At 36.5% G+C, this 60,948-nt stretch overlaps 2 protein-coding genes across 2 annotated transcripts in view; both read left to right on the top strand.

The window, feature by feature from the left end:
- The first annotated feature begins 294 nt into the window (after positions 1-294).
- LOC130876494 (transmembrane protease serine 11C) lies at positions 295-45,259 on the top strand. Its single transcript, XM_057773061.1, has 10 exons — positions 295-350; positions 8,919-9,034; positions 14,338-14,456; positions 23,354-23,421; positions 24,293-24,453; positions 34,683-34,721; positions 38,158-38,329; positions 39,982-40,241; positions 41,378-41,520; positions 45,098-45,259. The coding sequence occupies exons 1-10, from the start codon at positions 295-297 to the stop codon at positions 45,257-45,259; spliced, it is 1,296 nt and encodes a 431-aa protein (XP_057629044.1).
- Positions 45,260-58,956: 13,697 nt separating this feature from the next.
- Gnrhr (gonadotropin releasing hormone receptor) overlaps positions 58,957-60,948 on the top strand; it is a 12,988-nt gene continuing 10,996 nt past the window's right edge. Inside the window, exon 1 of the mRNA XM_057773088.1 lies at positions 58,957-59,478. Within this exon, the coding sequence (XP_057629071.1) occupies positions 58,957-59,478 (522 nt within the window). The remainder of the gene's footprint in view (positions 59,479-60,948) is intronic.

The raw sequence follows: 60,948 nt of genomic DNA, 5'->3' as shown, positions 1-60,948 counted from the left end.
TCTCAGACTGGTCAATCCTGCTACTTCCTTAGTCGGGACAATTTAATTCTAAGTCTTGCTCCCACTTGGGTGATACAACTATTTATTATTTATGGATTGGCATATACACAGCTCACGGTTTACTAATGTTTTAAAATTAATTAGCAAAATGTTTGGAAAGCACTTTGAAGATGAAAAGTTGTGTAAGTGCTAAGTATTATCATTATGCCATTATCATAAAACACATAAAAGCCAGAGATTCTTGTAAGCTAAATAGGTGGAGGATGACTGTGCCGGACAGCACTCAAGGGGAAGATGGCAAGGGGACAGCCTCAGCGGAGCGAGGAGCCATGGACATCCCTGCAGAACAGGTGTGTGTAAGGGGAGGGGGAGGGGTCAGCAGGAGGCTTTACCACCACTCCGAAAGATTAAAACAGATAGCTTGTAGTTGGATTAAAGATTTAAGGCTCTTAAAAATGTGCAATTCTCCTAAAATCGGCAAAACAAAACAAAATAATAATAAAAAAAGAGCAGTTCCTTCCACCCTTTATGGAAATACAAACAATACAAAGTTAATACAGAAGGAAAACAGAGTTAGTGGAAAAGTTTTCACCATCGGAGTTTACTCTAAATTTCCTGAGAAACCTTTCAATTATAAACAAGGTGTTCTTGTATAACAACTGAAACTTCAATAGTCGGGGCTATCATAGCTTTGAAAGACAATTTCACTATGAACACAGAAAGGAATTATGTGTCTGTGCTTCTAGTAGTATGGCTGATGGAGATGTAGTTGTGTTTGCTGTTTTATTTACAATGCAATCTCCCAGCTTGGAAGTGGTAACAACACAATGGAGGTTTTATTTTTTGATTATTAGAACACCACAGTGCTTCACTACTCTATACTTTTAGCGGCATGGTTTTACGTTCAGTTCGGAAGTAAAGGCAAAACTAAAAGCAGAAGATATTTATACTTGACATTAGCAATGATGTAATTGGCCTGAAAGACAAAGGAACGTGCTGCCTGCTGTTATGAAGGAGGTAAATGGACCAGAATTTTTATATCTACATTTTAATTTTAAGCTAATCAGATAAGCATGAAGATAATTGTTTTCATACACATTATTCTTTCCAGCACTATCACAAAATGCAGACGTTGATAAACTCATTGGGAACTACTATATTTTAAAAATTACACATCTGTGCAAAATCTAGATTCTAAGTGACCAGCATATTGGCATGCTGCAACTTCTCAATATAAAGCTTTAATAATTCTACTTTTTACTTTCACAATAATATTTAGCTTATCTACCTGTTAGAAAATACTGAGATATTTTCCATAAAATTATGTTACTGTCAATACTTACTTAACAAAACTTATAAAACCTCAGGTCCTAAGGGATGTATTCTGTCTCTTTCAGATCAACTTGATCAACCTCTTATACTTCATAAATACTATCTGAGCAATACTGTGAAGACAGACTCTAGTTTTATCTCAAAGAATTAATAATTTTAGGTCCAGGCTAAAGTTGGAAATCTCTGAACATCCTTTATAAACAATCCATTGCTAATCTTATCATTACTGCACCTGAATGATTCTAATGTATACTTTGTTAGTGAAACACACGTGGAAGATAAACGTGTTGCTCAAATCAAATCAAGTTTCCCTGTTTTTTATCTCAACTCCTTACCGAGACTCAATTTCTGTTTAATGTTGGGCAGTTTGATTTTCAAACATTTCCTCTATTAGAGAAGGAGAATTCATATGTGATGTTTGTAAGAATGTTCTATAGAAAAGAATAATAACAATGTGGGACTTTCCTCTTCAGTTTAGGACCGTGCTGCTCCACAGGGAACTAAGAAAGTTTTTGAAAAGGAAGGCTTTCTGGGCTGTGAGGGAAGCCCTGATCCTCACCTTGCCTAAATTATGAGGATAGTCAGAGGACAGCTCCTCTGCCCCTTTACTGCCCCCTATAGAGAAAGATCACTATAAAGGTTGTCTCCCCTTCTTTAAATCAGAAACATAGGATGGGTGGTTTGGAAATTCCCTCCCAGCGCCCCACCAGGAAGTTTCTTCCACCAGGAAAGTTACATTAAGAAAGTTTGAAGTCATATGCTTTATGAGACATATTTTTGTACCCAAGAATCGCTTTTGTATAGCTTTGTAAATATTAGAAGGTAAAACCGTGAATGGTTTAAAATATCTATAAACTATTAAGTTATTATAAAACTGTTAGGACTCACTTTTGATTTTAAGAGCAGAATCTTATATAGCTTGATCTATAATAAGGACATGTTTAAAAGAGTTGAAAAATAGACCCTAACTATTTACCACATCACAAACATCATATGCAATGTTTTCATTGGCAATTTCATTATTCTGTGGCAAGTTGACTGAGTAAAAATAAAATATGAATGCATTTACTAGTAAAGTGTGGAAGAAAATTTCTGAGAACACATGCTCATGTGTATGATTAAGTTACCAGGAGTTATCATATCATTGAGTCAATTACTTCACCCAAAATATTAAATATCATTCTAGATTCAATATGTGAGTTGATTCAAGGGAGAAAATATATTATCAGTCTAAATCAGAATATTCTCTTGACTCAGAACTTCAAGGCTTATCTACAAAAAAGTGGGGAGAATGGGATGTTATATATCTGGAATAAGTCCTCTTTTTCAAGCTCAAAAAGTTCTAAGGCATCATATGGAAATATTGAAAGACACCAAATTTCTAGTGCAAAAATTTAGACCATGTACTTTTCAATAATGAGAATCTTATCTAGGTAAAATAAAAGTTCTGAAAAAAACATGAAATTGTCATTGATGATGGAACCCTATCTGACACTGCTTCTTTAGAAAAAATTATCCATTCATGGAATCAGTGAGAAGTAACTAAAAAGTGAACTTTCTATTAGATATTTGATTTCGTTACAAAATAAAAGTCAAAATAATGTAGGCACTAATATAAGTGATTCAAAGTGACCAGTACTTCATATAATCACCAAAATATATATTTATGCTTCTTCATATTAGACATATCTACATTCATATAAGCATGTAAGTGTATAATACACACACACATAGAGAGGTAGTAAACAGAGTACATAAAATAGAACATAAACTAAATAATATGGCAAATAAATCAAAATATGAATTTGTGTTAATATAAAATAAAACATTGATAAATATTCATATATTAATATTAAATCATAATGTTAATACAAAATAAAGTTATATATATATATATATATAAAATGGGTGGAATTGTGACCTCCGATTCATACATTAAAATTCTTGCCACTGATATCTAAGCGTGTGAATGCATTTAGGAAAAACTTAATTGGGGTGATTTTCTTAAGGTGAGGTTATTGAATAGAATCTAACATAGTATGACTGTACTTATACAAGGAGGAGTCAGGACACGAGAACAAAAGAACAGTGTGATGTGTCAAGGAGAGACCCTTCACCTACAAGGTAAGGAACTTGACCTTGGGAGTTTGTGAATCTGCCAGTATCTTATTCTCATGTTTCCACCTTGGTAGCATGTGCTGCCATGACTAGTCGGTGGAACTTGTTATAGCAGTCCTGAGACCTGATAGCAAGATAGAGCACACAGGACAAGTTAATTTTGAACAGTTATTTCATGTTATATTTATAAGGAAAAATGTAAGGTGGTTAGCAAATACAATGAATTCTTCACTTAATTTCTAAAGACATTGTTTCCACATTTGTGAAAAATAAAATAGAATTTACAGTTCTAAAACATAAATATATTAAAATAAAACTGCTTCCCAATTTGTAAATCATAAGACAGTATCTTATAATAGATTTTGTATTTATTCATTTATTTTTAAAACAATCTTTTCTCCTTTTACATACCAATCCCATTTCCCTCTCCCTCCCCTCCTCCTGCTCCTTCCACTTTCTACCCACTCCATCGTTCATCTACTCCTCAAAGAGGGTGGGGCTTATCATATGGAATCAACAAGTCTGGCACTTTGAGGCAGAATGAAGGCCCTCTCTAGACTGAGCAAGGTATCCCTCCAAAGAGAATGAACTCCGAAAGCCAGTTCAAGAACTAGGGATAAATCCTGGTCCCAGTGCCAGTGGCCCCACAGACAGCCCCAGCTACACAACTATCACCCCATTCAGAGGGCCTATGTAAGTTTCCCTCTTTTCAGTCTGGAGTCAGTGAGCTCCCACTAGCTCAGGTCAGCTGTCTCTGTCAGTATCTCCACCATTGTCTTGACCCCTTTGCTCATATTATCGCTTCTATCTCTCTTCAACTGGACTCTGGAAGCTCGGCCCAGTGCTAGCTGTGGTTCTCCGCATCTGCTTCCATCAGTAGCTGGATGAAGTTTCTGTGATGACAATTAAGGTCGTCATCAATTTGATTACAGAGGAAGGCCAGTTCAAGTACTCTCTCCACTACTGCTTAGGGTCTTAGTTGGGGTCATCCTTGTAGATCTGTGGAAATTTTCCTAGTTCCAGGTTTCTTGCTAGCCTCATAATGACTCCCTCAGTCAAGATAACTCTTGTCTTGCTCTCTCTCTCTCTCCTCCCATCTCAGCCATCCTGTTCCATCATGTTCTCCTCCACTTCCTTTCTCCCCTCTCCTTCCCTTCTGCCCCTCCTTCTCTACCCCCGACGCTCCCAACTTTCTCAGGAGTTCTTGTATTTCCCCTTCCCATGGAAATCCATGTATGACTCTCTTATGGTTCTCCTTGTCATCTAGCTTCTCTGGGTTCCTGGACTATAACCTGGTTATCCTTTTCTTTATATCTAATATCCACTTATGAGTGAGTAAATTCAAAGCTTGTCTTTCTGGGTCTGGGTTACCTCACTTAGGATTTTTTTTTTCTAATTCCCTTCATTGCCTGTAAATTTCAAAATGTCATTGCATTTTTTTACCACTGAGTAGTACTCCATTGTGTAAATGTACCACATTTTCTTTATCCATTCTTTGGTAGAGGATCATTTAGGTTGTTTCCAGGTTCTGGCTATTATGAATAATGCTGCTATGAACATAGTTGAGCAAATGTCCTTGTGGTATGAGCCTGCATCCTTTGGATATACGCCCAAGAGTAGTATTTCTGGGTCCTGAGATAGATTAATTACCAGTTTTCTGAGAAACCACCATACTGGGTTTCCAAAGTAGCTGTATAAGTTTGCATTCCCACCAGCAATGGAGGAGTGTTCCCCCTACTCTGCATCCTCTCCAGCATAAGCTGTCATTGATGTTTATAATCTTAGCCATTCTGACTGATATAAGATGGTATCTCCAAGTAATTTTGATTTGCATTATCCTGATGGCTAAGGATATTGAGCAATTCCTTAAGTGTCATTAAGCCATTTAAGATTCTTCTGTTGAGAATTCTCTCTTTAGATCTGTATTCCATTTTTAAATTGGATTATTTGATATTTTGATGTCTAGTTTCTTGAGTTCTCTATATATTTTGGAGATCAGTCCTTTGTCTGATGTGGAGTTGGTGAAGATCTTTTCCCATTCAGTGGGCTGCCATTTTGTCTTATTGACTGTGTCCTTTGCCTTACAGAAGTTTCTCGGTTTCAGGAGGACAGGAGAGGGCTGGGTAGGTGAAGTTTTTGCTGTGCAAGCTGCCCTCACTTGAAAGGCCAAGTTTAGGGGTACAGTGCATATACTCACAGTGTGGGAGTGGCAAAGACAGGTAGATCTTGGGGGTCTGATGGGATCAGAATACCCATATCAGGTGAATGTCTCAAAAACAGAGGTGAAACTGACTGAAGAGACAGTTTGCTTTCTGAGACTGTGGCTTTGAATTAGATGACTCTCTTGGCTTTGCGAAAAAATATGACACATTTTCATAATTTTAGGATCCTATCCCAGGGAACCTGGGCTCTAACTAACGTACAAAGTTTCTAAAATTGTATGTCATTAAAATAAATTTGGATTTGCTCATTAAAAAGGTGGAGAGAGAAAGACACACAGTGTTGATCTCTGACCTCCACATATATATCCATAGGAATTGGCACCCAACCACATACACACATACACATAGAGTTTTAAAATGAATTAAAAATTTGTATATTTCCAATATGTATATAATGCTTAAAATTTGCAACCCCATCATGATTTGTAAGTAATAATGAGGAATTCCACGTCTGAGTGAAAAACAACAGATCCCTAAAAGTAACCTAGTGTATGATTTTATTCTATAATGTTCTTGCAATACAAAGCGATAGGAAGGAAAAACAGAATGGGGATTGTCAGGGTTTAAAGAGGGAAAGAGAACAGGAGATAGAGGAACTACATAGTTAAAAGGAAACATTAGGGGCCTCTGTTGATAGATGCCCAGTATCTTGACTCTGTGCATGCCAATGTCCAGGTTGTGATATTATAGTATAGATTACCGTCAAGGAAAATTATTCAAAGGATACAAGGAATTTCTATTATTTTTATAGTTGCATAAAAGTCTGTAATCACCTCAAAGTTGAACATTGATTTTAAACTTAAAAATAAATACAGAAACATATCTAAGGAAAGCATCCTATAAAATAATTTGACCAGTAACTCCAACAGAGTAATGTCAGAAAGGAAAAGAAAGAAGTAGAATTTGAATTCCAAGTTTAAAACATTGAGACGTACAACAATAAAATGCAATTCAGAAATTCTTATTTCAGTTCAGCTCAAACAAAAATATGTATAAGACATTTTAAAGATGTTAAATGTGAAGTCTGTATTGATGGATGTTAAGAAGTTGACGGTAGCTCCACTAGGTGTATCAGTGATCACAGAAAAGTACTCTTCATTTTTAGATGAAATATCAATTACCTAGGTGAATTCATTGCAACTAATTGGAAAAGCTACATAAGACCATGAAGTTAAAAAGGGGGGGGTTGCTAGGCGGTGATGGTGTACACCTTTAATCCTAGCACTCAAGAGGCAGAGGTAGGATCTCTGAGTTAGAGGACAGCCTGGTCTACAAAAGCTAGTTCCAGGATAGCCAGGGCTGTTACACAGAAAAACCCTGTCTCAAAAAACAAACAAACAAACAAACAAAAATAACATGAAGTATTATTATAAAAATTGAATAATTCTTAAGTTTATGAAATAGGAATGTGGCAATCTGTCCAACTAGTCTCTTTTTTATGAGTATTCAAGGTTTTTTTTAAGTCATTATTCTACTTCCTCTCCTGAGTATAACGCCTCTTCTTTGCTCCCCTTTTTAGCAAACTCTTTGAAGGAAAGATCAGTGGTCAAGACCCTGTTTACACTAACTCCATTGTCTTTTTTATTGGTTTTTATTGAGCTATATATTTTTCTCTGCTCCCCTCCCTGTCACTCCCTTTCCTTTCAACCCTCCCCCAATGTCCCCATGCTCCCAATTACTCAGGAGATTTTGCCCATTGTCTTTTTAACCCTGTGTTATTCCTAAAGCTTCCTATCAAAATCACCTTTATGATGCCCATCTGTGATTCCCATCCTCATTCCATAATATATCTGAGCTACCTTTAAGCACAATTTAGCTTGTTCCTTGTCCTTGATTCGCCTCCACTGGCCTCAAGGATCCACATTCCTGCCTTTGCCACCTCACACTGGTTGTTTTCCTTGGCATCTATTCTCTGCCAGATCCTTCTTTCTCTCTAACACGCTAACAAAAACTACACAGGTGATCCTTTCTTGGTCTTCTTCTCTACCTACCCTGACTCCTTTGGTATTGACGTCACCTGTCAGACTCTCATCTACATGATCGGGGATGAAATATTAACATGATGAATTCACACTCCTTTTCAAAATTGCACACTTGTATATCTGAGCCACACTGTCTCGTGAATACCTGTTGAACATCCCTAACAACAATACAGTTGCATAAAAAGCCTTTTCATCTTACATGATGACAGCACCATCATTTAAGTGATCCAGGTAAATATCTAGAAAACATCCTCCATTCCTCTTACAACCCATCTTTCCATTAAGAGATCTCTATCAGTATTATACTTAAAATATATTCAAAATTCAACCTCTTTGCTCTACCTTTATTTCTCCAGTCTCAGTCAACACCATTAGCTGTTTCAATAATTGTAATATTTTCTGTCCTGACCCTCTCCTACTTCTACCTGCCCCTCTGTAGTTTCTTCTACCTGCCCTTCTGTAGTTTCTTCTTCACAGCATCCAATGGTGTTCCATCAAGACATTAGGCCAAGTCATCACAGTCCACCACTCAAAGCTGCTCAATGCTGCCATTTGGCTGAGAAAAACCCAAATCATTAACATGAGGCTCAGGAAATCTGGGTCTTGATGCCTCTCAACCTTACTTTCCCACTATTTTTCCTTCATCTACTGCTCCAGTCATAATTACCTAATACGCCAAACTTGTCCTTACCCATGGACCTTCCTTGCGTCATTGACTTTGCCTTAAGCTTTCCACATGTATGTTGGTATGCATAACTCCTACACATGTGTTAACTATTCTCACACTTTGCCTGCCTGGGTCTACCCTGACCACTCTACTTAATAGCAGTTTATTACACCTGCAGCTAACATAAGAACCCAAATCTGATCTTTCCCAGTCCTACTTTTCCTATAGCACTTAAAACCTTGTACCAGTTACAGATTGCAATTATGTACTTATTTTTGTCCTTTCGATCCCTACTCAGTAGTTTGTAAGCTCCATAAGGACAGAGGTGACTCTTCCTGGCAGAAAAAAACAATTATAATTATTCTTGGAAAGAATAAATGAATACTGATTTAGTATAACCATTATCAATTATAGATACTGAAAAATAAGCATCCCTAATACCATATCCACCAACTCTGCACTGTTTCCAAAGTCATTAGTCTGCTGACCACATCATTCATGTAAACTAACACACCTTTACACTTAAAACTAAACTGATATGCATTTCCAAGATCCAAAATCAAGCTCTTACTGACACCTTCCTGTCCTTTTACTCAGAACAGAGTCCAAAACAAAAATAAAGCTAACAAGGTGTGGAAAGATTATCCTTGTCATCTTAATGACGGTGATTGCTGCTGTAGTCATTGGACTCATTGCCTATTCTGTCGCCTGTGGTAAGTACGTATTTTGCTTGTCTTTTTAATCACATGGGTTTTTTGACTTTACACCAGGAAAACTAGGAAATTTGAAGAGGGAGAGGAAACATAATTTTTTGTTTGCTATGCATTTTTACCCTTGTGGTTATTAGCATTGACTGCACTAACACTCAATACTTTATGAAGGATAATAAATATATGAAAGATTGCACATGTGGCATATTTTTATGAGTTTTGACATAAGACTCATGGCACTATCATTACAGTGAAGGTAGTAAATATTCACTCCCCAAAGTTTGTCCTCAGACTTCGTCCTCAAGTGACTTTTAGTCCTGTGCATTTATTCTAAAACTAGAGATGTAGTATTCTTTTGTTTTGTTTTGTTTTGTTTTGTTTGGAAAGATTTGGGGATTGAGACTACATTAATGAATAAGGCACGCACAGTTCCTATTTGTTGGACTTAGTAGCTCTATAAGCAAACAATCAATGCGCTAACAAATGAATCTGAAAGCTAAGGACCCACAATTTGTTACTACAAAAATACGATTTCTTACTCCAAAGCCTATACAATATTTCCTACCCATAAAATTCTTCCTTAAGTGTAGATTCTTCTGCAATATTGAACAGGGAAGTAAAAATATGTCTACAAATTTTCAATATGTTTTATTCATATAATAGGAAAAATTATGAGTTTTTCCTTTTATGTCAATTTTTCTGTTTTTTCTGATTATTTTAAGCATGAAGACATTCTTTTTAATCATTAAAAATATTTTATTGTACATATTGAAGTACAATGTGATAACTTGATACATGTATACACTGATTAATAATCAAGGAGATTACCATGTATATCTCCTTAAATTACATCATTTATTTGTGTTTATAATTTTCATTTTTCTATCATCTGACTGTACTTAGTTACTTGTCATCTGATCTTTCTTTGTTCACCTCTTCTCAGCACTTCCTAGTGACCACTGTTCTAGTCTCTGGTTTTATGTAAACAATTTTATATTTTCCACATGAGTGAGAAAAAAACAGTATCAACATTTGTACATGACAAAATTATGATAAGTCACATAAGCAATATATGAGAATGTTAACGTCATCTTAAGGGAACCTACAAGTCAACTAACCTGGCATCATAGGAGCTCACACACACTGGACCAACAGCTAAGGAGCCCTCCTGGGACCAACATAGGCCCTCTACATATGCATGACAGTTGTATGACTTCTTCTACTTGTGGAACTCCTAGCAGTGGGGGCAGGACCTGTCCCTGACTCTTTGGCAGGCTTTTACAAACCTATTGCTTGTACTGAGTTTCCATATCCAGCCTTAATATGAGGGAAGGAGTGTAGTCCTACCTCAACTTGATATTCTATGCTTTGTTGATACCCCTGGGAGGCCTGCCCCTTTCTGAACAGAAATAGAGTGGGAGTCCATGGGAGGGAGGGAGAGAGGGAGGTGGAGGGAGAGAAAGGAAGGAGGGGACAGAGGGGAAATTGTGGTTGGAATACTGTTGTTGGAGTTTCTTTTACTCTAGCCCCACGTTGGATGTGAAACTGTTTTTTGGTTTTTACTCTTTATTCTTTGGCTTTTGAGGTGGCCTACTACCCAGCTCCCAAATAAATCACACATACACACACATACACACACACACACACACACACACACACACACACCACACACTTATCCTCAGTTATGACTGCCTGGCCTTAAGCTTGGCTTGTTTCTAGCAAACTTTTATTATCTTAAATGATCCCATCTTTCTTTTGCCTCTGAACTTCTATCTTTCTCTATTTCTGTATACCCTTCCTCACTTCTTTCCCTGTGGCTTGCTATGTAGCTGGGTGGTGGCCCCTGATGTACTCCTCTTCTTGTTCTATCTTGCTCCTTCTTCTTCTCCCAGATTTCTCCTTCTTTCTATCCCCTCTGCCTGACAGCCCCGCCTATCCTTTCTCCTGCCTCACTATTGGCCATTCAGCTCTTTACTAAACCGTCAGACATTTTAGACAGGCAAAGAATCATAGCTTTACAGAGTTAAACAAATGCAACATAAACAAAAGCAACACAGCTTACAATCATATTCTACAACCAGTTTACATGTATAACTAAACCTGGACCTTCTCACCTACTGAGCCATATCTCCAATCCCAACCTTCACTTAACTTTTTTGAGGGGGAGGGAGAGCAATTAGTACTCTAAATAACAGAAAGAAAAAGAATAAAGATGCATGAAAGTACCCAGAAACTGAGTTAACATTCATTCACTGAGTGATTACTTCTGAATTAATATCTAGGTACTTAACACAGTAAAGGTTTCAAATAAGCATTTGGGTTCTAGAATTTGAATTCCACATAATTTTCACATATCACCAAATGTCAATATTAATTCGAGTTTTTCAACCTTTCTAGATGCAAAGGCTGTTACATGTTCATGGAGTACCCAAAACCAACCTAGATTTGGTCCTGCAAATCATCATTAAAATCCCTATTGCAAATCAATGAATTTTAACACCAGCTCTTACAATTACTTGAAAAGATTTTTTTCCATTACTACTAAATAGGCTGGGGATACAGCTCAATGATAAAAACACTTGCTTAGCCTGCATGAATCTTTAAGTTCAATTCCCAATGCCAAAGAAAGGGAGAAAGGAAAGAGAGAGCGAGCGAGAGAGATGAAAGGAATAGAGAAAATATTATCAAATGTTAGTCTGCTAGTCCTAAATTCTATAGGAGTAATAATTTCAGATGTTCTATTGTACTCTAGGGTGACCACAGACATTGATAATATAATGTATTTTTGTTTGTCTCAATATAACATTTTACTATTTTTTAAGAATTTCATACACACATACAATATATTTTGCTCTATGCTCACCTCTATGCCTCCAACTAACTCTTTCCAGATCAACTGCTACTCTCAAACCCCTTCTAACTTCATGGCTTTGCTTTTGTTAAAACCCACTGTTTCCAATTTGTGCTACCCATATCCTCATGGGTATGGGGCCATCCACTGGAACACAGGTGACCTGTCAGAGGTCACAATCTTGAAGAAAACTGACTCCCCCCTCCAGGAAGCATAAACTTGGGGCTGTGGCTCAAGAATCCCAGCTCTTCCATGCTGTAACGTTGACTAGTTTTACTTTATACCAGCACCCACAGCTGCTATGAGTTCACAGCTTTCAAGACCCTGTCATTCACAGAAATGACTGTCTCATCCCAGTTCTCCCTAACCTCCGGCTCTTCCGTGGTCTTTTTCAGCCCTGTTCCACAATGGTCCTTGAGCCTTGCTTTGGTAGTAGAGGGTATAATTAGAAATACCTCAGTATGTCTGAGTATTACACAGACATTGATTCTCTATAATTTGACCAATTGTGAATTCCTAAACTAACTGGTATCTGCTGCACAAAGAAATTTCCATTATGAGAGCTGGTTATAGAGATGCAAATTTATAAGGCACTTTGAAATTATGTCCATTTTTAAAAGTTATAACAAAAGGATTTTGAATATTCTTATTGCAAAGAAATAATGTTTGAGAAAATAAATGTTACCCTGATTTGAACACTACACAAATAACAGTATTAAAACATCACATGGGTAGCCTAGAAATATTTACAATTATTATGTCAATTAAGAGTAAATTAATTTATATTTCTATAGTCTTATGAATACACAAAAAAATCTGTACACAAAGTCCATTTTCAAGGATGTAGTAGAACCTGTAGTATCCAAAGTGTATTTCTAGTGGGAAGCCAAATTTGAGAACAACTGACCTCAAAGAAGATAAACAGACATATAAGAGTAAGACATTTGGAGATTCAGAGGTAGTGACCAAGTTCACTTTATCATTTCAAAGTGCCAAAAATTCGGGCCTTTAGTCAAGTTGCTCTGCCATACATGCCCTGCTTTGCCACCATCATCTCAATGTCCAAGGAATCTGGACTAGTTATAGCCATTATGTACAAATTCCAGCCGGCCAGAAGGGAGATCAGGAAAGCAAGAGTGCTTTTCAGACTTGATCTTTCCGACTAAATGTTCTCTCAAATAGGCCACTGGAGAGTTACATGCCCCTGACAGAAATCTCAGAAATTCCACAAGCATTTTTAATTCCATTATTCAGAAATGCAAATGCAGCAGCCTCACTCTTAACTATAACAGAGGCTGGAAAACACAGTTTATAGATTAGCAACAGCTGGGATAAATCAGAGCTTGCATTACCCTAAGAAGAAAAGGAGACTGTCCTAAATGACACATGGTTGGTGCTTGGAGAAAGTTAATCTTTCTCACTGATCTTTTCATCACTTCTATTTCAATATATTCTCAAATATATTTAGACTAATCCTAAGTGGAAACTCTTCACCTCTTCCCACCCCTCCACAAAAAACTAGTTTAGTTTCAGGGTATAGTAAATGAAAGTAAAAAGGTAAGAGTACAGGCAAAAAGGACCTTCTCAATTACCCTTGTATTTACTTCAGCATTTTACTCTGGAACCACAAGCAAAAATTAATAAATGTGAGTTTTTCTTCCCAAAAAGCTTCTTTAAAAACAAGTATAGTAATACATTCTGGCAGGGGCATGTAACTCTCCAGTGGCCTATTTGAGAGAACATTTAGTAGGAAAGATCAAGTCTGAAAAGTAGACCACAGAAGTTAATGAAGACATTCAAGATAGATCAATTTCTAAGATTAATGCACCCTAAATAGGCCACATGTGTGGCATTAAGTTATGAAACTATGCATAAAAATGGGCAAAGTATAAGCCCACATAAGCATGCACAAGTCCAAAGACAAAATGAAAGGATTAATGTAAATTAAAATTGAAAATAATATTTCTATATGACAACATCTATCTAGGCATTCATTGCTTTGCCTGTCTAAAATCACATACTTTGTTTCTTTGTTCAGTTTACTAAATGTTCGGGACGTTCAAATCATGACTTATTTCATTTTCTCCATTATTCATTTTAATTTCTTGGGTATTTTATGAGTAAGAAATCGTATGATTGGGCTGATTTTGCAGAAATGTAGTGTATGGCAATCACAAAGACCAAGATAATTACTGTATTTTATGTAGTTTTGTTCCATCCATAACACATTGCCCAAACTTGAAAACTGTCATATTAAAATTTTACATTAAAAAATCTTGAATACATTTTTGGCGAAAGGTTGTAATTTAGCATTTCTCCACCCAAGCAATTTCCACAATCAGTGGGCAGTAGGAATTTTAGATGTCACGTAACCTGACATTTTATGAGCATATGCCTTCTCAGAATGAAAGTGGTTGTGTCCAATGGAAAAACTATTTTCCTTTTCTCTCCTCAGGAAAGCCACCTTTCTACTACCATGTCAGCTTTAAGGTTAACAACATTGACTATGACAGCAAATTTGCAAAGCCATATTCTCAGGAATACATGGACCTAAATAAAAGGATAGTGTCTTTGGTAAGTTGAGTTACTTTTTTTCTGTGCTTTCCTGAAAGTGTTAAGACCCTAACAGTCACCTTCCAACTTCAAAACAATTTCTAGCCAATACCTTGTTCTCGATGAGATGAAGAAGCCCTTTCAGAAAGTCCTCTGAAAACTTGAACATGGAAATGTGCAAAGGGACACATTTCAAATAACCCTGAGAAAAATGATCCATAAAAAAGAGTAGATAGTTCTAATGAATTAATCAATTACATTAGTAATATATGTTTGATCTCTAAGATGAATAACTTATGTCATGCTGTCTCTGGTTCAAAAATTAACCAGTCCTTTGAAGAAGAAGCCTGGCCAATCTGAAAGACATAGTAACCAAAATAAAGACCATTTTGCATGTCTTCCCTGGTGAGGGAAGGTGGCAAACCTCTTGCTTAGGAATTAGCTTTCTGTTCATGTTCACCAGGTTAAAAGTTTAAACAAGAGTCTCACTCTGTTGGGCTGGAAACATCTGTTATCACAGATACTACTATAATTAACTAAAGTAACTACATTAATCAGATTGGCAGTGTCAGGAGCGGTGGTGACGTTATCGATCTGCCATTCAAAATCTCCTGATAGGACATTGCAGACCTCGCTTGTCTGACTAGTAAGCTTGTAGTCCTTCCAAAGCACCCACTATGCACAAGTTTTCAATAAGTCAGAGTCCCTGAAAGTCCTGGTGTGTTTTTCTACTATGGAAAGAATCAGAAAATGAAGGCAGAAAAGTCAACCTTTAGCTTTAGGACAAAAATGAGACAAAGCAATATAGTATGGTGGATAAGAAAAAGCTTGCAGTGAAATATGCCAGACTCAGAGCGACAATTACTGCTTCTTTCTTTTCTATGTGAAACCTAGACTTTAAAAATAGATATGTAAGAATGGGAAGTGCCCAATGGATGAGTGGGAAGAGGACAAGAACATGAATGGGGTACAGGGCAAAACAAGCAAAATATATAATATGCCTATATGAAAATATCATAATAAAGCCAACCATTTTAGACAGTGAATGCTACTAATCAAAAGAATAAAATACAAAAAAAGAGAAAGAAATTGACTCAAGGGCCTTATTCAATTCCAAAATTAGGGCCTGGCGGTGGGTGGCGCACGCCTTTAATCCTAGCACTTGGGAGGCGGAGGCAGGCGGATCTCTGTGAGTTCGAGACCAGCCTGGTCTACAAGAGCTAGTTCCAGGACAGGCTCCAAAAACCACAGAGAAACCCTGTCTCGAAAAAAAAAAATCAATTCCAAAATTAGTGTTTTACTAGCTGTATGACTTGAGTTCCTTAATTCTCCTTCAATTCAGCTTCTTTCTGTGGACATTAGATCACAAATGCCAACATAATAAGGTGTTGCAGGCATCACAAAAGGTGAAATGTGATATAAGCCGAAGTCCCATTATTTCATCAGTCTTTTAAAAAGATAGCCTTAACCTATGGGCATAATGAGTCAGTTTATTATATTCATTTAGCAGCATAATCGCAGTAGTGGGTTTTCTTCTAGAATTTATGATCTGTCTAGTTCTTGGTTCAACAATAATGCCAGGTATGGGTTTCATCTTGTAAAGAGGGCCTTAAATCATGCGTACTCCCATGGCACCCATGCCAATATTGAATTCCTAAGAAAATTGCCCTAAGACAAGCTCAAACTTCAAACCATACATTCAAATCAATTAGCCCCTGCTTCCTCTAGCATAGTAGTTCTCAACCTTTCTAATGCTGCGACCCTTTAATACAGTTTCTCATGTTGTGGTGACCCAATCCCAGCACTCGGGAGGCAGAGGCAGGTGGATCTCTGTGAGTTCGAGACCAGCCTGGTCTACAAGAGCTAGTTTCAGGACAGGCTCCAAAGCCACAGAGAAACCCTGTCCCGAAAAACCAAAAAAAAAGAAATTATTTTTTATTGCTACGTCATAACTGTAATTTACTACTGTTAGAAATCACAATGTAAATATCTGATATGCAGGATATCTAATATGCGACCCCTGTGGACATGTCATTTGACCCCCAAAGGGATCAAAAGTGACCCATAGGTTGAAAACCACTACTCTAGAACAGTTGGTATAACTAATATTGCATCATCCTTGCCTGTTAAGCAGTAATCATGATGTCCTCCTTCAGGTTTATTAAACAACTCCATTCCTAGCTTCCAATATATGTGCTTGAAAACAACATATACCAAACATGTTGTGCAATGCCTTATTTTTATACTTGCTTTCTTTATTTTTTCACAGAGTATAATAATGTCTCATTTGTTAAAATTATTACTATATATACAACATTCATAGGCACAACATGATAGCATAATATAATAGCATGCACCGAATGGAGTTACAAATCATTAGACAAACCTCACAGCCACTACACTAATTCCCGTACGCTCTGATTGCCACTCTAGATTTCTTTCAATGACTCATCCTAAAAAGAAATTATTTTTTTTCCTTTGGAAAAGAGAAATCCTGCTTTACCATAAACTATTGGGGAAAGGTCTTGATAGAGAACATTCTCACAGTCCATATTTTATATGGTTTATAACAGGCAACTCAAGAAATCTCTACCCCTTCTTGTACTATTTTAAGCTCTTCAGCAGGTGTGATATCCAACTAAGTAAAAAGAAGTTCTAAGACCAATTAGCACTGACACAAGATCTTATTAATATAATTAGCTTCATTAATTTTCAGTATAAGTACTTATGTAACAATACTAAATCCTCAGGATGTCCCTATGTCATATAAAGAAACTGAGACACTAAAAGTCAAACTCCTTGATTTTCTTTTGTCCTTTATTGAAAGATCACCAAAAATACTACAAAATCTTGAGCACACTTCAAATTGCAGGAAGTTAATATAACCAGATAAATAATCCAATGTGTTTAATACAAAGCAATATGATTTTCAACACATAAATGCTTTTGATTTATAGATGGTCAGCGCAGTCATACAGTCAGCCAACCTCATACATTAAACCACTTACTGGAGTATCGAAGAGTAAGGGACGCAATAATTAGGCATACAACCAGAGAATTCATCAAATAAAATTTCCCCTAAGCTAACGAGAGCATGCTAGGAGCATATGCCCCTTTAGACATATGCCCTTTTTTGATGCAGTCTACTAAATGATGGGTTCTCTATGCAATTCACCAGATTTAAAAACATGCTAGCTTTTAAAAACTAATAATAAAGTAAATAACCATAGTTTTCTGTTCCATTTAATAAAATATAGCAAATATTGCAAGCGTGAGTAAAAATTATGTTAGCATATATTCAGTTCTATGAGCCTCAAAATGTATCAGAAAAAAAATAGTACAAAAGCCAAGAATCTTAAATTCAAGTATTACTATATTGTCTATTTTTAAAACATAATATTAGTCTCATACATTAAAAGTAAACCATTCTCTATTAGGATTTTAGCCATAATGGAACTAACATAACTCAAAATTTATCAAATGCAACAAACATTATGGCACTATTATTTATATTTCAAGAGTTCTGAAAGTTTTCTACTTTAATTTCTGTTGTGATAAAATTTTCTGACCAAAAGCAACTTAGAGAAGAAAGAATTCATTTTAATTTACAAATTCCAGGTGATAGCCTACCATTGTGGGAAGTTACCCTGACAAAAGCCTGAAGAGGCGGCTCACATCACATCCACAGTCAAGAGCAGAAAGAAATGACTGCACATATGTCACGTGTTTGCCTCTGCTCAGCTTGTTCCACTCCCACACATTTAAGGATCCCCAGGCCTAGAAAGTAATGCCAACAACAATGGAGTAGGTCCTCTCACATCAACAACTTGATCAAAGCAATCCATTATAGACATGCCCACAGGCCAACCCCATCCAGAAAACACCTTACTGAGACTATTTTTCCCAAGTGATTCTAGTTAACCATCACAGAAGGCAACATGAAAGATTGCTACTATGCTAGTATTCTTTTCTACAACTGGAAAACATAGATATAAAACAACCAATCCTAAATTTTCAGGACCCTTTCGACCTCAGGAATCATTGTGAAATAAAGAAAAGATGGTAGCCCAAACATTCCCTTCACTTTGGGAATGCCAAACTATCAGATGGGTACTATCTCCTTTGTGTGACAGCATTTCTCACTTAGAGATATATTATCTTGCAATCCTTTGTAACATGGCAAGACCAATAAAATAGTTTTATGTTTTGTGAACTGATAAGAATGGGGGAAATTGTATAAGAAGCAATATTACAGTCTAATACATTAACAACAGCTTTCTTAAGATAAACAACCCAAACTAACAGATTTCCATGAACCTATTGTTATCAGTTTCGAACTGTTAATCCATCCCATCAACATGGTGTCTCTGCCTCAGAATACCTTCAGAAATAATCTAATTTTATCTGCCTTTGTAATAGTTACTATGTTTCGCCGGGCGATGGTGGCGCACGCCTTTAATCCCAGCACTCGGGAGGCAGAGGTGTGGCGGAGCAAATGAATGTAGACAGATTATATAGATATATACAGCTTTAATAAGGAAATAGACTTACAGGACCACAGGTTCCCGCGGCGGAGCAAAAGACAAAAAAAGGGCTGCTGGGCTCACGCCCGGCAGATTTATCCGTAAACATTAGCCCGAGGCGAACACGCCCCCAATGGGTGGGGCTATGTCCCTACACAGAGGCAGGCGGATCTCTGTGAGTTCGAGACCAGCCTGGTCTACAGAGCTAGTTCCAGGACAGGCTCCAAAGCCACAGAGAAACCCTGTCTCCAAAAACCAAAAAAAAAAAAAATAGTTACTATGTTTCCTAGATCTTATTGTTCCAAATATCTCCAACATCCTGATGCCAGACAATGCTGACCATATTCAAATAACATTGTGAAACAGAAAAAAAAAATAGTTGGAGTGGGAATGGTACAAAAAGAAAGCAAAGATGAACTGTTTAGGGGAGGAAAACGCTAGATTTATACAATCCACAGAATTATTTCTGGAGCACAGATGAGTTAATACTGAAATTATTTTGAGCACATAAGTAATTCAATGGCTTTATCTTTTCCCTGGGATTCTCTTTTCCATGAGGAAAAAAGACACTGCAATGCTATTGCCCTTCTAGAATGCAGAATAGTATTTTGAGGTCTTCAGTTACTTCATGAACTAGATTCTATATCATAATATCTTTAAAACCTTTCTCTGAATCTATGTTCTTCTCCGGATAACTTTCATGTTTCCTTTAGCAAACATCTGTTGAATAGGTAAGCATGCTTTCTGTTTCCCTGTATCGCCTTTGTTTCATCCATCAGGGATCTCTCAACAACCCCTTTAAAGTGTTTAAAAGAAGGGCACCAAAGACCTTGCTGCTGCCAAATCATTACTTCTTCCACTTACAATTAACACTCTTTCATTTCTACACACACCTCCTTTCTTGCCTTTACAACACATCCTTCCCATACTTTAATCATGCTAATGAGCTGTTTTCTCCTTTAAATTTGCTGTTTCATTATCATCTGCAGATACGAATTGTGACTCAACCACGGCTTTTCAGCATCAAGTTCACCTTTCCCATGTCTCCTTATGACCTTTATCTTTGCCATTCTCTGGATATATTCCTATGAACTTTCACACTAAACCCACAATTTAAAAGCTATCTTGCTGATCTTCAATCCCAAAACCTAGTCTTTTTTTGGTTTTTTTTTTTTTTTTTTTTTTTTTTTTTGGTTTTATCCATCTCGGTAAAATAGATCAATCTAGTTTCTCAATCTAAAAACCTAACAATGGAATACTCAAAATCAACAAATCACATTGAATCCACCTCCAAAATATAACCTAAACCTATCCACTTCTCCCCTTAACTACTACCATCTCTTTCCAAAACTCTTACTATTGCCTCGACACTGCTATCTTTGCTATTCTTCTGTATCTTCAAACTCCATTCACACAATAGTTAAAGTGATCATCTCAAAAAGAAAATGATGTCACATCGCTGTCTTTAAAAGTCTATAAGGAGTTTCAATGTAGATGCTTATATAAAGAATAAATAAACCACAGATCTTGTATGAGACACTGGGAAATGGATCCATGGATAAAAACACCTGCTGCTCATGCAGAAGATTCAGGCTCAGCTCCCAGCACCCACTTCAGGCAGATCCAGGAATCTGACACCCTCTCCTGGCCTACAAAGACACAAACACAGAGATAAACACATATGTACAATTTTTAAGTCTTTTTTAAAAACTTACATAAAAAGAAAAATAAAATGAAATCACACAAAATAATTTTTTATTGAAAGTAAAATGTTTTCCATACAATACATTCTGATCATGGTTACCCTACTCCCAACTCCTCCCAGACCCTCCTGTCTATTCTCACATGTTTAGAAAAGCAAAACATAAAGACAAATGTTGTTTTCCAGTATTTTGTCAAAATGCGTTCAAAATATGCAGTGTCATTAAACTAGTTTTTTATTCTCATTAATTCTCATAGTTTCCTCAAAGTTAATGACAAGGTCAATTATTCTTTTCAACAATTCCAAAATGTTCTTTAGTAGAGATACAGTGTCTTAGTTAGGTTTTCTATTGCTGTGAAGAGCTACCATGACCATAGCAACTCTTAAATGACATGGCGGTTTACAGAATCAGAGGTTCAGTACATTATCATCATGGCTGGGAGCATGGCTGATATGTGTATGGTGATGTGCAGGCAGAGGTGGTGCTGGGAAAGTCTACATCTTGATCCAAAGGCAACAGGAAATGAACCGAGACACTGGGTGTGACTTGAGCATGTATGAGACCGCAAAGCCCATATCCACAGTGCCACCATTTCCTCCAACAAAGTCACACTTCTTAGTAGTGCTACTCCCTTTGGGGGCCACCTTCTTTCCAACCACCCCATACAGCATTATGTTTTCAGGTGCTTCTATATTTGTGGGTACCTACTGAATCCAGGACTTTAATATAAATAAGCATTATTTTTTTAAAAACATCCACCTATATCCTCATAATTTTTCACATTTAATAAGTTTCTAGACTAAGATTTATAAAAACCAGTAAGATTATAATTTTAAGAAAGGCTGCCATGTAACTATCCAAAAAGCTAAAAAAACAAAAAACAAAAAAACTTATATTTACCCCAGTATTTGAGTACCCTTCCTCCACTTCTTTTTTTTTTTTTTTTTTTTTTTTTTGCTGGTACAAAAAAATTCTTTTATTGATTATTTTATTTTATATAACTTTATTTTTATTTTTTGTATTGATTTTATTGAGCTATACATTTTTCTCTGTACCCCTCTCTTCCTCTCCCTTCCCTTCAACCCTCTCCCATAGTTCCCATACTCCCAATTTACTCAAGAGATCTTGTCTTTTTCTATTTCCCATGTAGATTAGATCCATGTATGTCTCTTTTAGGGTCCTCATTGTTTTCTAGGTTCTCTGGGATTGTGATTTGTAAGCTGGTTTTCTTTGCTTTGAGTTTAAAAACCACTTATGAGTGAGTACATATTTGTCTTTCAGGGTCTGGGTTACATCATTCAATATGTTTTCTAGATCCATCCATTTGTCTGCAAATTTCAAGATATCATTATTTATTCTGCTGTGTAGTACTCCATTGTGCAAATGTACCACATTTTCCTTCTCCCTTCATCGGTCGAGGAACCTTCCTCCACTTCTATCAACAACTGTTTTTCATAAGACCTCTCAGTAAATTAGTACAATTTCATTGGTAATTGGCTATGCTTATATTAGAAGGCATGAATTACCTCACACTGAGCAGGCTTTAAGTCCAGTTAGACAACTGCTGGCTATCCCTGTCCCCGAGGTATAACTGCCAAACACTGCACCATTGGGAATGTGGCAGACTAGCCTCACGCTTCCTACACTCATAGCTAGTTAGGACTATTGATTGCTTCTGTCCTTTGGCAGCTTGTACAGTTCCTTCAGACATAATGAGAACTAATCTTTAGGGAAGAGGCTTCCAGGTTGTTTTAATTTGATTCTTCCAAGTTCATGTCCCAAGTGCAATAGGGGCTTACCTTCAGTTTCTGGGAGGCAGTCAGTAACAATGACAGTAGCCACTGTCATACTGTCAAGAGTCTCTTGGAAGCCCCTGACTGACAACACAAAAGAAGGCTTCACACAGCTGGGTTTTCTGTTAGATTGTTAGGACTCTTACTATTTGTCAGTAAGGTGTATAGGGTATTGTACGTTATCACCCCATGTAAATTTAACTCCAATATATTACATATATATGTGTAAGCATATACAATAATGTTTTTCCTGTGGCTTTTTCAGACATTGTTAGTGTTATTTGCTCTCTTCCTTCTCGTTCCATATTATCCTTCCTTCCCTTCCCCACTTAAAGTATTCCACCCATATTCCCCTTTTCTTTTCAATAATACCTATGACCTACAATCTCCCTTTAATCCTATCAGCAGCACATATTTGAAAAATGAAAAAGATAGACTGCCATATATGCATTTCAGGTCTGCCATAGCGCACATATCCATATGCATGCACACAAACACACACGTGTGTGCACACACACATACAATTTGTAAACATCTCCTCTATGCACACTACTTTTATTACATTGACATTCAGTAAAATTTGCACATGGAAGAAAAATAATATCATAATATCCACTAGTACAGTGAATTCACCAGTTCAAAATGAGTATTATAATTTACCATGTTCCTACTCATGATTTTTGGAAGACATGAACATTACATGTTTTATGAAAATTAGGAATATTTAATCTCAGTGACTCATAAATAAGTAAAATTAAATGTATTTGGTGATATGAGGTCAAACTGGATTACTTTGTTGTTCTATTGTGTGTTTTTAGGTGTATTTCAAGTTTTCCAAAGTGATAGAAACCTTCTTAAGAAGCTAAAATCATGTCATTAACCTTTTTTCTTTTTAATAGATGAATGAAACATTTCATGAATCAAAACTGAGAAAACAGTACGTCAAAGCTCACACTGTCCAAGTAAGGTATGCATAGCATAGCAAAATGAGAAGCAGTTTCACCTCCCTTTCTATAGTGCCCTCCAACAAAGTGTGTTTGTGTGGTGTGCAGCTTTAAGTTTGAAACAAAAATGAATTTAGTGTCATAAAACCCCCTGTGCTCCATATATATAAAGGAAATGTTTTTATCATCTTTTAGAAAATGATTACTGAAGAGATGGCTCAGTAATAAAAGCAGTTGTTGCTCTTGCAGAGGACTTAGGTTCAGTTCCCAGCACTCACATGGTGGCTCACTATCCATCTATGACTTTAGCTCCAGGGCCCAATGCTCTCTTCTCACCTCCAAGGGTATTGCCTGCACATAGTTCGTAGACACGCATGCAAAAAAGGCACTCATACACATAAAATAAAATAAATAAATCTAAAAATAGTAAAAATACAAAATGACTAAACTACAACCATGAATTCCAACTAATATAAGTATCAGATAAAAGTTAAATAGTCTGCTTTTATTTGAGGGCACAAAAACAAAAAGTAAATACAAAAAGGAGAGTATACTTGATCTGTAATATTTTTGAAAAACTTGTAAATCGGATGATCATCCCATTTGGAGCATGAGAGCCAATAAAAGCGAATGGCAGCAACTTGCTGTGTGATCACAGTGGCAGATACTAAATATAAAATTCAGACTCAGTTGCCCTGGATCTAAAGATTAAAAAAAAAAATCCTCTCATCATGTCCGTAAAATGTTGTCTCCTCTCCCTTGGGAGGGAATCTATGACTAACAAAACATTCTACTGTGTTATGTCAACCACTGCCTCTTTGCAAACTCCTCACCCCTGCCACTAAAAATGATAGGAGTTCCTTTCTGAGATAACAATCTGTTTATGTTTTACAGCAAAGCCAATGGGAAAGTCGTGATACATGCTGTGTTGAAATTTAAAGCCTGTTATAGGAACAATGTAGAAAAATTCTGGGAAAGCATTGAAACCACTGTGTATCAGAAGCTCAAACGCCAAACTGGATTACTTATAGATTTTTCCTCATTTAAATTTTCAGGTAAGAATATATATGGTATGGAATGATATTCATCTTTTAATTTGAATATGTTGTTTTGATACACACATGAAGCAGAATTTCTTCCTTTAAATATTGTGCTGCATAGAATGATAGCTATTTTTGCGCACTATGAAAGTAACCAGAATCTCGAATGACATTTTTCATTTTCAAAACACATGGCTTACTCTGCAGTCATGAGGGCTCCTTCTGATCTGAGAGTCTCAATAATGCAGACTGCCAGGATTGGTGGAACTTTTTAAAAACTACATCTCCCTTCTTGACATACATTTAATGGAACTTGTCTCACATGGTCACATATAATCTGATTCTTATTCTTAGTGATGAATTAACTTTATCCCTGGATTGTTAGAATAACTGGGAGTGTGGTATAGTAAAACCATCTCTGGGACAGGCTGTCAGTTTCTGCTACAAATCCTGTTATAAGAATAATGTAGAAAATTTGGGGGACAAAATTGAAACTGAAAGGATTGCCACTTCTACAGGAAGGACTAAAAGATGGGTGTGGAGGCTCCTAGGGTCAGCTTTCATTTCAGCTAAATGAAATATCAAAGCATCAAAAAGCAAACTCTGAGCATGCTTCTTCTGGATAAGAAAGCATCCCTGCTGAATTGTAACTTCCCTGGGATATTTCCTCTCACAGCCTTCCTTCTCACAGAGCTCACATGTAGTAGAGTCGAAAAAGGCAGGAAGAAAGAAAGTAGACTTCCAAGCTGTAGAGAATTAACATCCAAAGGGACAGTTTTAGAAACTCATCGTCTAACTACAGAAACTAAAACATAAAACATATTCCCAACATCCTTCCAGATTTTAAATTATTAGTAAGATTTCGGAGAAATATACAGTCTGGTGGTCTCTTCCAAACAACTGGTTTTTCTTAGGAGTCATGTTGTAACACTGAGAGACACCACTGTCAGCAGTTAAACTAAGCAGATTAAGTACAGGCTGTGCTCTTGTCTTAAGTCTTGGAAACTCTCTGTCCCTCCCTCTTCATCCTTCATCAGAAGTTTGGTGCCTCATAAAACTGAATGAGCTTTCACCCATGTAGAAGCAAACCCAGCAGCTGACAAAGCCATTCTCCCAAAACCACAATGGAAGATGTTAATACAGGGCTTATACTCAGGACAGCCTTTGCCAAGATGAATTTTTAATCACTGATCAAGACATAAGTAGGTCTGTGTCATACAGAGCTTGAAATCTGTTTGGCAGCCGAAGTCTCTGTTTCGGCATTTTTTAAATACTATGACCTTCTTATGATGACGAGTTAGCTGAGCTACTTATAGCAGATACATCAAGGCTGTTAAGTACATTCTCATACATGCTGCTTAACATACAAGAAAATCTCTGTTTTTAAGACAAAGCCGTACGTGTCACTGACTAGAGCTGCTAATTAAATGAATGACTGGTTGTAGCACAAGTATCCTACAATGTGAGTAGGAAAAACAAAAGCAATATAAAGCAGAGGCTAAGGTTACAGATTCCGATACTAGATAGCTTGATATTTGGATTTTTCAGTCCTCTATATGTTAGCTGTATGACTTTGGGAAATTTACTTAGCATTTGAATGCCTTAGTCTAATAATGTCATAATAGAAAAAAGGATTAGAATAAAAAATAATTCTCATGGTCATTGTGAAGATTTTGGAGAACTGATACATCATAAAGAACATTTAAAGACAAGTTTAACACAAATTACTACTAACTACTGAGTTTTTAATCCAGAGAAAACAAAACTGCTCAATATGTATGTGTTATAGATTTGAAAATTGTCTTAGTTGCTGTTTTGATTATCGAGATAAACACCGTAGCCAAAAGTAACTTGCAAACAAATAGGTTTCTTTCATTAACTTGTGGGTCACACTCCAACACTGAGAGAAGTCAGAGCAGGAACACAAAGACATAAACCTGGAGATAGGAACTAAAGCAAAAGCCAGGAAAGAATGGTGTTTACTGGTTTACTTCTCATGGCTTTCTCAGTGTGGTTTTTTCGTACCTCGAGATAACAAGCCCAGGGCTGGCACTGCCCACGGTAAGCTGAACCCTCTCATATCACTTATTAATCAAGAAAATGCCCAACAGACTTGCCAATGGAACATTTTCTCAATTGAGGTCTCTTTTGTGAACTCCTCTCTCTCTCTCCTTCTCTCTCTCTCTCTCTCTCTCTCTCTCTCTCTCTCTCTCTCTCAAAGGAGACTGCTCTTATATTCTCAGCCACCCAGATCCCAAATAATCACACAGAAACTATATTAATTACAACACTGTTTGGCCTATTTGCTCAGGTCTCTTATTAACTAACTCATATCTTAAATTAACCCATTTCTATTAGTCTATGTATCATCATGAGCTGTGGCCTACTGGAAAGGTTCTGGGCATCTGTCTCCTTCGGCAGCTACATGTCATCTCTTGATTCTGCCTCCCCTGTCTCGATAGATAGATAGATAGATAGATAGATAGATAGATAGATAGATAGATACATGACAGATAGATATAGATATAGATACAGATACAGATATAGATAGAGATATATGTTTGAATTTCCCACCTTGCTATATTCTGCCGTGCCACAGGCCAAAGTAGCTTCTTTATTAACCAATGGTAATAAAGCATATTTACAGCACACAGAGGGGAATCCCACATCTCTCTGTCTCTCTCTCTCTCTCTCTGTCTCTCTCTCTCTCTCACACACACACACACACACATACACACAAATAAATGAATACAATAAAAAATTGAAGTCAAAAGAATAGAAGATAGATAGGAAGAAAGAAAGAAAGAAAGAAAGAAAGAAAGAAAGAAAGAAAGAAAGAAAGAAAGAAAGGCAAATGATTATTCTTTTTAATTTGATAGTTGTTTATGGGTTGTTCCTCGAATCACATCCCTGGAAATAAAGAGGGTGACTGCTTCTAAGAAAAACAGAAATGATATTCATCCTCTATTCTTGGATATCTGTTTCCTAATTAGTACATTCTAAAACACCTAATATGTTACTTTTTACAAAAACATGTGGCTTGAAGTCTTGTGTTTATTATTACATATTCCTCAGGTCACCCTGTCGGGGTGGGTCTCTGCAAACACCACGGGTGGCAGAGTAATGGTCCACCCGAGGACAGGAGGAAATCTGGTTCAACACAACTAAGTAGCTGATACTGGTGCAGACTTCAAGAGTCTGACACTGAATAAATTATTTTAAACATATTTAAATACAATATAATTTGAAAAAATGTTTCCTGGTATAACACAATCCTATGTATACCATAAGGCATGATTATATCAAAACATTTTGGACATGCTACTTCTTTCATGATGATAAATTCTATAGATAGACTACATGTATTATCCTAAGGGCTCCATGTTTTGCCACTTCTTCTAAAAGTAAATCCGAGTATCAGAACTTTCAACTTACAAAATTCTCAACTGGCAGGCAATCCTAATGAAAGAAGAAATGACTGTAAGCTCCACTTTCCCCTGCTAGATCACCAATAAGTGTGAACAGGATGGTAGAGAACTCTGTATAACTCGGGCCACATGACAGCTAAACTATATGGTAAAGAATGAGGAGGGACATTTCTACCATGAAATCCTGGGAAAGAGCAGATATATCTATCCCTGGCTAATGCTTCATCTGGGGCCATCCTTGGAGCAGGTTGCCACTCCCTGTCTCTTTTCTATAGTTTCTGATAATTGTCTATAGAAGTTGCATTCTTACGCCATTCATCATTCAGGAGAAAGAAAACCATGAACACCCAATCAGTCCTTTTCTGGAGCAAACTTCCCAAGGCTGTCAATCTGAAGTCTAGTAGGATACAGTGGTCTAGTGGATAAAATACAAGATCGAAATCCAGTAATTCTGCTGTCTGGTTGAGAGCTTTCACTCTGGTCTATCGGTGTGATGGTCCTTACTGCATTCTCACTTAATAAAATGGACTAGATACTTGTGTAATTGTTATATATAATCTATAATAATGCTACTCTTGGCCTATCAAACTCACATTGCTTTATTAATTTAAATGAGTAAAATGAGATGTTTTTAAAAGATGTTTAAAAAGAGTCTCCTAAACACTGGGACAGTAAACAAAACTCTACTCTCTACCCCAAGCTCCCACAAAAAAAAAAAAAAAAAAAAAAAAAAAAAAAAAAAAAAAAAAAAAAAAAAAAAAAACCTAATCACTTTCCTCATAGGGTCTTAGTTACTTCATTTTTAAAAATAAGAGTATAACATCACAGATTTTAAAGCACATATAGCCAAGTCTCTTAGCATAGAACCTAGGACATACTAAGAGTGGAAAAAAAATGTTGCTGTATAAAATATATCAGAAATTATTCTTTCATTTATTTCTCTAATAACTGAATAGCAAATGTTCACTGTACAACCAGCTGAGTCTTAGGGATATACATAAGTGTTTTTCATGTATGGATTTAAAGTAGCAGAACAAGTTCACTAAAAGTGATTTTACAGGCCTTAGGGATGAGGTAAATTATGCATAAAGATTATTGTTCATGTAAATGTAGAAGCAGCAAATCCAGCAAAGCTTCCTCAAACATTTCTACATGTAATAAATACACCTAACTCAGGAGAACCAGTTCATACAACCCTTTGTTATTATAACACTAAATCATTACAAGGTAGGAGGGTTAAGCCACCTGACATTGACTATGTAGCATAAGTACTAGAAAATAACGTTTATATATTTCTCCCCTGCTCTCCCCCAAAATTATTTCCAAGCTGGGCATGATGGCACAAGGTTTTAATCTTAGCACTCAGGAGGCAGAGGCAGGCAGACCTCTGATTTCAATGTCAGCCTGGTCTGTAGAGTGAGTTCCAGAACAGCAAGTGCTACTACACACAGAAATCCTGTCTCAAAAACACAACTAATAATAATAACAATAATGTTAATAATATAGTAAATAATAATTGCTTATAACAAAATTCTTAACCCTATTCCATTTGTTTTAATGTAAGGAAAGCTGATATTCATTCCCAAACCCCAAATTTTTACCCATTGATGTTAATATCACATTCCATTAAAGATGATTAAGCCCATAGTTAAAATTAGCTTCACAACATCCCCTATACCCCATCCTTTAGCTTTTTTGAGATAGCGTCTCCATAAGAAGAGGAAGGTCGTGGTGAACTTGCATTCCTCTGGAATGGTAGGGCTACAGCTTTCCACCACCACGCCCTGTTAAAAATTCACCTTTATTACTTTATGGTTGCTTATCTGGTATTATTAAGGTAAACAGAATATGCACTTAATATTTAATATTTATGCCATTCAAATTTATAACATCAAAGAGAAGAGCAAATGATATTGCATATACTAAACAAGCTCATCTCACAACATGATGAGCTTACCTACCACTGATGGACATTCTGAAGCCCGAGCCAAGATGGCAAATGGCATTTGCAAAACTGCAGAGACAGGTGCAATGTCACCTCTTGCCAGCTCTGGAAGGAAAAACCCAAAGAAAACGTAAGAGAAAAAGGAAGCTTCAAGCTTCATATAGTACAACTTAAATGAAATGGCTTTATAAAGCAAAAATACCTTTTGATGTTCATAACTTTAATGGACAACTAAAGGCTATGGTTGTTACTTGTTTTTAAATAATAATCACTTCCCACTCAAAAATACTGAATTGAATAATGATGAAATATGCTCAATGCTTGACCTAAATCCTGATGGTTAATGAAAAACTTCAAATCATGTAGAAGTAAAAGAAAAAATAAAACAATGAGCTCTAATAAAATAATAATGATAACAATAATAATATAAGGATACTGACCCTGACTCACTGTCAAAGGTTCTCAGATGGCAGCAATGCTTGGCCTAGTGCTCATGAGCAGCTGGCTAAAACTGGGGCAGTGACTGAGTTAGGAGAACACATATTTTCGTGAGTCTTGCTCTTGAGACAAGGAATGGCTTCACTGTGTCAGGACTGAAATTACTGAACTAACCCATCATTTTTGGATAAATCTTTAAAGACATTTGAAAGAAAACATAATTATCAAAATAAGCTTTCTTAACTAAGAGCCAGTTTTTAGCTCTTGCAGGCACCTTTTTTCCCCCAGTTTTTGACTTTACCACACAGAAAATGTACTCAAGTTTCCGAAAAGATGTAGAAGACTATGCCTCTTAACATTTAAAATAGTTTCCAGTCTAAGAATTTATTTTAGAATAATATTTCTTTGCATATTTTTAAATGTAGGTTTCAGCTTAGAGTTTGAAATACTTACAATTCAATAACAAAATTATGTACTAGACACTGAAAATCATAAATTTTAATAAAATAGTCACTATTTAAAGGTGACTGTGATCAATGGGGCACATGAGATAAATATACTCAAAAATGTCCAGAATATTACATAATATTGTTATAATAAAATGACATAACAAACTGGTTGTCCTCTGACCTTGCATATGCCACTCACCCATAAAACTATCATCTGTGAAAACAGCTCATGATTGTTTTAATATTGACATTTATATCCTCATCATCAAGACTGTTACCTGGGAATGTATGTACTCAAAAAAAAAAAAAAAACAAAAACTAAAACTAACCTACTTCAGCATGAAGAATAGCAAATGACACACAACATCCAACCACAGAACAACTCTCAGTCAAACTGAAAACATAAAGAAAAGCAATTATTGGGCTAGCTATGCAAACAGGTGACCAACCAAAACCTATAACAAGTGGAGCATTCTACTTCTGTTCAAGAATTATCCATATCCACACTCATCTCCTTTGCTTTTTAATGCAGAGCAGTTGCACAACCATGTGTGTGTTAAAACATCACGAATAAGGAACCATGGTGGGAGATAATTTTTACATCATTAAACAATTATACTGTTTATTTTGGGTACCAAATCCATAGATATTTGTGGTTTTAGAGTTTTCCAAAATCTGCCAGGTGGATATTTTTAAATGTCCCTAAGAGTATGGCTGAATGCATCTACATAGAAAAACCCAGGAAATGCACCTCACAGGTATAACTGATCAACTTCTTTAGAATTTAGAATATGCAAAGTGATAAATTCCCCTAATTAGATTTAAAGCCTATATTCTATAAAATTCACATCACGAGTGGGCCTACTAATGCTATTAAAAAAAATTTTCCTTATTCTCAGAATATTATAGTTTGGTTTTCATTATCATTATCTGTTTCAGATTTTTTCTTTCAAGAGAAAATTTTTACTAGAACCAGGTTATAGAAAGGTCTTCCTTTTGTAAACCTTTATCTCTCTATCTATCTGCTTTGTTTGTTAATTGAGGCAGGTCTCACTGGGCACCGGCTAGGATTAAAGCATATAAGGGTTCATGCTACCTCCAAGAGCAGGAGTTTTTTGCTGTTGCCTCTTCCTCCTCCTTTCCCTTCTCCCTATCCTCCTCCTTCTCTGAGACACAATCTCACTATCAATCTTGGTACTTGGTTTGTATACTAGGCAAGCTTGAAACTCATAGAAATCCACCTGCCTCTGTAACCTGAGTGCTAAGCTAAATGGAGGGCAGCACCATACCCAGGACAGGAGTCCTCCCTCTCTTTCCAGTTCATCCAAATTTGCCTCTCATACTTCCCAACTATGAACAGTTCATGGACATTCTACAGGACTAACATAGAGAGCATGTTTCAAATCTAATATTCACCTCCAACCAATCATACCAAATTTCTCTGGCCTTAAAATAAATTCTTTGACTCCTTTCTCAAAAGAACGGTTTTGCCAGCTGTTCAAATCCTCCCTCTTTGCTTAACAACTTTTGCTCACTCATTCAACTGTTTCCAGGTGAGCCATTAAACCTATCACAGGAAAACAGACAGAACTAGAGGTTATTTTTAAACTCTTGCGAATTTTCATCTCCATTTCCAATAAATTGATTCACTAAGGAAAATCTACGTCTGTGCTTTGATACCTATGGCCTTGGAGAAGACCGATGCACATTTGCTGAGCTGTTTGGCTTTACAGTTTCTTTGAAAACTGCTCTGGTCTCAGACTCTGAGGACTCACTCAGCCTTGGAGTGCAGCTGTGAGCCACCACTCCCAGGGTTCTTCACATCCTTTCATCCATCTCCTGCTTGGCAGAGACAGAGCTATTGTTTTCTGTCATTTCCTTAATATAGCACACTGTACGGAGAGTCTCTTGGGTAACACTGTTGAATTTGTCATTGTGAGGCCAATCCACAAGATTTCTGACCTCGGAGTGTGAGTCAGGGGATTTAAATTGCAGGAAATACAGACAGCCACAGCTGTGACTCAATCCAAAAGGAAAATGACTTAAGTCATTTCTCAATTCACTGTAGCATGTCTTCCTCATCCCCAAGTGATAACTGTCCCATTGAGCTATGGGACAGCACAACTTTTAAAAGCTAACTACAAGTCCAAGACATTTGTTTTCTTTGGAAAGGAATATATTAATAAAGAAAACTTTAAGAAGGGAAGAAACTTGTATGAATAACATAGAGCTTTAAAATTATTAGTTCTTTGAGTACAGGACAAGATTTGTCCAATCCATCTAAACGTTTATTTTTTTAAAAAAATCTTAATATGATTTGATATATGCTTCCAAGCACAAAAATTCAAAACTAAACTAGACATATCATATCAAACAAAAAATAACCTCTATGAGACAATAGCAATGGATATACGAAGCTATGGCAGATTTCTTGTCTAGTAGGTGTGGCCCCTTTCTTCTCTAGTTCAGCTGACTGCTAAGTGCCCTTGCCTTTTGTTTAGACAGGTCAATGTCTGGTAAAGTATTCTTTTGTTTGTCTGGTTAATTGTGCAACCAAATATTAAACTGAACTTTAATTGACATGGAGAATTGGATTCTTCTTCCTTGATTTATAGAAATCAAGGACATAAAATAAATGAACATAGACATTTATAGTGTTTACCTCATAGTGCAGTTGATAATGTCCTTTAGAACTCTTAGCTAGTGAACTGACAGTTTTCCACATATGAAATTTGAAGTATGATTCATTTGTTTAATCTCTCCTCACAGTTTCTCCATATCAACTGAGCAAATTTACAGTTATGTTAACAAATGGGATGCATAACAAAACTATCTGGTATAAATAATTTCATTCCAAGTGTCTAAAATCTATACAGAAATGAGAGGAAAAGCTCAAAATATGTCTCACTGCCCAAATAAATTATTTTGATACGAAATAAATGGGAAGTAGGATGGCAAACAATTGAACCTTAGCACAAAAAAAATATAAATTTTAAAATATATTAAAAGGACTTAACACAAATGAAACCACTGAAACTAAAACCAGAACTACTATCTGACCCAGGTGCTTACTCCTGGACACTCATCTAAAGGATCCTGTCAGCGCATCTATGGGTACTAGAGCACTGCCCATATGAGTCAAGCTACGGACCAGCCTAGGTATCCATCAAGAAATGATCAGATAATGAAAGGGTGGAACCTATAGAAAATGGAATTTTGTTCATCCGTAAAGAAGAGTGACATTATAACATTTTCAGAAAATAGACACAATTAGAGATTATTATGTCAAGCAAAAATTAGCCAGACTCGGGAAGACAAAGACACATCTTCTCTCATTTGTGGAACCTGGATTGAAAATTTGTGTGTGTGTGTGTGTGTATGTGTGTGTGTGTGCGTGTGTTAAACATCAGGGCAAATTATAAAAGAGGAGAAAGAGGTCTAAAGGAAAGAAGAGATAGGAACAAAAGACGGTAATGGAGTATGTATCATGAAAGCTGAAATGAGGTCAATGTTCGGTGGTAGGAGAAAAGAGAAGAGGCAACCAGAAGAAGAGAGACATCCAGAAGATTGAGAGGCAATAAGAACAAAGTGTGACTATATACTTTGAAAAATAACAGTAAAATCCATCTCTTTACATGTCAATCAAAAAATTAATTTTAATTTTAAAAATGTAGTAAAAGGAACAGCATCCTACTTACTAGAATTATTTGTTAAGGTGTGTTCTAGGATTTGGTGGAAGGTCACTATTTCTTGTATGTTTTAGGACATCTCAAAACTAAACTGCTTTGCAAATAAATTATAGTGGGGAACTTTAGCATTTAAAAAAAGTATAAATATTTTCTTTTTCTCTGTGTTAATTCATGAACAGAACTGGCAATCAAGATAGATAACATGTTTACAGGATATCTCCAAAAGCAACATAAGTACCATTAATGTTAAAAATGTGTTTATAAATGTAAACATTTTCATTTTCTTGACTTTTAGATATTTCAATGCCAATAGCAGAAGATCTTCTCAATACATGTAAGTCTATCAACTAAGTTTTTTGCCATCAAAAATTCATCCTTAGAATGATAAGGAGATCCGCAGTTGAAGTGTAATAAGAAGCCTGACTTTCAGAAACATATGTGAATGTACTGTAGTAACAGATTACTGAATGTTACTGTAAGAATAGATATAGAGTGACGTCATGGATTTAAAAGGAGGAGCACTATTACATGCCATGATGGCAGAGAGGACCTAGGGACAAGCAGTGGTAATTAAGAATTTAGAATCTAAAATCAGCTTCTTGCGCATTCGGAGTTTCGGATCTGATTCAGATCTAGATTCTAGAGTGAAGGATTAGCATAAGTTTTTTTTAATGTTCCAAGCCTTAGTTTCAAATTAGTGTGAAGATAAAATAAGGTAGTAGGAATAAATTACTCACCAGAGTGTTTGCACTGACAGTTAGCCCTCAGTGCATGTCAGCTCTCTGTGTTTTATGTGTCACCTGTAAGAATCCCAGGCCTAGGAACTCTCTCTGGAATGCTGACCCTAGTAACTAAATTTGTGTGCAGAGAGCCAAATGCTTTATATGCAAACCACTTCTTCCTTGCTGGGCAAGGCATTGTTTTCACCCCTACCGCCACTTCATTGCTGGTCTTAGGAAACATGATCCTTAAAGTGGCTGGAACTCAGAGCAAGCTGTCAAGGAAAGCATTTCATTTATCTGGGGACAAAGACTGACTGGGGTAGCTGGATTAGAGCATTCACCCTGTAGAGCTAGGTGACAGTGACCCAGACTGCTCACCTACCCCTTAGTCACCACTTAGTTATTTAGTGGGAACCTGGACAAAATTTAAACACAAGGCTATTTAAGGTTTCTTTTTCAGAGATTTTTGATTAAACAACCCACAAGCAACTTAATAAAACATCTTAAAACCAATTGTGGCAGTGAAATTCTCAGTATCTGTAAATTGAAAATCCACAACTGGAAACAATATGAAATTGTCAGGTTCATACACATCTTTACAGGTCCATGAGCAACGGTAATAAAGATATTATCCAGTCTATCTACTCCCCAACTGGAACACTAAGACCCTTTCATATCAGAATCCACATTTGACTTGATCCAGCTAGAGTTCTGGTCACATTTGTAATAGAAAGATGAGGGTATGCAGAAAACAAAATAAATGTAAAGAATTACGTGTGCCGCAATAAAGTATATTAAAACATATTAGAGGCAAAAGGTTAGGATGGCAATCAAACCCCTCCAGGTTCCATGATATTTCTGAAAGTATCAGCCAGCAATCTTCACTCTAGTCTTTAAATGTCTGAAATTTACCATCTGCTCTCTTTTGGTATAATAAAGCTACAGGGTTCCACGTAGGACTTAAGCAGAGGTAATAGCAGGTAAGGCTGTAGGGATGGTGGCTGAAAGCACAACAGACACAATCATGAGTAAATGGGAGCTTCAGATGGAAGTTGACGAAAGGAGAGAAATTGAGAATTATGAGTAAGGTCAGAAACAGTGAAGTCACGCCTCCTAGGGAGGCACCCAACCCACAGAGAAAGACCTTTGGTTTTATATTTCTCTGAAGGAAGTTGAGTAAAAGCCAACTTCCTTTAGGAGGAGCCCAAACAGAAATCAGGGTAGGGAGAAACCACCGTCCCCTGGGTCTGGATTAGTTGCTTTATCCTCTGTAGAGTCGGTGATGTGGGAGTGGAAAGAAAAAGAGAAGGGAGTTACAGTCAATGAGTCAATGTGAGCGTACTCATTAGACATGGTAGCCATAGCTACGTGACTCAAGAAAGGAGCTTTAACCCGAGGTTAGAAATGTGCTAAAAGCAAACCAAATGGTTTCAGGATGTCAGTTAGGACCTTTAAAAGCGTGCATGACTTTCCTGCACTCTCATGCCTTTTTCCTTCAGGAAAGAATATCTCAAAGTATATCTGCCACTATAATCATACATCAGTTGTGAACCAACTGACCAGCTAATTTTTTTAAATTTATTTAAATACTTAAATGTTCTTTCTTTTTCCCGTGTGTCAGGAAAAAGACGTGTAACAGTCTAGCTGTCCTGGAACTCACTTTGTAGAACAGGCTGGACTAGAACTCACAGAGATCCACCAGCCTCTGCCTCCCAAGTGCTAGAATTAAAGGAGTGAGTCACCACTGCCCGGCTAAACATTCTTATGCTTGATACAAGTCAATTATGCTGTCCAGTGTGTCTTACTCCTAACAACATTGACACTGAGGCCAGCTAATTCTTTGTTTCAGTGGTTCTCCAGTTTATCATAGGGTAGCTGGCAATATCCCTGGCCTTTGTCTACTGGGTAGCCATAGACACTCCCTCAGTCTCCACTCTCTTATAATAATACAAAATGTCTCCAACATTGCCAAATACTAAGCACTGCCTTAATCTATGCCTTAAGTAGATTACAATTTTTTTCACTCTCTAAATGAAGTAGTAAACAAATACTTTTATTCCAAGTTTTACAGTTTTTATTTCTACAAATATTTATTGAGTTCCTTTTATGTACTATGTTCTCTATGGTAGGTTCTAGATACATATTTTTATTAAAAAGCATAATTTTTAGTCTTTTTAAAGATTTATTTATTATATATACAATGTTCTGCCTACATGCATCTCTGCAGGCCAGAAGAGGGCACCAGATCTCATTACAGATGGTTGTGAGCCACCATGTGGTTGCTGGGAATTGAACTCTGAAAGTGCAGACAGTGCTCTTAACTTCTGAGCCATCTCTCCAGTCCCTAATTCCTTATCTTTAAAAGTGTTTACTGATGAGATGGTGATCTCTAGGAAAATAAGACAAAGAACAAACTCAGCGCTTTATTAGTATAAAGTTAAGATAGTCAAGGTAACCAGAATCAGCTTGATGAATAATGAACTATACTATTACTGTGAAATTGCTGTCAAGACATCAGAGTCTAGCCGTCTCTTATGTTTCTAAATTGACAATAATGTACAGACCAACTTCACAGAAGCATATGGCTTTGGAAGTGTTGGCCATATTCACGTCATTTCTTTTGTCTAACTACTGTGTATCGGGACTTCTATTGGCTCTATCTCACAAGATTCATATTCAGTCGCACTTTCATATGAATATTTGCATGCCATTTGTTGCGTTTTTAACCTTCACTAAAGTTTAAACCACATATTTCCTCTTGCAATATAGTAAGGTTGATGTCTTCTAAAACCAAACCTATAATCCTACCTACCTCACACGTCAAGTCATGGTAAGGCAAAACAGACACAGAGAACATGTGAGTGATAGACACAGAAGGATGAGATGACAATGTACTTAGAGTATATTTCAGGAAATCAAATCCATCCAAATTTCTCCATACAGTGAGTTTTTCTTAGTTACTAGAGACATATGTCATAGGTAGTTTATTTACTATGGCAAGACACAGGCATAAACATTATCAACACTAATGAACTCTCCTTGGAACAGGCTGTGGACGACGTACAATTACTCCCTCAGGCGTCAAAATAGTAGGGGGCCAGGATGCTGAGGAAGGAGAATGGCCCTGGCAAGCAAGCCTTCAACAGAATAGTGTCCACCGATGCGGAGCCACTCTGATTAGTAACAACTGGCTTATCACTGCCGCTCACTGTTTCATAAGGTAAGGTAAGCCGTGTGAGGGAGCAAAGGCACTCAAGTACTAAGAGCCTGATAATATCTCCCTCTCAGTGTAATCATGAAACTATGCCTCCAACTGCTTTATACTCCAGTGAGGTACAGCCTCAGAATTGCTCATTGATTAATCAGTAAAATAGCAAATAAAGTACTCATCCTACAGAACCTTGTCAAAAGTAGAAATATTGACATTTTGGACTAGATACAATCATGTTTTGTAGAAAGCTGGCCTGTGCATTGTGGAACACTTGGCAGCCCTCCTTCCCCTAACCACCAGCAATCTGTCTCAATATTAACAATAGTGCCTCCAAAACATTGGTAAAGGGAAGTTGGCAAAATGGTCTCAATGACAGAGCGGCCTCAAACTTGCTGTATAACTTGACCTTACCACAAACTTGCAATCCTCCTGCCTCTGCTTACTAAGTGTTGTGATTACAGAGGTGGACTATCATGCCCAGAGGAAATAATGGCTGCTTTAAAGGGTGCATGATTGCACTGAGAGATTCCCACCTCTCCATCTTCCCTTCTTTTCTCAGTACTAGGGGTTGAACTCAGGGTCTCGTGCATACCAGGCAAGCACTCTGCCACTGAGCTGGATAAAAACAAAATTCTACCTCTAAGTTGTTCAGCTCTAATGAAAACCTTACTTATTATAAGTCTTTAATAGACAGTTTGGAAACATTCCAACAGGACTACTTTTCAGAAAATAGTGTACAAAATAGCAAATAACAAGTAAAGATGGAAGACAAGAGTATTTTATTTGTTGTGTAAAATGACAAAAAGAAAAGATATAAATGATATAATTTTCATAAATTCTTTGTGTTCACATCCCACCCACTTTGTATTACATCTTGTTATTTTGTGCTCTCATATTTACCTTTCTAAATTCCCTTCAGTATTTTCCATTCCATCCAATAAATAAAATGCACTTTCTTTTTTTTTTTTTTTTTGGGGGGGGGGGGTTTCGAGACAGGGTTTCTCTGTGGTTTTGGAGCCTGTCCTGGAACTAGCTCTTGTAGACCAGGCTGGTCTCGAACTCACAGAGATCCGCCTGCGTCTGCCTCCCGAGTGCTGGGATTAAAGGCGTGCGCCACCACTGCCCGGCTAAAATGCACTTTCTATAAATTGTCGTTTCTCTTTAATTATTTTTAAGCTAAAGTCTCACTACACATGGCTCGGAAGGACCTCAAATTTACTTTGTGTCCCGGAGTGACCTCAAACTCACCACTCTCTTCCTTCTATGCCTCAGTTGCTGGGCTCATATGCCCAACTGTTGATTATCTTTTAAGTCATATTTTATAGAGTTACTCAAAATGTATACAAATAGTTTGGGTTTTATTTCTTCTTTTATATATAGCTTTTTTGTGAGGGTGGGGGTGGGGAGCTTGCCATAATGATGTATACCGTTAATCTCAGCATAAACGCAGGAAGCAGAGGTAGATGAATCTCTGTGGGTTCAAAGCCAGTCTCAAATTTGCCATAGCAAGTTGAGGCCAGTCAGATATACACATGAAACCTTGTATTAAAAAAAAAGTGCTATGGAAATGCAAATGGCCAAATTAGTTTTCAAAGGTTAAGTGACTAATTCCTTTAGCTCTAATATATAGAAGTTTTAATAAATAAATCTATTTCCTTTAGGGATGCAAATCCAAAAGGCTGGAAAGTTAGTTTTGGGCTTCTTTTAAGTAAACCACAAATACAACGAAATGTCAAGAATATTATAATCCATGAGAACTACAGTTACCCTGCACACGATAATGACATAGCTGTTGTGCATCTGTCTTCGCCAGTATTATTTGCAAGCAACATTCGAAGGGCATGTTTACCAGAAGAGACTCAGAAGTTCCCACCCAACTCAGATGTGGTGGTCACTGGCTGGGGAACATTAAAGTCTGATGGTAAGTTCCTCACCTCTCTCCATGACAGGATTCCACTTTAGGAATCAAAAAGAAATACATTCAGAACTACAACTAAATGTGAAAAATAGTCTCTGTAGATCATTTAAAATAATATAATGTACAATGAATTGAAAATTGTGCTCAGTATCATTTATTTAAAAATTATAATTTCATAGAATTATTTGCCATTGTGCGCTTGTAATGACAGTTATCATAAATTTCTTTTTAATTGGATACATAATTTCCTCTATGTCATTAATTCATTCAATAAATATTTATCTTTCATTGAGGAGGTAATATTTGAGCAAAATCCACTTATTACATGAATTCTATGATCTTACTTCTATAGAGTTAGTACAAAAATAGATTTAAAATTCATTTTTAGCCGGGCGATGGTGGCGCACGCCTTTAATCCCAGCACTCGGGAGGCAGAGGCAGGCGGATCTCTGTGAGTTCGAGACCAGCCTGGTCTACCGAGCTAGTTCCAGGACAGGCTCCAAAGCCACAGAGAAACCCTGTCTCGAAAAACCAAAAAAAAAAAAAAAAAAAAATTCATTTTTAAAACAGGAAAATAAGTTAAATAATTTTAAGATTTATAATTACCATAGTAAGCTTAAATAAAAATTTATAAGTGATGATGAAATTTTCGCTTCTGACGTGGAAAGTTTAATTTTACTTTCTAAAACATTTTAAAAGAAAACAATCCTGTCACAAAAGATAGACAAACTAGATCAAAACGTGATTGTTTTCAGCAATAGTTTGGTATGTAGTGTGTTCATAAACATTTCTTGCTTTCACTACAATGTGATTTATACTGCTTGAAAAACAAATATAATTTTAAAATAAAATACTAACTCAGAGAAACTCATATTGAGTTTCTAAAAACGTATTATAATTTGGAGGGCTGGCAACACGGCTCAGTGGGCAGAGCACTTGCCTTCAAGCATCAGAACCTGAACTTACAGAACCCACATGGTGGAAAGAGAAAACCTACACTCCAGGGGTGACCTCTGACCTCCACATTCATGCGCACGCATGCACGTGCACACACGTATGTTCTCACATAGTAGATATGCAAATGTCAATATGTGATTTTTAAACACGCTTTTAAAAATTATATGATATCGTTTCTTCAGGAGAAAGTCCTAATATACTCCAGAAAGGAAGAGTGAAGATTATTGATAACAAGACCTGCAATAGTGGAAAGGCATATGGCGGTGTGATAACTCCTGGAATGCTGTGTGCTGGGTTCCTGGAGGGCAGTGTTGATGCCTGCCAGGTAATGCCATGATTTTTTTTCCTGATAGCTTTAGATTTTCAGTGGACAGTGCAATTTTTTCAGTCTTAAAAATATGGATGTATTTTGTGGCTAAATCGTCTAACTATAGTGTAAATTGGTATCAGTAAAATAGTATGATTCTAAGCCAGTCGGTTTGTTACTGGAAGCAGTGTATGGAAGTAGAGGAGAGACTCAGAATGAACAATGAATAAGTGAGATACATAGTGGATAACTTTAATTTGACTGGTCTATTTCCAAGAACCGTCAGCTTAATCTAATACTAATTACTTAATGGAGCTTTCACAAGCTGGTTCCAACATCCTCCTTATTTTATTTACTTGACAACTTCTAAGTGGAATCCCATATATGAGGCATAATTCTAAGATCATTAAGAATATCCCTTTACTTTAGTTGTGGTAACCTCCTGCAGCATATTTTAGTTTGAAACCCATTTCTGATGAGGAGTTTGGTCAAAGAGACAAGGTAGCACTCTTAAGTAAACTGATAGAGCAGGGACTTAAACAGAGAGGAATTTTGATCTTGTGCCCATTCTCTGAATTCTAAACTCAGTTACTTTCTTTATTAATGAATGTACTTCTAATATCTCTGTGTTGTTAATAAATAATAGTCCTGGAGCTTACAAAATACACAAGTAAAGTAGTCTAGGAAGGCACAACCAGTGGTAAACCCAGAAAGAACCTCACTTTACTCAATCACTGTGCAGAAGTTATTTATTGTATTACGTATAGGGATATTGAAATGAGTAAACATATCCCTATACTCTCATAACAAGAAGACAAGCAAATAAGTATTTATAACACACAATTGTCCTCTCTAATTACAGGTTTTCATCTTTCTAGTTTTCAAACTAACTAAGCCTATTCTTGGAGATGAAGAAGAGCTTAAATCCCCATTGTACTTAACTGGTTAAGCAGACTTGTGTCTCCTAACCTGCCACAGCCTAAGACCCATGCTTCAGCAATTGTATTTACTACACCCTTTGTGGCTTCATCTTCTGCTTCCCCCACACCTATGCTAATAATCTTGAATCACAGTGAATCACAGAGTAATCTGCCAACTCTATCAGCTTCTGCACACTAGGTAAAATACTGTCTTCTTGTAAACCCAAGGAATTTAATACATGTGAATCCTTACCTAATGTAACCCTGGTATATCTTATTGTGATAGTTCAAACCTTTGTCATATTCTTTTCCTACATATTACACTATGTCTCAATCTTCTTTAGAATATTAGTTTTTTAATAACTAGAAAAATGAAGAAATCAAAGGAAACCCACCTTAATTTCCTTTGTTTGTGACACATTTTTATTTGTACCCAAGATCACCCTCTTGTTTCAGCAACTTTCTTCTACTATTTAAAACTAATCACTTGCCTGTTTTCTTCATTGTTACCTCCAACCGACACAATTATTTGTACACTCTATTAATGTTAGCTTTCATATTTTAAAATTCCCCATTCTGCTTAATTCTTTTGCACATTCTGCAAACATCAAGTCTGCCATGAAGCCAAATCTTAGAAACTTCTTGTAACTCATAAAAATCAATACCAAAATCACCATGTTCTGACTTCAAAATGGGAAAACAGCCTAAATAGACATTTTTTTCCAAAGAAAAAATACAAATCGGGTCTTGGGAGATAGCTTAGCCATTCAATCATGAGGACCTGAGTTGGTATTCCTCTGCATCCATGGGGGAGAAAACCAGATATGGAAGTCTATATCAATAATCCTAGCACTGGGAAGAGAGAGAAAGGGGGATCCCTAGCTTGACCATCTAGTTGGGTCAGAAAGCTCCAGGTTCTGTAAGAGAGAGACTCTGTTACAAAAATAAGTTGGAAAGTGATCAAGGAAGACAGTTAACATCAACTTGTGATCTCTACAAGCACACAAATATACACATGTGCACACAAAAAAAAAACAAACACCTTTTCATTTGAAAAAGTACTCAAAATCAATAATCACAGAAGCGCAAATTAAAAACACAGTGAGAAATCACTTTAAGATAATATGAATTATGACTATAATAAAAAGAAAAGATGATCTGTAATGATATAGAGAAAATTACACACTAATGATAAGGAGAGAAAACAGTACAGTCATGATGGAAAACAATATAGTACTTCCAAAAACAAACACAGCAAACAAAATAAAAACATAGAGAAAGTCAAATACTTCAGGATCTCATGAAATCTTTAAAGACTGTCTCACTAAAATAGAATATACTGAAGTCTGTCAAGACTAGAGAGATGGTTTAGCATTTAAGAGCATGTTCTGCTTTCACAGAAGAAAGACCGGAGTGAATTTCATTCCCAATACCAATGTAAAGTGGATCACAGCTGCCTCTAACTCCAACTTCAGGGGACCCAAGCTCCCTTCTAGCCTTGACATGCTCTGGCATACACAGAAATAAAAATACACCTTTAAAACAAATTAATAATAATAACAAATGGTTATCAAGGATGGGTGGGTAGGAAAAATAAAGGGATACTGCTCAAAACGGGGTTCAGATTTTGCTTTAAGAAGATTGTAAGTTTGGGGATCTAATATATAGCACAATTGCTTTAGAATAGCATATTATCCACTTGAAATGTGATGAAAGTAGAATCATAGTATTATCATATAAGAAAGTAAATATATTATAGAAAAGGTTACTTTTCTTGATATAGGGCCAAAATTTGCTCAAGAATAAAAAGCTATGTCCAATTTTAGTGGAGGGCGAATATATACACTGTCCTTTTTCCTCAGCATAATAGTTTCATAGGGAAGAGCATTCCTCAATATGGTGATGACTGCATAAGAAGAAATACCTTCAACAACTCCTTAGTTAATGTAGCAAGGAGGCCGCTAGTTAGTTTCCAACTGCTTAGCCCCAATATAATCACACAGAAACTATATTATTTAAATCACTGCTTGGCCCATTAGTTTTAGCTTCTTTTGTTGTTGTTGTTTAATTTTTATTGCTTTATAAATAACACCATTCAAAATTTCCATTTCCTCCCCTCTTCCCATTTCCCTCCCACTCCCCCACTCACTCTCCTTCTTATTTACTAACTCTTACATCTTAATTTAACCTATTTCTAGTAATCTGTGTATCGCCACGTAGCTGTGGCTTACCAACTAAAGTTCCGTCTGGCTCTGGTGGGCCTACATGGCCTCTCTTTGACTCTGCCCTTCTTTCTCCTAGCATTCAGCCTAGCTTTCCATGCCTAAGTTCTGACCTGCTATAGGTCCAAAGCTGTTTTCTTTATTAATCAATGGTAATCACAGCATACGGAGGGAAATCCCACATTAAGTTAATAACTAAGTTGAAATATTTCATACTAATTTTCCACTCTGGTATTGCACTAGTCAACAATATATACTGACATACTAGTCTTTAGAAAACAATGACACAGAAAAATATGTTAAACTAGTACCATTTCAAGTATTGAAATATCCAAAGTGTGAGGTTTCTTTTGTTTTGTTCTCATTTTTTTGGTGACCCCTTCTAGTACGACAAAAAAAAAAACAGATACAATGTCACTAATTTATTTTACTGACTCTTTTTTTTCTCTGTAGGGTGATTCTGGTGGGCCATTGGTTAGTGAAGATTCTAAAGGCATCTGGTTCCTTGCTGGTATTGTAAGCTGGGGAGATGAATGTGCCCTTCCAAACAAGCCTGGTGTCTACACTCGGGTGACATACTATCGAAACTGGATCACATCCAAAACTGGTCTCTAGTCGGGCTTTTCTCTATAGATCAAAGTTCAAAGGTTATATGTCTGTTAAATAAGTTTACAATCCCAAAATCACATTTCCTTACCTATTTCTCTTCTTCTACACATTTAGACAAAATATTTAAAGGCATGAAATTTGAGATTTTAGAGTTATTTTATTAAAGTTTGATGAATCTTTAGTGAGAGTATAAACTAAAATATTTAATTTTCTCATTTACTCATTTTCAGGATGTATATAATTATAGGAGTGAATAAGGTCTTAGTTTATTAAGGAAATACTCTCTGCTACTTTGGAGGGGCAGATATTAGGGTAATGTATCACATGAGCATTAATTATTCATGTTTCTGATTATATCAGTCATCTTCTGCACTGACAAATTCATGGATTCCCCAGGATCAGTGTGTTTGAAGACAAGAGTTCAGTGCATTGCAGTAATATTGCCCATAAGAGTTACTCAGGAAAATGTATCTATTTTCTTTTTGGTCTCTGCAGCAAGACTAATTCTTCTTATTCTTTCTCATCTTAAATGATAGAAAACAAAATGACGACCCTATGGAGTTTATTCACAGATCACAGTATTTACAGACATTTCAATCTCTCAGATTTCTCTCAGAGGGTGATTCTCTTGCAATTGTAAGATCATCCGTGGGCATAGTAGTCTTGTTTCAATAGTTGGCTTTAATTCACAATGCAAATAATGTCACACTGTTTGTTTCCAAACTCTTTAAATTTCTCAATAATACAAACTAGCAACTAAATAAATAATATAGAAATTTGCTTTCACATCACTCTGATTATTCCCATTCTAGTAGAGGGTACAGGTAGGTATCTGTAACTGCAATGTTATGTTAAGTCTGTTGCCCAATTCCATTGCTCCAAAAGACCTAGTCTGAGTTCTTTCTCAGATAGGAGTTCATCACAGTTTCTACGGGACTTTACATTTTTCTGTTTCATCACTAGCAATATACAGCTACCACTATAAGGTAAATTTTCACAATGCCTCCTACAAATTATATTAATAATATTAGTTAATATCTACTGGTTCTTACTCGTTTCCAGACAGTTCTCATCTATATTTTACATTGAAATCAACTGACAATTCCAGGGAACTGGTCCTCTTGGTTTTTCAATATTGTAGATAAGTTAAGTATAGAGAAGGCCAACAATTTTCTGTTCAGAGCTCATATTTTTACGTTTGCTATTTTATATAATATGGTTATAACCTAAATATTTAAAAAATAGAAAACAGAAGTTGGTGAAGAAAATATGATTTACTGATAGTTTAACCAGACGAGGTCTCTAGTATCATATTCTAAGTGTATAACTTTTAGGAAACATATGAATAAATTGTAGGTTTACTACATACATGCTTTTATAGTATTCAACCCATGTTGCTACATAGTCCTAAAAATTAGTATTTCTATTATTGTCTGTTTGAGAAAAAAGGCATAAACAAAATAAAAGTAGATGCATATTGGTCAGGACTGACCTAGCTTGAATTCAGGCATGACACTGATCATGGAAGAAGTGGGGTTCTTGACAACCCTTTTTTGTCTTGGTTGACAACCCCTCAATTTAAGTAGAGAAAAATGCAGGAAAAAAATAAAAAATAGTTATCTACTAACCCATGCAAAATCTATGTTCTTATTTAATAGAATATTACTCAGAGCCATATAATGTAATAAAGATTATATTGTGTTGATTAATGTTAAGTTTTAAGTGGCACATTATGCATGCCATGTATATTCTATTCTGTTAGGAAAAAAATAATACACACTAACGACTTAGACTACCAGTCCTCTCCTTCACTTAACTTCTTAATATACACCAAGAGTAGGAACTGCCTATTTTAGAAAAGTATAAAATATTTAATTTTTGACTCAGCACTTTCACATGAAGACACATGTATTGTCAGCAAAATTTCAGAGTATAACTTCAAATAAAGATGATTTAAATAACCCCGCTGCATGATGATACACTGTATAATAATACATTCCCTTTCCTCAATATAAGTCAAAACAGAAAGTAAAAACAGTAATAATGGTTTCTCTCCACCTGGGCACCAGTGTCATAATTACTGGGTCTCCCTTCAGATACAGGCATTTCTGCCATAAAAAGTCTCTGGCAAGACTCCATGATGAGAACTCATGTAAGGGAATTAAACTGGAGTTTTTCACAAAAGCTAGCTGAACAGTGAAGACTAACACATACTATCTGAAGCTGTAAAACCCCTGCATTCCCATACAGACATAAGACAAAACTCCTTGCCACTAGTTGGGCAATGAGTTCTGTGTATATGAGACCAAAATCTCATACAACAATAAACAATAAAATAAATAGTAAAACTATGTAAAATTAAAAGCTTCTTTCTGCACAGCAGTCAACAAAATGAAAGGTAGCCTACAAGATGAAAGAAAACATTTATAAACATAGATCTGACAAGTATGTAATAACCAAATGTGCAAGGTACGCAAGAAAAGCAGACAGCCCTGTACCAAAAGAAACAAGAGCCAATAGCCCAACTTTAAAATGCATAAATGCCCTGACTGGACACTTCTTCCAGAGAAGACATATATACATGTGTCCAGCAGGTATATTAAAAGGGGTCTCAATGTCAGTAATCATCACAGAAGTGAAAACTAAACCACAGTCATTGTCACCACACACGTGTTAGGATGACGGCTATTGAAGAGACAAGAAGAAAGAGGACTGTGGCTGAGAGTGTAAACTTACAAAGCCACCATGAAGAATAATATGAACATTTCTAAACAAAGTGCAAATAGAACAACCATAGGCCCAACAATAGTATTAGGTATATATATAAAGGAATAAAATCAGTATCTCAAAGAAATCTCCAAGGGCACCAGGCACACACATGGTGCATAGACATAGATGCAGGTCAAACACCCACACATGTAAAAAATGTTTAAAATATAAAAATAAAAGAGAATGAATCTATAGCCCATTATGCTAAAAGAAATAAGTCAAGCCCAATAAAGCAAATATTGAATCATCTGTTTCATGTAGAATGTTTTAAATTGACTAAAATAGAGCTGTGGTGGCTATGAGCTGACGATTGACAAACATACATATACTAAGTCAGTTTTACAGTTTGAATATATACAATCTTTATCAACCAAATAATTAAAAGAACTTTAAAAACAACAGGGGAATTTTGCTACCCTGACTATAATAATTACTGTGTTTGTTACAGAGCTGAGCACTATCAAGAGGTATGGAGGTATGAACCCACTGGAAAGTTTCCAGGTTCTTTTATTTAGACTAGGAATTGGACAGAAGTATATGGATAGTAGTCATAGAAACAAGGAAAGTTAATCATAAAAATGTGTAGTCCATAGGAGAAAGTGGGCTAAGCAAAAACAAAAGTGAAATAGTTAAAATGGTACCACTATGCAAAGAGTTGGGAATTTTATGGCACGTAAAACATCTCTGGTCTCATTTTTAGTGTGTGCTTTCTTGTACCGTGTTACATGAATATCTTAAGTATCCACCAGGGGGTATACAGTTTAGTATCACAATGAGTCACGAGTCACCTTCAGACTCAGAAGAGCCTCTACACTGGTGCCAAGGTATTGACTGAGATTTCTGTACTGCCTGGTCCTGCAATCATTCAGTCCCAAAGAATCACACAGAGGTCTACAACAATTATAAACTGATTGGCCCAGTATCTCAGGCTCTTCTTATTAACTACGTCTTATAACTTATATTATCCCATAATTCTTGTCTATGTTGGCCATGTGGCTTGGTACCTTTTTCAGTGAGGCAGTCACATCTTGCCTCCTCTGCTGATGGATCATGACTACAAACCCAAACTTCAACTTTCCTCTTCCCAGAATTCTCATTGTCCTGCCTCTACTTCCTGTTGGGTTGCACTGCCTATACTTCCTGCCTAGCTACTAGCCAATAAGCATTTTATTAAAAATAATACAAGTGACAGGATACAAAAACCATTGTCCCACAGCACGAAGGCTCCAGCCAGAGCCGGTGGGACTGGTGTCCAAAAGTCCTTTCTACTGGTTCCCTTGACATACTGAATCGGCAGCACTAGTGCAAGCTCTCCTGGCCCTCACTCTCCTGCCCCAACGATATCATAACAAGTTCTGATACCACTCCCTTTTGCTAGTGATACAGCCAGCTTTGAATGAGCTGAAGGCTCACTGCCCTGTCTGATTCTTCCTTCAGTTTTTACAGCTGACACATTTGTGATTATTTGTGCCAGGCTGTGGCTTACGGACTCCTTCCACAGATGAGTCAATATCTAGTAAGACCAGTTTTGTTACAACCTGCTGTCCTCACTAACAATCCCATTTTGTTCTCTGATTTCCTTCATTTAACTCTGCTGACCTTGCTACTTTTCAGTAGGTTTTGCCCTTGTATATACAGGAAAGTACACTTAGACCCACTTAGAACCATTCTGGCATAATGTGTTTGCTTCTCTTCAAAAGATACCATAGTTTAAGTAAAAAAGGCTTTCCAAACAGAGAACTTTTCATTAAGTCAGTGGCCATAATGCTGAGACTCTTTAAAACAGTTCCTCATGTTGTGGTGACCCAGAACCAAAAAGCTATTTCCTTGCTACTGTTATGAATCCCAGTGTGAATATCTTATATGCAGGTTATCTGATACTCGACTCACAGGTTGAGAACCACTGAATTACTGTAAACAACACAAGACAAAAAAAGAAAGGAAACCAAGCTTCTGTTTGCTCTTACTTGCTTTTAGAAGGATTTTCCTGATTTAAAAAAAGCCATACACCTTCATTTTCAAATTGAAAAGGTTGGGGGAAAAAGGTGTCAGTGAAATAAAAACTGCTCTCAACTCAAAGAAAATTAGACACAGTCTCTTCTTGTGCCAAAAATGAGTGACCATGGCCTGGAAAAAGGCTAAAGTTATCCCAGATAGCAGTTTCAACACAGTAATACTTTCACAGTTTCGATACAAAGAAATCAAAGACAGTCATAAGTGAAGGCACTTTTCAAATGTATATTGGTAGGTACAGCAGGGGAGGTGGGTTGCAGCACAGCCTAGGGAGTAAGGGATGAATCTCCACTGTAGCCCTCAGGTGCTGTCTGATGACTTTCTTAGCCTGGGAGTTGGTGGAAGCTAAGGGCGTGTTCGCACATTCCAAAAGAATTTAGAAAATGGTCACAAGGATGTTAAGGAAATACAGAGCGGGGCAATGATGGTCTATATAGAAGGCCAAAAACAACTCAAGATAAATTTGGCTCCCTCTTGTAACATTCCAGCTCTCTACAGTCAGTCAAGCTTCTAGGACGTTTAGTGTAGCCCGGCTTGATCTAAGAACTTTGGTTTACAAAGCACATCCTTATTACTTTTCCTTAATACACTCTGGGATTTGGGGTCTTTTGTGTTATTCTATATTCTTGTAATCTACAACTCTGTCAAACAATAAATATTTAAATAAATAAAAGTATAAATAAATACTGAAAGTTACAGTTCTTAGGATTTTATTATGCAAGATAAACCCAAAAAATCAAAATACTATTTACTGTGTATAAAACCATGCATAATAAAAGATTACTATGAAATTGAACAATAAAAAATTACTATGAAACTGAAAGAGAAATTAAAGAACATGTCCTAAAATTTATAAAAAGCTAAGGTCCAGGAGCCTTAGGACTCTCACTGGAAAACTGAAATCGCCTGATCTATACTTCTTTTCATTATGAAAATGTAAGTGAAATTCCATTGCAATAATGTTATTACTGTCAAACATTGATTTCCTAGAAAGTTCTTTGAACAATTAGACTAATTCTGAGAGAAATGGTGGTGTTTCATCGGGACACTGCTTTGACGGCTGTTGTGTTGGCTGCCTTCTCTAGAGAAACATCACGCATTTATGGGAGCCACCGCTCAGACAAAGCCAAGAAAGTATCCTCTTTCCCCCAAATAGACTCCTTTCCTATTAGTATGGTGATCCGGTAGTTCATCTGCCTCACTCCTTTCTTAGGTTGATGAAAAAACACAACTTTTACCTCAAAAGGAATAAGACAGATTTTTTGGAACCAAATAATTTTTTGGAACACATATTTAGGTATTTCAAAATACCATCTTCCAGCATGGTAATAGTTTCATGAAGACACCTTCAAATGCATCAGTGGATTCATAAGGTAGGCAGATTACAACAGAGCAGGGGAAACATCTACTGCCGGTCTCAGGTGCTATTTGATGGCTTCCTTAGTCTTCAAGTTGATAGGAGCTAAAGGTATGTCTGTATGTCCCAGAATTTTTTTACATTTATTTATTTCCTTATTGTGCGGGGTGCCTGAGTATGTCATGGCATGCAATGGGGGGCAGCACTGCTGGAGTCAATTCTCTCCTCCCATCACATGGGTTCTAGGAATCACCATGATCCAAGGCAAGTACCTTTACCTGCTGAGCCGTCTTCCTGATCCTTTCAAATAGCACATTCTAGTAACATAAGAATAATTAAAGGTTCTAGATGTCCTTAACTTAAAATGCTTTTCAACGGCCTTGTTAACTAATGATAACATCTCTAGGTTTCAACATTGTGGTTTATTTATTTTAATTATTTTGTATTTCTTGACACAGGCCTCACTATGTAGCCCCGGATGTCCTGGAACTCACTATGTAGATCAGGACAGCCTCAAATTTATAGAGCTCCACCTGTTTCTGCCTCCAGAGTACTGGACCTAAAGATGTGCACCATCATGTCCCTCTCAACTATGCTTTATTATGATGTCCTGAATATTATTTAATGCTATCCAATAAAAATATACCTTCAAAAAAATGTCATTGGTCATTGACTCTGGAATAAATATTTACAGCTTATGGGGGGGGGAGTTGGGTTCATGCATGGGTGGGGTTTTTATTTAGATCCAAATCATTTCTGCCTCCTAGCAGCTATGTGATTTGGGACAAGTCATGGAACAATGCTGTGACTCCTTTTCCCCACTGTAGAATTAGGGTAATAACAGTATCTACCTCCAAAGGTAGACATGAGTATTCAATACAAACATCTATGAAGCACTTACAGTTCCTGACATAATTATCATATTGGTACTTGTCAAACGAAGTATTTTTTTAAATTTTATTTATTTATTATGTATACAATATTCTGTCTGTGTGTATGCCTGCAGGTCAGAAGAGGGCACCAGACCCCATTACAGATGGTTGTGAGCCACCATGTGGTGGCTGGGAATTAAGCTCAGGACCTTTGGAAGAGCAGGCAATGCTCTTAACCTCTGAGCCATCTCTCCAGCCCCACGAATTATTTATTTACAAGAGTTTGACACACTAAAAGAATGGGTGTAATAAATATTTCAAAAAAACTTAGAAATCCTCAGAAATTTTAGTAAGGAAAAAATTAAATCTTAGCACTCATGATTATGAGACATAGAGTAGAATTTGAAGCAGGAAATGTTGGGGTTCTTTTTCTTAAATGCTTATTGAAAGAAACATCAGGGAACTTTAGGACTAAATGACATACTTTTTAAAACATGTTTTACAGAAATACTTTGGAAAAGAGAATGAGAAAATAGGGTGAGAATTAAACTATAGTATGTTATATAGTACTTTATATATACAATATATAATCAATGAGCACATATATTTTTCCAAATTTTATTTTAAATTCTCGTTTATATATTTATTTATCATAAATTGTTAAATAATACAGTTCTCAAATATATAGCTTTCAAATTTCTAATTTTGAAGATTATAGAATGAAGATATACTTTAAATTGAATTATGTTATGAGATAGAAATTCTTAAATGTGCCAACATACATTTATCAGTACAAGAGTAAAATTTAAATTATAGTGGTTTAATATTCAGTACCTCCATCTCAATTTCATGTAAATCAAAGTATCTCACCATAACACACTCAGAACTATGCTTGGAAAAATCAAATATAAGTTTTAGCCAGTCTGTTTTGTATCCCATTAGTATGGCCTAATATGTGGTCAACAGAAGTTCAGTTAATAAAATTGTTAAAATAAATATTATATTTCTGATACAGTTAATTTAAGTTTATAATTTCTTCATTGTAATTTAAATAGAGAATGACGAGGGGCAAAAAAAAACAGCTCAGGGATTGTGAGGACTATTTGTCCTTCCAGAGGACTGGGTTTATTTCCCAGCTTCTAGAAGACCGGCAGCTCACAACCACCTGTAATCTCTGCTTCTGGTCTCCTTCAACAGCTTCACTCCTGTGCACATACATACACAATTAAAAATAAAATAAGTCTTTTTCTGTAGTAATGACTAACAGCTCAAGAGTTGATGAACACATGAAAAGTAAATGCCAGGTGGATCTCAATGAGTTCCAGGCCAGCCTGGCCTACAAAGTGAGTTCCAGGACAGTCAGGACTGTCCCACAGAAAAACCCTGTCTCGAGAAAAAAAAAAAAAGAAGTAAAATGACATCATTATGCTTACGCTTTATTTCATATATTGATGATTTCTGTTTTTCTTGAATCTGATCTACAGAAATATTACATAAGTTCTCAGTGACAATCCCTACAATTTACACCTAACACATCTATACTGAATTAAGAATTATATCAAAATACGCTTCCAGAAAATGCAAGTAAATAGGACATTTTAAATGTTGTATATAATTAAATGTCTTTTTTAAATATGCATTTCTCCTAGGATTTGTTCCTTGTCCTCAAAGTATTTTGCATAAATATTTTTTATAATGGAGCACATTTATTCTTCACATTTCCCTGTTTAAAGATGAATAAAATTTTTCTTTTTATTATTTCCTAGTTGTCATCACACCATTCCTTTAATCCAATATTATGTTGCTTCTATGGAAAACTGTTTTAACCAGGTATTTTTCTCATCTTTTCTTATTTGAAAGACTTGTTTTAGTCTCCTCTTCGCTTCTCATTGGTAAGGAGTTGTAAAAAAAATATCTATGGCTTGCTACCCTGGATTGTTTCCAAATCATCACCTCTCTCTTTTTTTAGATATTGGACTTAAATTAAAAGAAAGAAAACAGTCAATTAGGTTAAAGAAGATCATACAAAAAGGAACAAAGATATGACCCAGAACTCACTCGATTCTGCAATTAGAGAAGACCACTCATTCCTACAGCTACCTGCAGTTCTGCTGACTTTCTAGAGGTTGTGTTTAAAAAAAAAAATGATTTTCACTATTTAAGAGAGCCTCTTTTGGGGGGATATGTATGCCATATGCATAGCCAATGCATACAAGGCTATTCCCTGCTTTCTCTTCTATCAGGTTCAATGTGTCTAGCTTTATATTTGTCCTTGACATACGTGGACTTGAGTGTAGACAGAAGTTTCTGAACCACCTGGCCCTATAGCCATTCAGTACCAAAGAAACACAGACAGGCTTATATTAATCATAAATTGTTTGACCTATTAGCTCAGGCTTATTATTAACTAGCTCTTAAAACTTAAATTTACCCATAAGTCTTACCTATGTTTAGCCATGTGGTTTGGTACCTTTTCTCAGTGCAGCATTTTCATCTTGTTTTGTCTGCATCTGGGTTGCAACTGCAGACTGAGCCAGAATTATCCTAATGCAGTCACCATGCCTTCACTTCCTGCCTGGCCAATCAATGTTTTATTAAGCCAATACAAGTGACAAATTTTTACAGAGTACAAATGCATTATCCCACTGCACTTGAGTTTTGTGCAAGGTGATAAATATGGACCTATATGCATTCTTCTATATGCAAACATCCAGTTAGACCAGAGTCATTTGTTGAAGATGCTTTCTTTTTGCTATGGTTTATTTCTGGCTTTCTTATTAAAAATCAGGTAAGGTCTACAATTAATAAGTGGGACCTCATAAAACAAATAATCTGTAAGACAATGAACACTGTCAATAGGATCAAATGGCAGCCTACAGAATGGGGAAATATATCTACAAACTCCATATCCAATAGAGGGCTAATATCCCAAATATATAAAGAACTCAAGAAACTATATATCAACAAACCAAATAATCCAATTTAAAAATGTGGCACAGATATAAACATAGAATTCTCAATAAAGAAATCTCAAATCCCTGAGAAAAAATTAAAGAAATGTTTAACATACTTCGTTATCAGGAAAATGCAAATCAAAATAACTTTGAGATTCCATCTTACACTTATCAGAATGACTGAGAACAGAAACATAAGTAGCAGCTCATGCTAGAGAGGATATGGAGCAAGGCGAACAACCCTCCTCTGCTGGTGGGGATGCAAACTTATACAGTCACTGTGAAAATCAATATGGCTATACCACTCTTAGGCATACACCCAAAAGACCCTCTATCCTATCACAAGGACATATGCTCAACTATGTTCATAGTAGCTTTATTCATAATAGCCAGAAACTGGAAATAACCTAGATGTCCCTCAACTGAAGAATAGATAAAGAAAATGTGGTACATTTACACAAAGTATTACTTGCCCATTAAAAACAAAGCCCATGAAATTTGCAGGCAAATGGATGAAACTAGAAAATATCAGACCTAGAAAGACAAACATGATATATACTCACTTCTTAGCAGAGCCATATCCTATGGGAATGACAAAAGTCATAAGGCCAGCACAGCACAAAGATCCAGCAAAGCTGAGTCACATGATGGCTACCATACCTCCTTTGGTTTTCATCTCCACCTGTTGAATACTTGGGGGAGTTTAAATATTTGTACAATAGCCATTCCGAGTCTTAATATTAATTACAAATGCTTGGCTAATAGCTCAGAATTGTTACTAGCTAACTCTAACATTTACATTAACACAGATTTCTTATCTATGCTTTGCCACATGGCTTAGTACCTTCCCTCAGTTCGGCATGCCCTTCTTGCTTCTCCTTGCATCTGCTCTCGAGACTCCAAACTCCACCCTTCAACCTCCTAACATTCTCAGTTTCGCTCTCCCATCTAACCTTATCCTGTTCAGCTAATGGCCAGTCTGTTTCTTTATTAAACCAATCACAGGGACAAATCTTCACAGAGTACAAAGAAAAAAAAATGTCACAGTTCTCACCTTAAAGGAAAATAAGAATTTATTCCAGAGCCATTTTGAGTGACCGTGTCCAAAGAACTCAGTTTAGGTTACCTCAAATTCCATGATCCAACAGGTAAGCAATTTTATGACGTTTTATAGTTTTACAGAACAGAGTAACTCATAAATCAAGGCAAGTTTAAAATCCATCATTGGTACAACAGAGAGATGGCTACAGCAAGATGGAAGAAACTTTTCCATAGGCCTTGATGGCATTCTTAGTGTTTTTGGTTGGTGGAAGCTAAGCTAAATAATTCCAAAAGTTTTTTTTTTTTAATCTATTTGTCAAATGGCTTTTGTTCTAACAGAGAGGTGAATAAGGAGTGGTTGTCAGGGGGTTGGGAGGTACCAAAGTAGCTCAAGACAGGAAATTATCCTCCTAATAACCTCATTACAACCTCTACACATTACTGCAGTGTTAATCAATCAGTCTGTGCAGACACAGCTCTTTCCAGGAATTCTCATTCACAAAACTCCTCCATCTCTGCATGACAGATTGCCCCAGAAGTATGAGAGATTTGTTCTGTGTGATGAAGTTGTGGGGAGGTGACTGTATTCCTAATTCATTGTGTGAGGACTGTTTTGTGTTTGGTTGTGTTGTCTAGTCTTTTAATGTAGTGAAGAACGTTCACATGAAGCTAAAAGCCCAAGAAATCCATGGTCGCATATTTCCTAAAGGTAGGAAAATGTTAAGCGTACAAGGGAGGCAAGCTCTACAGCTACAAAAAAATAAACAATAAATAATTGCCTATTAATTGTTACACATGGAAGGCATTACGAGGAAGAGCAGGTTGTGGTTCTGATAGGATCAGCTGCTTTTCCAGGGCTTTGGCAAGTAGCCTTGGTTCATAAGACCTCACTCTGTTTCACTAGGAATAATAGTGGATATTCACTAATTCAGTATTTCCAGAATACTGAACGATTATGAGAGCCAACCGCATGTTTGCACGGCATTTGCGCTTAATAAATAAAATGGATGAATTGCAGTTTTCTAAAAAGCCTATTTCTCACGTGAAAACGCCTGGAAAGAAGCTGTATCTGCAAAGCCTGACTGACTGGTGAAAAGCGTAGTGATGTGGAGAAGTTGAAAGGTTGAGGTCTACGCACTGATTACCTTATATTCAGCTAGCTTTAGCCCCGGAGCATCCATTCCTCGCCCTTCTTTGTATGTTAGCAGAACTCGCATCCTATAACAATACATAAAGCCTTCTGATGGCTAATAACTTAGCAGGCAACTGGTTTCCACTAACCCAAAAGCTAACACTGTTATCAGATAGCAACTTAGACCTACCTAGCTGTAACTGTCTCTCTGAGGTACCCACCCACTTATTTAAAACTTACCTTGATTTATGATTTTCTTCATTATATGTGTGTGTATGAAACTTCACAAAATTGCCTTATTACCAGCAAAAGCTAAAAAAATAAAAATAAAAAATAAACCAATAAAAATGCACCACCTAAACCAAAATAGCTGCATTTGTCCTAATAGTGGCCCTGCTCTGGGTGTGGTGGAAGCAGACCATCGGTGATCTGATAACAACAAACCGTGACTTATGAAATTCCCATGAAAGTCATACCAATATTTCTAATGCAAATTATTATCATCAAGTAACACACAGAAGGATTTTAAGGGTCCTCAATGTGAAGTGATCACTTAGCGTGTAGGGTTATAACTTATCATATTACATAATTAATTCAGTTATAATAATTATTCAAGTATCTAGTTTTACTCCACTATCTAATTTACCTATCAATCTTGTGTAACCATTACAAGTACAATGTTTACAGAATTATAAAATCAAGGCAATTAAAAAAAATAAATTTACTATAATTTCAGCATAGATATTCTGATAATTTAAATGATTGATAAATGAATCTAAATTAATTTGTATTAGAATAGATTGCTTGCGACAGTTGAAGTACTAGCTTCATGCCTTGTGTAAGATAGTTTTAAGCTAACATATATGCTCACTTGTGACTACTCGACAATGTTTATCTGAAAAACAATTGTTTTTCTGATGCCCAGGGAAGGACTGCCCATTTCTGAGCCAATACAGTGGAGGGGTAGATTGGCAGGAGGTGGAGGGAAGAAAGGAGGAGGGAACAAGAGGAGAGAAGGGAGGAGAGGATATGGTCAGGTCATAAAATAAATAAATAGAATAAAAAAGAAAAACAATTATTTAGAGAAATGTGGTCTTCAAAAAACAGACTTTTTAATTGGATCAGGGATTTTAAATTATTTTCTGTATTTCAAGTGGCACCTGTCGATTCACAACAGTTTTTAGAAAATATATTCATTAAAGTTAATTGAAAAATTATATGAGTCACTTTTATCTTCAAAATTAGACTTCAAGTGTCCTTCTTCGCCTACGATAAAACACTCTGAAAAACAGGCCATCTGCTGAGGTGGTACAATTACACTTGGCCTTCAGAATGTGCTTGGCATCTTCTGTTAGCACTCTTTTGGATTACAAACCCACAAAACAAGTTCACCTTGATCTTCCACATTAAGTCCAGAGGATCTTAGGGAAAATCAATTTGACATAAATGTAACCCTGTGACGTTTCTGTCTAAAGAAGGCAGAAATAAAACAGTGCTTTGTGTTCGGATACGATAAAACATCAGAGGTACAGAGACTCTGGTCTTGAAGCCTGCCGTTGAGGAATATGGCTAACAACGCCTCTCTTGAGCAGGACCAAAATCCCTGCTCGGCCATCAACAACAGCATCCCTTTGATACAGGGCAAACTCCCCACTCTAACCTTATCTGGAAAGATCCGAGTAACAGTGACTTTCTTCCTTTTTCTCCTCTCTACTGCTTTTAATGCATCTTTCTTGATGAAGCTGCAGAAGTGGACTCAGAAGAGGGAGAAGGGGAAAAAGCTTTCAAGAATGAAGGTGCTCTTAAAGCATTTGACCTTAGCCAACCTGCTGGAGACTCTGATTGTCATGCCACTGGATGGCATGTGGAATATCACAGTACAGTGGCATGCTGGGGAGTTCCTCTGCAAAGTTCTCAGCTATCTGAAGCTCTTCTCTATGTATGCCCCAGCCTTCATGATGGTAGTGATTAGCCTGGACCGCTCCCTGGCCATCACTCGGCCCCTTGCCATACAAAGCAAAAGCAAGCTTGAACAGTCCATGATCGGCCTAGCCTGGATTCTCAGTATTGTCTTTGCGGGACCACAGGTAAACCATTACTCCTTAACTTGGGTGGACATGGTTATTTTGTATCTAACCTTGAGTCAAGAAAGCACCTGCTGTGCAGCCTTTAAGACCTAGTCTCTGGAAATCAGAGAGTAGACTTTAACCCTGACCATTTTGTCTTCTCAGGCCAACTTCTTAACCTCTCTGAAGTTCTGTTGATTTATTCATAAAATGGGGTAATTGCCTACTCCACATGCTTTCATGATGATTAGATAAATAATGTATTAAAGTATCTAGAATTATCTGTAGTACATAGTTAATACCCCGTAAAACCTCTTCTCAACTGAATACATGCCAACCCCTCTTTCTTACCCATTCTTTCTCTCTCTTCTATAGACTTGAAAAAGTATCTTGCTATATGTTACCAAGGCTGTTCTTAAACTTAAATCCTCCTGCCTCAGCTTCCCAAGCCACAGGGATTACAGGTGCACCCTCTTTGTGCTCAATTTCTGTCTTTCCTTTGGCTCTGGTCGAAACGTAATTGATGGTTAATTGAGAGAACATTTAAGAGCTATGAAACTTCCATAGGTGGAAAATATTTAAACTTTTCTTTACTTGGGATTTATTATGTACAAACTAAGAATTCTGTCACTGCAGCCGAGAAAGAATTATCTTGGTTGTTATGTTGCTCTTGGCTAATTGTTCTGCAGAATTTGACTATTCAAACAGATTACTGAAGAAAACAGGACAAAATTCTTGCAAATAATAAAGAGCCTATCATTAACAGAGGAATATGACTTTATGCTGTCTAATGCTCTGTATGGTAAACCAGGGTATAAGAACATCATAAGAAGTAAGAGTTCTTAAAATCGAGCAAAAGCATACCTGTAAAACCAGGAATCTGTCTAAACATTCTAAAGTGTCCAAGTGTCTGAAAACCAAAACAGCTGTGCAGAATTCATTAAGCATTGCAAGGCACCAAGTAAACGTTTCTTCACTGAATTGCAAGAAAGGGTTTTTAATTAATCTGTATCAAACGGCAGAAGAAAGGGGGGAAATGGAAGGGCTTTTATTTACCTGGAGAAAGCCCAATTACTCTTGCATGGGCAATGCAAACCAAGACTAGGTTTCCCAAGGCACATCTCTGGAAGTGAGGTTACTAGCTAAGGTTTATGTTCGTGTATTTTCTGTTTTTCTTCTTTAAAGTATGAGCAATGCTTATTGGTTAGTTATCTCAAAGATAAACACAAGTTAAGTCAATACAGAACCTGGTATTGACGAAACAATAAAACAGCCAGGGGCCAGTGGAGGGGAGTGTCATTCTTTGTGGAGACAAAATGTATGTAAAACAAGTAGATATTAAAGACTTAAAGTACACAAGTGTAAGAAACCAAAAAGTAAGTTGAATATAAAATGATTGAAAGAGGTTTAAGGGAATGAAAACCTAGCGACATAACATAACAATAAAATACTTGATCTATAAGCTAAAGAGAAAAATACCTTTAATTATAG

This window comes from Chionomys nivalis, chromosome 6, assembly GCF_950005125.1.
Source record: "Chionomys nivalis chromosome 6, mChiNiv1.1, whole genome shotgun sequence".
NCBI classification, from domain to species: domain Eukaryota; kingdom Metazoa; phylum Chordata; class Mammalia; order Rodentia; family Cricetidae; genus Chionomys; species Chionomys nivalis.
The sequence above is the reverse complement of the archived record's forward strand: the minus strand, read 5'-3'. Positions and strand labels throughout refer to the sequence as shown.

Bases quoted from the DNA above. Each gene is read 5' to 3' on its own strand.
- LOC130876494 (XM_057773061.1), top strand. From the start codon at position 295: ATGGCAAGGGGACAGCCTCAGCGGAGCGAGGAGCCATGGACATCCCTG. The intron at 34,722-38,157 runs GTAAGTCTATCA...TCCTTGGAACAG, and splicing joins AGAAGATCTTCTCAATACAT to GCTGTGGACGACGTACAATT. The intron at 41,521-45,097 runs GTAATGCCATGA...TTTTCTCTGTAG, and splicing joins GCAGTGTTGATGCCTGCCAG to GGTGATTCTGGTGGGCCATT.